The sequence below is a fragment of the Canis aureus genome, chromosome 3, assembly GCF_053574225.1.
Source record: "Canis aureus isolate CA01 chromosome 3, VMU_Caureus_v.1.0, whole genome shotgun sequence".
Taxonomy (NCBI): domain Eukaryota; kingdom Metazoa; phylum Chordata; class Mammalia; order Carnivora; family Canidae; genus Canis; species Canis aureus.
In genome coordinates, this window is record NC_135613.1 from 56,943,584 (window position 1) to 57,011,406 (window position 67,823).

General features: G+C 53.9%; 3 protein-coding genes and 3 long non-coding RNA genes across 14 annotated transcripts in view; 3 read left to right on the top strand and 3 right to left on the bottom strand.

Annotated features, from left to right (window-relative positions):
- The first annotated feature begins 212 nt into the window (after positions 1-212).
- On the top strand, positions 213-22,504 carry DLG4 (discs large MAGUK scaffold protein 4). 8 transcript variants are annotated; one of them, XM_077892916.1, is made up of 21 exons: positions 213-310; positions 512-552; positions 9,180-9,245; positions 12,532-12,585; positions 12,709-12,768; positions 12,954-13,078; positions 13,176-13,345; positions 13,464-13,600; positions 13,748-13,892; positions 16,525-16,820; positions 16,941-17,043; positions 17,184-17,298; positions 18,586-18,762; positions 18,901-18,937; positions 19,025-19,052; positions 19,180-19,227; positions 19,324-19,425; positions 19,643-19,815; positions 20,711-20,820; positions 21,370-21,461; positions 21,559-22,504. In XM_077892916.1, the coding sequence occupies exons 5-21, from the start codon at positions 12,739-12,741 to the stop codon at positions 21,663-21,665; spliced, it is 1,995 nt and encodes a 664-aa protein (XP_077749042.1). In that variant the 5' UTR covers positions 213-310; positions 512-552; positions 9,180-9,245; positions 12,532-12,585; positions 12,709-12,738; the 3' UTR covers positions 21,666-22,504. The 8 variants fall into 8 exon arrangements, 7 of the variants coding, with proteins under 7 accessions (XP_077749042.1, XP_077749043.1, XP_077749045.1 ...); XM_077892917.1 differs by having other exon boundaries at positions 12,718-12,768; XM_077892919.1 differs by lacking the exons at positions 213-310; positions 512-552 and adding an exon at positions 1,258-1,622 and having other exon boundaries at positions 9,180-9,344; positions 12,718-12,768.
- On the bottom strand, positions 7,068-11,919 carry LOC144311047 (uncharacterized). Its single transcript, XR_013376641.1, has 4 exons — positions 11,764-11,919; positions 10,177-10,336; positions 8,568-8,628; positions 7,068-8,190 (listed from the first exon to the last, which is right to left on the bottom strand). It is a non-coding gene; the product is annotated as an uncharacterized LOC144311047 (long non-coding RNA).
- On the bottom strand, positions 22,442-29,168 carry LOC144311046 (uncharacterized). 2 transcript variants are annotated; one of them, XR_013376640.1, is made up of 3 exons: positions 25,860-29,168; positions 24,895-25,044; positions 22,442-24,565 (listed from the first exon to the last, which is right to left on the bottom strand). It is a non-coding gene; the product is annotated as an uncharacterized LOC144311046 (long non-coding RNA). The 2 variants fall into 2 exon arrangements; XR_013376639.1 differs by having other exon boundaries at positions 24,895-29,168.
- On the top strand, positions 27,727-31,358 carry ASGR1 (asialoglycoprotein receptor 1). Its single transcript, XM_077892940.1, has 9 exons — positions 27,727-27,960; positions 28,167-28,256; positions 29,248-29,364; positions 29,469-29,564; positions 29,644-29,715; positions 29,819-29,905; positions 30,008-30,159; positions 30,261-30,367; positions 30,528-31,358. The coding sequence occupies exons 2-9, from the start codon at positions 28,190-28,192 to the stop codon at positions 30,682-30,684; spliced, it is 855 nt and encodes a 284-aa protein (XP_077749066.1). The 5' UTR covers positions 27,727-27,960; positions 28,167-28,189; the 3' UTR covers positions 30,685-31,358.
- A 9,158-nt stretch (positions 31,359-40,516) lies between these two features.
- Positions 40,517-47,080, bottom strand: LOC144305439 (uncharacterized). Its single transcript, XR_013372461.1, has 4 exons — positions 46,715-47,080; positions 44,826-44,899; positions 43,968-44,081; positions 40,517-41,255 (listed from the first exon to the last, which is right to left on the bottom strand). It is a non-coding gene; the product is annotated as an uncharacterized LOC144305439 (long non-coding RNA).
- A 19,741-nt stretch (positions 47,081-66,821) lies between these two features.
- The window catches only part of LOC144311050 (asialoglycoprotein receptor 2-like), a 10,655-nt gene continuing 9,653 nt past the window's right edge, over positions 66,822-67,823 (top strand). The window contains exon 1 of the mRNA XM_077892948.1: positions 66,822-67,031. Coding sequence (XP_077749074.1) covers positions 66,908-67,031 — 124 coding nt within the window. The 5' untranslated portion in view covers positions 66,822-66,907. The remainder of the gene's footprint in view (positions 67,032-67,823) is intronic.

The window sequence follows — 67,823 nt, forward strand, 5'->3', positions numbered from 1 at the left end:
GAGAGACCCAGAGGTGAAACTGGAGAGTCCCGTGGAGGAAAGGCCTGGGGGCGGAGCCGAGTGGGGCTGGGACTTGAGGACCCTCCTGCTGATCCTTCCCCACCCCACTTAAGCCCAGGGAGAGGGGACAGGCTAGGGGAGGTGAGTGAGCCGCGCCTTGGTCCATGGGTCTCTTCCCCATCCCATTCCTCCCTCGCTTGCATTTCACCAGCTCCCCGGTCAGCCCTCTGGCTCCTGGCCCCCCCACTGTTGCGATGGGCGCCCCCTCTCTTGGCTGTCCTGCACAGTGACCTCTTCCAGGCCCTGCTGGGTGAGTAGCCCTGATTCTCTGGGGACGCTGGGGTGCGAAGGGCTGGCCTGGGCCTGCCAGGGCAGTGAACACACTTGGGGGACTGTCCGGTTGGCAGCCAGGAGGCCCTGAGGTGCCAGCAGCAGTCAGGGCAGGGGTGGGGGCAGGGGAGCCCCCCCAGGTGGGGTGGGGGAGGGTAACTCAGCTGTATTCTGGTGACAGACATCCTGGACTATTATGAGGCTTCCATCTCGGAGAGCCAGGTAAGGGGGTGAGGTGGGGCGCCTCCCCAGAGGGGCAGACAGGGCAGGGGCCGAGCTGCCGCCCCACACTTGGGGGCCTTGAAGACAGACTTCTGAGCCCGGGGTGCAGAGAATCCCAGACTCCACGGTCCTGTTGGTCCCTTTCCCCTTCTGCTTCCCCGCCCCCCTCCTCCCTTGGCCCCAATTTTGGGCATAAGGAGTCCAGCACAGAATTACTTCTCATCCTTCCTCCTGTGCAGCCTGAGGGAGAGCTGCCCCCCCACCGGACTCCCCCCTGCCTGCCCCCCCAGACCCCCCCTCCCGCCAGCCAGCACTGCAACTAGCATGGGTGCTGCCAGCCCCACAGCGGGTGCTTCCTCTCCTGAGACCCAGGAGGCCTCCTGATCTCTGGCGCTGGTGCCTGGCCAGGCCTCCATCTTTGCCTTGGGGCCTGTCTGCCTCCGCTCTGCTCTCCTCTCCCATTATCCGGGTTCCTGCCAGCACCGAAGCAGTTAACTCTGCCAAGGCACCCCCCCATCCTCGCTCCTCGCTCCCTCCCTCCCTCCCCCTGCTTCCTCTCTCCTCCTCTCTCCCCTTCCCTCCTCGGCTCCACGGCTCCCTCGGCCGCTGCCGCCTCCAACCCCCCCACCCCACTCCCCCGCCGCGGCCCTAGCCCCTGGCCGGCAGGCAAGACCCCCCCCCCTACCCCGGGGCTCCCTGAAATCCAGTTCCCCTCCCCCACCCAGCTCATGCCCCAGCCCCCGAACTCCGGGGCTGCCAGCCCCCGGTGCCCCCGCCCCTCCTGAGAATCGGGGTGTGCTCCCCAGGCCCCCTCCCCTCCACTGGGGACTCCCTTCTAGGGCCCCCTTCCCCTCCCTCCCACGCACCCCTCCCCTTCCCTTCTCCAACCCCCTCTTTCCCCTCTCACCCCTCCCCCCATCCTGGCCCCCCCTGCAAAAGTGGGGTGCGGAGGGGGGAGGGGTGAGAACCCACAGAGGGGAGGAACGAAACTCCGATGAAGTCAGAGCCCCTTACCCGCCGCCGCGGCCAGCCCCCCCAACATGGACTGTCTCTGTATAGTGACAACCAAGGTAAGCACGATAGGGGGGCTCTCAACTGGGGGGAGGGTATGAGTTTGTGGGGAGGGGTTAGGCAGGCCTGATCTGGGGCTGGGGGCTGGGAGTGTACTGGGGGGTCATGATTTACTTTGGGGGTTCACATTTGAGATCATGCTAGGTTTGGCCACAGGTGCCCCCTGGAGTGATCTCTTTGTACCTGTAGAGAAATGGAAAATTTGGGCTGTTTTGTGGTTTGGGGGGGCTGATGGGTTTTGGGGTTCACCAATGATGTTTGAGGGAGACTTATTTAAGGAGAAGCCTGGCTCACATGGGAGTCCTGCTCTTATGCATTAGAAGGTGGACTGTGTGAGGGGGGGTTCTCTTCCCTCCTGAGGGACAAACTGGCTTCTGGGTGTCTCGTCCAATTTCAGGGGGCTCTTGGCATGGGGGTAGACGGTTATTGGCTGTGAGTGCCTGACTGGTCTGGGGGTGTCAGCTGGCAGAGGAGGGGTGGGCCTTCAACCTATAGAGCAAGCGTCTTGTGGTGGATACATTTGGGGGTACGCTCAATTACGGGGAACTGGGAATTCAGGGTTTGGTCCTATAGAGCGGGATAGTTGGGAGTTGTCAGAGGGCTAGCGCCTGACACAGGATCACCTGAGGGAATGGACCAGGTGAGGTGAGGATTTGGGGTGCTCCCTTGGGAGGGAGAGGCTTGCAGCAGTGGAGGATGCCAGACCCTGAGGAGGAGGAGGAGGAGAGCTTTGGGGAGAGAGGGGATTTGAGGAGGGGACCAGGTGGGTGGTGCAGAATTTGGGGGTGGCCCAGGCAGGTGCTCAATATCCCTGTCTCTTCCCACACTGTATCCACCCCTTGTTGAGAAAGGAGAAGAGCAGATGGAGGGGCATGTTCCCCTTACCCCTGTCACTTGGCATCAAGGTGGGGGAGGACACCTGGATTTCAGGTTCCCAGGGTGCAAAGGAGCTGGAGGAGGAGGGCAGGGTTGGCAGCAGTGAGGACCGGCGGAGGGGGACCCCGTGGTTGGAGCCGGAAAGGGCAGCGCTTGGATGGGGAGCACAGGCCAGCTCCTGGTGGGATGCAGAATACCTAGGTCTTGGCTGTGAGGCTCTGGGACTGGCAAGCTGGATGCCTGGTGTGTGGAGGGAGCTTGGGCGGGTGGCAGGCAGCTGGGGGTTGGGGGGTGGGACAGGAAGTGGGGGCCGGGGAGGCGGGGTCCGGGTGAGTCACAGGCTGGGGAGGGGGTTATATTTAGTGGGAACTGCAGCTTCTCAGGGGAGGGAGCTGAGGACACACATGTTCCCTGCCACAAACTCACACATGTGTGTACACATGCATCGTGCACGTGTGAGCATGGATGGAAGAGACTGGAGGCTGGGGACCTCAGGGTCTGGAGTCCCCACACCCTCTGCAGAGCTATTTGCTTGCCCCCCCCCCCCCCCCCCCCAGTTCTGTGGGCTCCAGGCTTTCTCCTATGCTGCCACTTCCCCCATGCCCTGGAGTTGCAGTGGATTTTTTGCCTCTCGCTTACTCTGGCCTGGTCTCCTCTAATGTCTGTCTGATCCTTTGCTTCTCCTGTCTCCTGCCCTTAGCGTGCCCCTGGCGGCCTCAGCTTTGCTGGCTGTGGTCCCCTGCGTACAGGTGTACCCAGAAAGCCAGTTGGAATGTGGAATGTGTGGGCTCTGCTTCCAACATGGGAACACACATATGCGAGCGAGGGTGAGGGGCTTGCCTGTACTGGCAGCTATTCTGGGAGGGGGAGCTCTTCATCTCCCTTCCAGACTCCTACTTCTTCGACGGAGCCCAGGGTGAGCGTCCCCGAAGGAAGGAGCCTTGCTCAGAGAGGCTCAATCATGCATTTGGGGGCTTTTACAGAGGCGCGGAGGAGACCCAGGCTTGCCACATTCCTTGGCCAGAAAACTTGTCAGTCTCGGGATGACGGAGACTCCAACTCCCATAAGGCCTTGAGGCACCAGAGCCCTCAGTGGTAGAGGGTTGCTGTCCGCGGGGCTGTTGGGAGTTGTGGTTCCTCTCTATCCAGGGCAGCGGAGGGTGGCCCCAGGAGGAGCCGGCAGGGGGCACGAGGCACCGGTCTCCCGCCCCACCCCCCGCCTCTCCCACCAGCGCCCTCCCCCGCCCCCAAGACTCTGGGTGGGGTAGGGGATGCTCAGGCTCTGCGGTCGGTGCGCTTCCCAGCCCCGTTTGGGAGTCGTCCATCTTCCGTTGCCTATATTTAGATTCGTGCCGCAGTAATTTGGGGAACATGTATGGAATGCCTACCATGCGCCAGGCCCTGTGCTTTGTGCTAACTCCTGCCTTCAGAGCGATCCCTGGGTCTTACTCTGCGCCGGGGTCTCTGCCGGCGTCGGTCTCTGAGAATCTCTCCCACTCCGCCCCCGTCCCTCCCCGTGCTCCCCGCGCTGCTGCCGCCGTTGCCATGGCAACCGGCGACGACTGAGGTTGCGTGGCGGACTGGAGGGGCCGGGCGAGGGTGTCGGAGGGCGGAGCGGAACGGGTGGGGGAGGGGGGAGTGGGGAAAGACTAGGCCGGCGGGGGGGTGGCTTTGGCCGGAGCCCCGGAGGCGAAGCGGTTAAACCCTCCGGGTGGTCCTCATTGGGCCCTGCGGAGGTGCCGGGGGCGGGGCGGTGTGGCCAGAGGCCTCATTCATTGGCGGCCAGGGGCGTGGCGGAGGGCCAGTGTAGGCGAGGCCGGGGGAGCGAATGGGCGGGAAGTGGACGGAGGCGTGGCCTCCCGGAGGCAGGTGGGTGGGGTCTGGCTTACTCCGTGGAGGGAGGCGGTGGCACCCCTCGGGAAGGGGCGGGGCCTGAGGCCGGCTACCCCGACCAGGATGAGGGCCGGGCTGACCCCGCAGGGGCGTGGCGTGGTCCCCCGTGGCGAGAGGAGTCGCGGGGTCTGAGGGCCTGCAGTCTAAGGGGCTGCGGGGTGCGGGGGTTTTTGGGAAGGAGAATCCAAGGGCTGGGCGATCTGACGTCTCACTTTTCCTAAGATGGAGGCCTGTTCGGATTTCATCAGAGCACAACCTCCTACCTCAGTTCTCTGTTCCAGAGAGACGGTTGCTAGGCGACGGCAAAGTCCATGATTGCTGCGTTGCCAGGCAACAGGGAAACGGAAAATGGAGGGAAAAAGGAAATGGGGGATGGGAGGGGGGGGTCTTAAGGGGCCACAGCGCCCACTGGTGGAGAACGAGGGAGTGTGCACTTTCTATTCTAGAAGGAATTTCGAGTCCAGCTCCTTGAGCTCGGGCTCCCCCTGAGGAACCGAGCATCCTATACAGATATGAAACTAGGGCATTGGGGGTCATCTTGGGGGCGTATCCCGCAGATTCCGACCAACGGGACGGGAGTGACATAGGCGAGGTTCTAGGGCAGTCCGTCCTCTCTGCCCTGTGTGGGCATTAAAGATAGAGAGGCCCGAGGAGAAGCAGATTTGAGAAGACTGATCACTGGGCTTTAAGAGTTGGGAAGGTGGGCGTTTAATAGAATATTTGGAAGAGTTGCTTTCAGGGTCAGCTGTTTGGGGGGAAGATGGAAACCTGAGAGGCAGTCGTTTTGGGGGTGTTCTGGAGGATTTGTGGGTCACTGCAAATTGCAGGCCAGATCTTACTTTAGATGAATTTTTTTTTGAGGCTTGGATGTGGGGGAGATAGATATTTTTGGGAGCACTCTTCTAACAAAGTTGGAATTCGGAATCATGAAGATGATGTTGAGATGTAGGAAGGGCAGCCAGAAAAAGGAGTAATGTATGAACTTGAGTGAAGAAAGGAGATAGGGAAGTATCTTGCAACTTAAAGGTTTAGGAATAAGTTGAAGACATTGCCATTGAATTTGGAGGGTCAGCTTTAAGACACATTAAGGACTCCCAGAAATCGGGGTCTGGTGATATATATATTTTAAGTTTTTCCTTTTTTTAAAAAAGTTACTTATTTAAGTAATCTCTACGCCCAATGTGGAGCTCAAACTCATGGCTCAGAGATCAAGAGTTGCATGCTCTTCCCACTGAGCCAGCCAGAGACCCCACTGGTGGTCCCTGGACCTGCATCCTGGAAAATCATGAGTGTCTCATTAGATGCAGAGATGTGGCCAGGGGACCCCAAACGGATTTGAAGAATGCTTATTTGGTTGTTTGCACTAGAGCAAGGGTGATATTTGCACTAATTTCAAGGTCTCTGTGAATGGATGAGGGGATATGATTTTGAAAGGGATGACTTAAAGGGTAGTTTACTTTGAAGGGACAGCCAGTACCTGTGGTCCTCAAACTCTTGGAAAGCATCGTGTTCTCTCAGGTGGGGCTGGCTGGACTGCTGGTTAGGATAGTGGCTGTCCTGGCATCCAAAGGGATCCCATCAACCGTCTTTGTGGAGGGGATTGTGGAGGGGGGGCTTGCGGGAGGCATTTTAGATAGTTTGGGGGTCCCTCTGCCGTGAGAGGGAAGTACTTCTTCCTTCTGGCGCCTCGGGCGTCCAGAAGAGAGGAGTGGTCCAGTGAAGTGTGGGAGTAGTTAGGGGTCTGGTGATTTTAGGGGCAGATGATTCGGTGAGAACTGCAGATATAAATTGGTAAATCTCAGGAGTGCCCGTGCAGAGGGGTCGGAATGGGAGTGTCCTGTGCAAGGTGAAGTCCACAGAGAAACCGCTGGAACCCTGGAAGTTGATAGCTAAGAGGGTCTCCCCTCACCCCCTCTCTCCCATCGTGACGCTCTCCCGCACTGCGCAGGCGCCTCCCCCCCCCTCCGGCCGCAGCCTCCAGTCGCCGCGTCCGCCGCAGCCCCCGCCCCTCTGCCCCTCCCCCTCCCCCAACCCTGGGACCCTCGCTCTCTCCCACCCGCCCCCATCCCCTCAGTCCCCCTCCCCTTCTCCATGTCGGCTCGGAACAGATTCGCCTCCATGTGTCTCTGCGTGGTACGTGCCGCGGTACGGGCTCCGACCCCGCTTCCCTCTTCCCGGACCCCCCAAATCTCAGGGTGCAAGCTTCAAGTGCTGTCGCTCTTCCTTCTGCTTGGCGCGGGGTCTCTGGGTTGCAGTGTCTAGCGGACAGGCGCAGTGGGTCGCCCCTCTTATCAACATCTCCACTTCCACTCACACCCCTCTGTTTCGGGGGTGCAAGCCTCGGTTCCAGGTCATTCTGTGCAGCTGCGGCTCCAGTGATGAGAGGGCCAAGGGGGGAAGGAGCAACAGCGATCCCCAGGCCTTTTACCTGCCCTAACGCACTGGGGGTTCAGACTTGGTCCCAACGTGGCATCGGAGCTGTTGCCGCTCCAGCCCAGAGTCCCAGTAGGGTAAAAGAGGGGATGCTCCTTTCCTGCCTGCCCTGCTTTACTTGACCGGTAATCTGGGCCAAAGAGGTGCTGACCCCACCCCCACCTCTCAGTTAGCAGGTATGAGCGGTATCCCCCATCGCTTCAGACGGTTCCCCTCCTCCCCCTTACTACATGTCCAATACTCTGAGAATTTCCCAGGAATGGACATAGGGCCTAACCTCCATCAGCCACATTCTGCGAACTTTGGTACCTTCCCCTTGTGCCCCATTTCCCTCACGCTGGCTTCTAAGGCAGGGTGACAAAAATTTGCCTTCATCCCCTCTCTAGAATAAATGATGAATTTCTGCGATTCCATTTCCTTTATGTGCACCCCGATGTGTCTGCATCACATTCGGGGATCTTTCTTTGTGAGGTGGGCTGAAGTTGGAGGGGTCATGGGCTCCCACCCTCCCCCAGACCGGGAGAGGCTAGAAGCTTCCACCCTGGGGCCTTGCCCCACACCCCGCAGGGTATGGGGACACCCGACACAGCCAGGAGAGCTGCTTCTTCCCTGCCCTCCTGGACCCCCAGTCCAGGCTGCAGACCACCTTTTCAGGATGTGGAGTGAACATCCTCTTTCAGTTCTCGTTATTCTGTTACCAAGATGGCCCAGCCTTGGGTGTATTTAACTTAGCCCCACCCCCCACCTCCAACTTTTCCTTCTTCTCTGCTTGTTGTGCCCATGGGCTTGAAACCCAGAGCTCAGGATTTTCTTTACGAGTCTGTGGCTTAGAAGACGGAGTGTATCTTGATGAACCCCTGTTTTCCTTCCGAGAGGCACTCCTTGCCCCTCATCTCTGTCATGGGTGGGACAGGCTTTGTGTCGGCGGCCCCACGTCCCTCCAGTTCTCTTGCTGCCCACTTAGCTACAGCCAAACGTGGGTCACATACTGGGAACTTACAGAATCCCACTCTAGCATCAAGCGTTGACCTTCGATCTCGCAACTGGTGCCCTCCACATGTTGGGGTACACAGCTTCTCAGATGCTTTTTTGAGAGGAAGTCTGTCTTCTGTGTGTCCGGTGGTGGGTGTGGGTGGGGTGGCTTCTGTCTTCTCCAGTCCCCGAGGGAGCCCTGCCTGTGGTACCCTCCTCCCCCTCCCCTGAGCTTGGAGTTTGGGAGGGTCTGCTTGGGGAGGGAGTAGTGTGAGGGCAGAGGCCGATGTGGGAGGGCCCTGGCAGGGTTGCCACCTTCACTGCGGTCTCCAGCTGCGCTGTTCCTCTCTCTCTGGCCCCCAGTTAATCTCCTTTCCTGGTGTCCTTGTTAAGCTAGCATGGGAGCATGGGAGGTCTGTGAGATGGCTGTGGTTGGTTGGGAAGGGAGTCAGGTGTTGTGTTGGGTCTTGCCCCCTGAAGGCCAGAGGGGGACCAGCAATGGACTCTGAGACTCAGCGCTCTACCCCCTTCGGCATCAGCCAGCCTGGAACTGACACCCATTCCTGCCCGCCCTCCGAGCCCTACTGCCTCACTTCCTCCCCCATCCCCTTCTAGTATATCCGATTAACTGGCTGGGCTGTGGGCATTGGTAGGGATGGGGCCAGGCATCTGGGGGCCCCTTTGCAGACTACTTGGGAACCAGCTGGGCCAGTGGAAGAGGAGCTGGACTAGTTTAGCGTTGTCCTGCCTGGGGGGCTGATGCGAAGTACCTGCCAGTGCTGGAACAGCCAGTCGCTCTTGGGGTAGAGGCTGCAGTGGGAAGACTGAGGCCTGGAGGAGGGTGGGGCAGGAATGAGATGGGATGTGGGGGGTGTGTGTGTGTGTGTGTGTGTGTGAGCGCCCGGGCTGCAAGTAGAGTATGGAGGGGGGAAGCTTACAGACATGGGGGGAGTGGGGTGAAGATGAGGAGAAGGATGGGGGTACAAGTGTCAGAGGGCTGGTGATGGGACAGGATGTGTGACAGGGACCTGATGCCTAAGGCCCAGGCAAGGGGGGTAGAGATGGAGGCTGGAGAAGGGGGTGTGCGGTGTGGAAGGGGGTGGGGAGGGTGGGGGGGCAGCTGGGGGCTGGGACGTGGGGATGGGGGCTGGGATTTCGGCTGGGAGCTGGCGGCCTAGGCGGCACAGGGGCTGGGGGAGGGTGGAGAGTGCAGAACCAATGGCGCTGGAGGGAGGGGGGAGGAACTGGTCTGGCCCCGAGGCCTTCCGCACAGCACTGGAGGGGGGGTAGGGATGGGAGGGGGGAGAGGAGGTGGCCAGGCGGGCAGCCTGGAGCCCGAGGCCCTGGGCCGGCCCCAGTGACGCCTTGGTCCCCATCCCCAGAAATACCGCTACCAAGATGAAGACACGCCCCCTCTGGAGCACAGCCCGGCCCACCTCCCCAACCAGGTAAACGCCCCCGAGCTGGTGCACGTGGCGGAGAGGAACTTGTCCCACCTCGAGGCTGTCCACGGGGTCGTGGGCCACGCCCACCTCTCCCCCCTCAAGGTAGGAGACTCGGGCGACCCCCTCCCCAGTGCGGCCCTTGGAACCTCGGAGCGGCGGCCACCGCCAAGGGCTGGTAGGGCCACAGCCGTAGGTGGGATGGGGCGGCCGCCCGGCCGGGGCTGGGGCTGCTGGGGCCTGGAGGGGGAGCACGGAGTGGGGGGGGGAGCAGAGACACCTGATGCCCCAGAGGAGAAACAGAGGCCCGACGAGTGGGAGGGGGCCAGCCCAAAGCCAGGGTGTATGTGCGTGCTCACAGCCAGCCCGGGGCAGAGATGCGTGCACCTCCAGGATGCTCCCGCCCCAGGTCCTCTCCATTCCTTCACACCCCCCACCTCCGTTTCCGTTCCTTGTGTCCTGAGCTCTGTTCAGAGCGCCTGCTGCCCTCATTTGCTCCAGTCCCTTCTCGGCCTCCTCCCCCCACTTCCGGCCTCTGAGCCTGGCTCTCCGCTGTTCCCGCATCTCCAGCCCTTTCTATCTGTCTGGCCGGAGATTCCCGGCAGCCTCCCGGCAGCCACGGGGCCTTTCTGCCTTGGCCCCCGGCCCCTGGCTGCCCCAACCTCAGGTCCCCTCCTCCCCGCCTTTGCCTCCCGCTGGCTGGCTGGCTGCTGCTTCTGGATGCTGTCTCTCTCTTCCTCCCACGCACTCTCCTGCTGCCTCCCCAAGCCCCAGCTCAGGCCCTCCTCGTGGGGCAGCCAGCTCTCCCTCCCGTGGTTACCCTTCCCTCGTGGTCCCCTTTCCTCTTCCTGCCGCACCTCTCTCTCATCCCACTGGCACCGCCACTGCCCTCACTGCCACCGTGCTTCTTTTCTTCGGGTCCTTCCTGTCCCCTCACCTGTTCCCTGCCCCTTCTCCTCCAACGTGCTCGCACTATGTTTTCCCTTCTCAGGGCCACACCGAGATGGGGGAGACACCAGGCGATCCGGGAGGAGCAGGGGTGGGATTCCAGAATCTTGTGGGATATCCTGGGAAGGGCAAGGCTGCTGACACTGCACCTAGAAGAGGGAGATGAGGAGGAAGGGAGGGGGCGGCAGTAGGTGCAGGCGTGAGGACGAGGAGTCCGCAGGGAAGGGAAGACTATTCTGTGGCCCGCGGTCAAATGGAGAGACCACAGAAGGGTCAGAGGCTCCTGGTGCGAGGATGGGCTGGGCAAGCTTGTGAAGTTAGGGCCCCGGTGAGCTGATGGAGGGGAATGGAAAAAAGGCCCATCTGGAGGTGAGGAAACAGCACGGGGTATCTGTGGGAGACTGGACATGCTCTTTGCGGGATCGGGCCATTAGGTCCCTGCGGGAGGAGATGTGGGAGAGGAAGGTGTGCAAGAGGGTAGTGGGCCGAGGCTAGTGAGCACTGGGATTGGGAGTGGGGGCTCTGGAAGCAAGGGAAGTGGAGAAGAGACTGCTGGAGGCCCTGATCCCGTGAGGCAGCATCTGGGGGACAGGAGAAGCCTCGATTGGTAAAGGAGATGGAGTGGGGTGAGAATGAAGGACTGATTTGGGGACAGAATCCCTAGGGTTTGAAGCTGGGATAAGGGAGACTGGTGGTGATTGATCTCTCTGGGGAATCAGAATGGAGGATGAGGGCCCCACAGAGAGGAGGAGTGGGGCTGGAGGGGCCATAGGGGCCCAAGACAAGGAAGGACACAGGCTGGGTTGGCAGGTGGAAACTGTAGGGTGGGACAGAGATACCGTGGAGGGTGTGGGATGCTGTAGAAAGGGATGGGAAGCAGGTGAAGGTAGTTGAGAAGAAGGCTTTTGGGGAAGGAGGCTCTAGGATAAGGATGGGGTGGGGATGGGGGATGGGCTGTGGGATGGGGAACCGACATGTGGATGAGATTTTAGCACTCGGGGGCCATTGGTTGGATAGCAGCATTTGCTGAGATTTGAAGGGTCAGAGGTTGGTGGTTTTAATAGATTTATGGGTATGAGATGAAATCTATGACAGAGCTGGAGAGGTAACGTGTGGTGTCAAGAAATAGCAGTAGGAGAGAGGAGGGGCCCCTTTGGAGGGGGAGATCGAAGAGTCTGGGGAATCCGGGATGAGTGCCTCGCGCTTGGTAGGCTCCAAATAAATATTTAAGGAGGAGATAAGTTGGGGTCCCCGGAAGGAAGCTCGTGCCCGCCTCTCCCATTGCCATGGCGACGGGCCTTCGGTTGCCCTGGCAATTGGGGAAGCCCCTAGGACTGGCCTGAAGCTGGCCCCGCCCCAGAGTCTAGAGACCCTGCTGCGTCGGGGCGACTGACGTCAGGACCTGGGCACGCCCGGCTTTAACCCTCTCCCGCGTGTCGCGGGGTGGGGGGGAGTAGATGAGGAGATAGGAACCGGATGTCTTTCACCACTCCTTCCTGACGTCCTGTTCACTGCGTAGGGTGAGGGGCGCCGGGCGGGCGCCAGGGGCTCTTGAGGATGTGCTGCGCGCACCAACCTCTTGGGCTTGGACCGCTCTCGCCGGGCTCTCGGGGGGCGGGGCCAGGGCCCAGGAGGCGGGGCTAGTGGATCCCTCTGCCTTCGGGAATCTGGTCGCCCCTAGGCCACGCCCATCTCCCCCCCTCCCGTTGTCCTGGCGACAGGGCCTTCTGGAGATGGGTCTCCCCAGGCCGTGGCTGGGCTTAGATACCGTTGCTAGGCAACAGAGTCGTTAGAGGAAGGGGTGGATTGGGGGGAGGGAGGGGCCTGCAGCTGGGGGAACCCCGGATTCCTGGGACCTACGGGTTAGGGCAAATGTGTGTGATGGTGAGGGGCACATCTGAGGGTGGCTTCTCAAGGTTTCTGGGTGTATATAGGCGGACAGGGGGAGGATGGGGGGGCAGGACCCGGTGGACATAGAAGCCCAGGGGTGTAAGTGTGTAGCACATAAGATAGCAGCACCCTGTGGTGTTACATCCGGTGAGAACTACCCCCTTCGCCTGCCCCCCCCCTTTACCATCTGCTGCTCCCCCATCTGGTTGTCACTCCCTCCATTACTGCTTTCTCAGACACCTCCTTCCACATTCAGGGGGCCTGGGCCGGGCAGAGTTAGGGCCTGGCACATGTGCGTGTGTGTTTGTGATAGGGGTTGAGCTGGTTCCTTGAGTGGTTCACGAGGAGGCTTGGTTAGGAGGCTGAAAGGGTAGCCGGACTGTGGGGACCCCCGATGACAGGCTTCCTTTTGAGCCAAGACTCAGGCAGCCCTGCATCTCCTTTCCCCTCACAGGCCAATTCTCCTCCTGTGATTGTCAACACAGACACTCTAGAAGCCCCAGGCTATGTGAGTTGTTTAGATTTTAGGGCCCTTGCAGGAGGACGGAGGGAGGGGGTGGGGTGGGGGCTGGTCCTTGGTTCTGCGGTAGGGGTGCCCATCTCACTGGTTTTGTGTTTCTGATCCATGTTGGAGTTGCAGGTGAACGGGACGGAGGGGGAAATGGAATACGAAGAGATCACATTGGAAAGGGTGAGCAGGCTCCCCATGCCAAGCCCCCTGCCTCCCTCTGGGGGCTGTTGTCGGGGCCAATCTCTCAGCTTTGTCCCTGCTCATGGCTCCCTGCTCCCCCCTTCCCCCCCAGTCACCTTGCCCGGAGCAGGCAGGCAGCGGGCAGCTGGGGGGAGGCCTGACGCTCCTCCCCTCCTTCTGCCCAGGGCAACTCCGGGCTGGGCTTCAGCATCGCAGGTGGCACCGACAACCCACACATTGGCGACGACCCATCCATCTTCATCACCAAGATCATTCCTGGAGGGGCTGCGGCCCAGGATGGCCGCCTCAGGTGGGGAGAGGGGATGGGGGTCAGAATGCTGGTCCCCTCTGAAGGGAGGGCCCTGGTGGCAGAAGCTCCTGGCTCAGGCCCACCTTGCTGCCCCCAGGGTTAACGATAGCATCTTGTTCGTGAATGAAGTGGACGTGCGGGAGGTGACCCACTCCGCTGCAGTGGAGGCCCTCAAGGAGGCGGGCTCCATTGTCCGCCTCTATGTCATGCGCCGGAAGCCCCCAGCTGAGAAGCTCATGGAAATTAAGCTTATCAAGGGCCCTAAAGGTAGTAATCTGTCACATCTCCCAACTCCCCCAGCCCAACCGGTCCCCTCCCCCCCGCCCCGCCCCGAGGCCTGCTCCCCTGGCACCCGGGCGCCCACCTCTGTCCTGCCTCTGTCCAGGTCTTGGCTTCAGCATCGCGGGGGGTGTAGGGAACCAGCACATCCCTGGAGATAACAGCATCTATGTGACGAAGATCATCGAAGGGGGTGCCGCCCACAAGGACGGGAGGCTGCAGATTGGGGACAAGATCCTAGCGGTGAGGACTTCCATCATTCCCCCAGCTCATGCTTGAGTCTCGCCTCCTGGCCCCCGGCAGGCCCAGCCTTCCTCATCACCGTCCCCACAGCATGTCTGTCATGGGGCTGTTTCCAGCCCCATCTGAGCTCTCCTTCCTTGGCCCTAGGTCAACAGTGTGGGGCTGGAGGACGTCATGCATGAGGATGCCGTGGCAGCCCTGAAAAACACATATGACGTTGTCTACCTAAAGGTGGCCAAGCCCAGCAATGCCTACCTGAGTGACAGCTATGCTCCCCCAGACATCACAACCTGTGAGAGCCCTCCAAACCTCAAAGCTCCCCATCACCCCGTCCCAGTTACTCCTGTGACATCCCAGGGCCCTGTTCCTCTTCGGATACTTCCCACGAAATAGAAACCACTTCTCATGTTCTGTGGTTGGAGACTCGATGGAAAAATCAGTCACCACAGAAAACCCAGAAAAGATTGTCAATAGTCTCTTCCCCAGAAGGCGCAAGGCCCAGATGGTTTTGTGGCTCATTTTTTCAAATCTTTAGGGAAGAGATTATTCTTTTTTAATTTTTTAATTTTTTTTTTGGGGGGGAAGAGATTATTCTTACGCTCCTTCTGAGCAAAAGATTAAAAAAAATTCACGTTTTATTTTATGAGGGCACTTCAAATGGTCGCAAAGCTGATGTAAAAGAAGGAGAGTATAGGCCTCATTTTGCTTCTGAATAGAGACGTGAAAGTTTATAGTGACGTACTGATAAACATAGCAGCGGTTTAAGGGGATAACGTTACAAAATATCATTTGTTTTCAGAAAACTAAAGATGGTTCTGTTTGGGGAAACTTTATTTTTTTTTTAAGATTTTATTTATTCATGAGAGACACACAGAGAGAGGCAGAGATAGAGGCAGAGGGAGAAGCAGGCTCCCTTTGGGGAGCCCGATGTGGGACTTGATCCTGGGACCCTGGGGTCATGACTTGAGTCAAAGGCAGATGCACTGAGCCACCCAGGTGCCCGTGTATTGGGAAACTTTTTAATATGATTTGTTTGAGAGACTAAAATTGTAAGCTCCTTCAACTAGACGTGGGAAGAGACATTGAGAAAATGCAACATCTGTTTTCACGTGAAAACTTAGTAAACGAGGAATGCAGACATTTTCCATACATGAAAAGTAGTTGTCCTACCAAGAGGATCCTTGGCTCCTTGGAGAAGGGGCCAATTCTCAATCTTGGGCCAGAAATGTATGAGATGAGCTTGTAACTTTTTTTTTTATGTCAGAAAGTGATGGAGATACTCAAGATTGCTAGGTTGTGTTAATAACACAGGATGGGCTCCTACTGGCTCTTCCATCAAAACATTCAATATGTGAAAGTCTGTGAGATCATAATGATGTGTAAGAATAATTGGGTGTGCTTGGAGGATGCTAGGAGACCCATTCATTCTGACACCTGGCAAACACAGAGAAAGAGTGAGGTATTTATGTTCCCTTTCCTATACAAATGACACCTCAGAATTACCAAATTATTGATGTAGCGAAGTTTTTTTTTTTTTTTTTTTTTTTTTTAAGATCTTATTTACTTATTCAGGAGAGACACAGAGAGAGGCAGAGACAGGAGAAGCAGGCTCCATGCAAGGAGCCCGATATGGGACTCGATCTTGGGACTCCGGGATCATGCCCTGAGCTGAAGGCAGACGCTTAACCACTGAGCCACCCAGGCATCCTGCAAAGTTCTTTTAAAAAAAAAATTTTTTTTTAAAGAAGATTTTACTTATTTATTCATGAGAGACCCACAGAGAGAGGCAGAGTCACAGGCAGAAGGAGAAGCAGGCTCCTTGAGGGGAACCTGATGTGGGACTCTATCCCAGGACCCTGGGATCATGACCTGAACCGAAGGCAGACGTTCAACCACCGAGCCATCCAGGAGTCCCTAAAAACACTTTTATTTACTTATTTATTTATTTATTTATTTATTTATTTATTTATTTATTTATTTGTAGTAGACTCTACACCCAACATGAGGCTTGTACTCAACCCCTAGATCAAGAGTTGTATGCTCTACCAATTGAGCCAGCCAATTGCCCCAAGGGAAGGTTCTTTTTTTATAGAATAATTCCTACCGATAAGTGCTTCTACCTCCAAAACAAAAGTAGAATACCCTATTTTGCAATCCCCAATGAACTATCTGAACCAGGTAGTGGTCCTCAGTGGCCGCTAAAGCTCTTGGGTGAAAGGCTGGGGTGGGGGGATCGGCTGGCCACCTCTGAACCTGCCAGGTAGTTTCACCTAAGATCACCAGATAGTCTTGTCTCCTGTTGCACAGCTGTCCATTTCTACTGGGTTGTTGATGAAGTATTTGTGCCTCTGAAAAATTGAGCTTGAGTCTGACAAAGTCTCCAGAACGAATTACCAGTTTACTGGAAAAACAGAGCAGAGGCACATGTTAACACCATCGAAGATGCAAGCAGTCATTTCCCCATTAGAATCAGCCTGATAGAAAATGGGAAATTCTGTTAGACAGATGACCTAGTTTTCCCAACCAACGGATGGCCAACAGAAGGAAGAGAGAGAGAGAGACAGACAGAAAGAGGGAGGGAGGAATTTTATAGATTAAGAGATTTGAGAAACAGCACCCAAAAGAAAACTCCCAAAGTCCTGAAGCCTGATATTCATATTCCCCTTGACTTGAGCACCCCAGGCACACCGAGGATATGTGACCTTCAAATCGGTGACCCCCTGGGAGAACCAGCCCCTGATATGGCCTGTGAATCCTGCCCCCCACCATTGCTGGGATGTGATGCCCCCTTCACCCACCCCACTCTCCTGTCTGAGCCCACTCTCCTGATTCCCTCCTGGTTCCCTAGGGAGAAGGTGGGGTGGTGGGTGCTTTCCTTCTCGAAGTTCGATCTTACCCCTTCTCCCACGTCTTCCTCTCTCCAGCTTATTCCCAGCACCTGGACAACGAGATCAGTCACAGCAGTTACCTGGGGACTGACTACCCCACAGCCATGACCCCCACTTCCCCTCGGCGTTACTCCCCGGTGGCCAAGGACCTGCTGGGGGAGGAAGACATTCCCCGGGAACCGAGGCGGATCGTGATCCACCGGGGCTCTACGGGCCTGGGTTTCAACATTGTGGGTGGCGAGGACGGTGAGGGCATCTTCATCTCCTTTATCCTGGCCGGTGGCCCTGCAGACCTCAGCGGGGAGCTGCGGAAGGGCGACCAGATCCTCTCGGTGAGGGAAGGCCTGCCCCTGCCCCCTCACCACTGGGCACCCCCCCCCCCCCGCCCCCTGGGGCAGAGCGCAGAGCTCTGGGGCCCAGCTCTGACAACCCGGCCTCTCCCTTGTCTCTAGGTGAATGGCGTGGACCTCCGCAGTGCCAGCCACGAGCAGGCTGCCATCGCCTTGAAGAACGCGGGTCAGACAGTCACCATCATTGCCCAGTATAAACCAGAAGGTACCAGGCCTGAAGCGCCCCAGCCTGCGGCTAAGCTGGTCTTCGGGGTGCCAGCCCCTTGGCTTGTGGCTTCTGCCAGGCCCAGTAAGGGTGGCAGGAAGGCCAGGGCCGCAGCTCAGGAACCTTCTGGTCCCTTCTAGAGTACAGCCGATTCGAGGCCAAGATCCATGACCTCCGGGAGCAGCTCATGAACAGTAGCCTCGGCTCAGGAACCGCCTCCCTGCGGAGCAATCCCAAAAGGGGTTTCTACATCAGGTTGGGGTGCTTCCGGGCCAGGCTTGACTTTGTTCTCTGCCCCCTGCCGCTGCCCCCCACATCTTCTCCTCACCCCTGCCTACCTCCCACTACCAGCTGGGCCTGATGCTCTGCTGCTGGCCATGGGCTCGGCCGCATAGGTTAGGGACCTTAGATACTCTGTATCAGCCGGAAGGGGGCCTCTGGGCTGAGTTCCCCTGCTGCCATCTGGCCCTTGGTCACCCCTACGTTTCCCCCTGAGACCTCCACAATCTGGTGACATGCAGGTCACTGGCTGGCAGGGCAAGGGCCTCTAGGCTGGGTGGACTGTGGCCTGCGTGGGCACCTCCCTGGGGGTGGCCCAGGGGAGCGGGGTGCCTGGTGTCGTGGGCGCCATGGCTTCTGCCTCCCCAGCCTCCCCTGCCAGGGCTCTGCTGCTGTCCTCAGAACTGTCGCCTCACCTCTTCCCCAAGGCCCAGACCCGCACTGCTGGCCATCTGCTTTCTGGGCACGTTCCCCCGGGATGTCCCACAGGCATCTTAGCTCTATGTGTCCTGAGTGGGGGCTCACTGCTTTCTCCCATGTTCTGGAGCTCTGTCTTGCTGCTCCAGCTTTCTCCCTCACTAACTGGTGCCCTTAACTGGCGCCCATCCGCCCAGACTCCTGCCTCCAGGGGGCCTGGCTTGGCCCTGCCCTGCCTGCTGAGCTCCGGTGCGCCCCCCCACCCCCCCCCCACGCCGCCGCCCTGTCCTCGGTTGGTCTGTTCTGGCTTCCGGGTGTCTCCAGGCCGTCCCAGAGCGCCTCCCCTTTCACCTTGTTGCTGTGCTCCGCGTCTTGGCTGCCTCAGTGGTCCTTCCTTCCCCTGGCCTGACCCCAGGGGTCGTGGTAGGCTGATAGGAATTCGATACTGGTGGGGCTGATCAGGGATAGCACAGTGGTCCTTTTCTTTCTTAGGACCTTGTGCCGATTCCGGGTGACCTCTGGTTGTCCTGTGCATGCGTGCTGCACAATGCTTCCATGGGAGGGTGGTGTTCCAGATTGTTCTCTAGGAATTGCACTGAGTCCGTAGTGGCTCTGGTCCCTGACACAGTGTGGACCGAGTGGCAGATTGTATTGAGTGTGCCTCAATAGTAGAGCTTTCGGTCCTCCCAGGTTTTGAGTTCCTTGGAGTCCACGGCCCCTGTGGGCAGGCTGTCAGCCGCTGTGCTTGGCTGTAGCCCCCTGGTCTGGAACCCCAGGCGGGTCTAGGGGTGCGGGGCGCAGGGGTGGCCTCGACCCACCTCTGATGGATGGCTGCCTGCCCCCCAGGGCCCTGTTTGATTACGACAAGACCAAGGACTGCGGCTTCCTGAGCCAGGCCCTGAGCTTCCGCTTTGGGGACGTGCTGCACGTCATCGATGCCAGCGATGAAGAGTGGTGGCAGGCGCGGCGGGTCCACTCTGACAGTGAGACGGATGACATCGGCTTCATCCCCAGCAAACGGCGGTGAGGCTCCCAGGCCCACAGCCTTCCTGCCACAGGCACTCAAGGCCCAGAGGTCCCCGGGTGGGCAGCCCCAGGACCTCCTGGGAGGGAGGGTGCCCGGCATCTCCCTACCCGCCCATCCCTCCATGTTCCCCACAGGGTTGAACGACGGGAGTGGTCAAGGTTAAAGGCCAAGGTAGGTGCCGGGAGTGAGCTTGGTGGGGAGGGGAGGGGCGGGGCGGGTGGGACTCCACCAACCACGTGGTCTGCTCTTTCTCCGTAGGATTGGGGCTCCAGCTCTGGATCACAGGGTAGGTAGGGTCCACTCGGTACCCCGGGGTGAGGGAGCCCTGAGCCTCTCTTGATAGCGTCAGGAAGGCGGCAGGGGGTCCCGAGTCCCATCTCCGAGCCCCTCGCAGACGCCCTGCCTCCCACTAGGTCGAGAAGACTCCGTTCTGAGCTATGAGACAGTGACTCAGATGGAAGGTGAGTCCTGGCCCCTGCTGCGCCCCGGCCCTGTCCCTGCTGCACCCCTGCCGCACTCTGCCCAGCCGTCCACCTGAGCTGGCTTTCTGTCCCCAGTTCACTATGCTCGCCCCATCATCATCCTTGGGCCCACCAAGGACCGAGCCAACGATGACCTTCTCTCCGAGTTCCCCGACAAGTTCGGATCCTGTGTTCCCCGTGAGTGTGGGTGGGGCCCCTGGGGCGAGGCAGGGAGGTGGCAGTGGGGCCCATGGGGGGGTCTCAGGCAGTGGGCCCGCAGGCGTTGGGGTGTAGGAGGACACAAGGGTCTTCAGAGGAGGGGGGCCCTGACGGGCACCGCCAGCCCTTGCAGTACTGGTCTCCCTAGACGAGGGTTGGTGGTTAGATCTTGGGGGGGTGGGGGACTTCCTGGCAGATACAACTCGACCCAAGCGGGAGTACGAGATAGACGGCCGGGACTACCACTTCGTGTCCTCCCGGGAGAAGATGGAGAAGGACATCCAGGCGCACAAGTTCATCGAGGCGGGCCAGTACAATAGCCACCTGTATGGGACGAGCGTCCAGTCCGTGCGGGAGGTGGCCGAGCAGGTAAGGCCCTGTGGGCAGCTGGCCCCTTCCCCTCCCTCTCCCCACCCCATGGCCTTCCCCAGCTCTCTCTAACTCTCTTTCTCTGTCTCTCTCCCCACTGGGTCTCCACTCCCTCCGCCTTTTCCTCCTCCTCTGGGGCAACTCTGGCTGCCTGCTCCCCCCACCTGCTTCCCTGGCTGCTCCCCGACCTGCTCCCCTGCCTCCCTCTCTCCCTCGCTTGTTTCCTGACCCCAAACTCACGCCACCATCTGTGCCCTCTCCTCCCCTTCCCTGTGCCTTGCCCCACTTCTCATCTCTTCCTGTGGTCTTGCCCGTGGGGCCTTGGCCTCTCCGATGTGGACCCTCCCTCTGCCCTGCTCCCTTGTGGCCCCTGGCCCTTGCCTCTCCCGGGGTCTCTGCCCCCCGTCCTGCTCCTCCTTTCCCCCCGCTGCCCCCAACTCCTGCCTTCTCACCCCCTGTGGCTCCCTTCTCCATCTGCCTCTCCTCCCTCCCACCTGTCTCTCCTTGTTTCTTCCATCTGTCTGTCCTCTGTCTGTCCCCCCATCCTACTTCCTTTCTTCTGCTGCCCTCCACACCCCCACCCTGCATGCTGCCCCACCTTTTGGGTCCCCTTCCTACCTGCCCCTCACCCCTCCTCCTGTGCTGGCTTCTTCCTCTGCTCTGTCCATCCCTTCCTTTATCTCTCTGTCTTTCACTCCCTCTGTCCACAACCCCTCCCACCTTAACTCTCTGCCCCCGTGTCTGTTGACATCCGTGTCACCTCCCTTTTGGCCAACCTCCCATCCTCCACCTTTCCACGTCCCATGTCCCATGTCCCGTGTCCTGCCTGGCACCTCTATCTGTCCTGCCCGCCCCCCCCCTGCCGGTCCCCTCCGCCCACCCCGCCCATCCCCAGGGGAAGCACTGCATCCTCGATGTCTCGGCCAATGCCGTGCGGCGGCTGCAGGCGGCCCACCTGCACCCTATCGCCATCTTCATCCGCCCCCGCTCCCTGGAGAATGTGCTGTGAGTATGGTCCCTGGGGGAGGCCTCCCCTCCGCCCCCACCCCCTGCATCTGTGGCCCCGGGCCTCAGAGGGCCTCTGGTGACTTCTCCCCTGGCCCTGGATGGGGATCTGCACGAGAGCTGGAACCCAGAGGGTGCAAGGCCCGCCAGGCCTTTCCCTTCCTCTTCAGCCTCAGGGAGAGACTGGGCAGGACTGCCTATCCCAGCAGCCCCCAGGGGGTACACCTGCCAGGGCCTACACCTGCCAGGGTGAGCCAGGGCCTTCCAGGCTAGGCTGTCAGGGGTTAGAGTCCCAGTGCCATCACTGGGGCTGAAGGCCAGAAGGATGAGGCTCTGGAGAGGTCCAGAGTGGCCACACCTGGCTGGGGTGGGTCCTGGAGTGGGTGTGTGTGGAGGAGTCAGTGCGGCCCAAGAGGATCCTGGGAATCGTGTATTTTGCTCTGTGCTCCAAACAAGAACCTGCTGGTGGCCACTTGACATCCCTGGATGAAGGAGGTAAAAGGCAGGTGGGACCTGTGCTCAGGGCTGCATCTGTCTCGCTGTCCACAGAGAGATTAACAAGCGGATCACAGAGGAGCAAGCTCGCAAAGCCTTCGACAGAGCCACCAAGCTGGAGCAGGAATTCACAGAGTGCTTCTCAGGTGAGGCCCGTGGGGTGGACAGATTGGAAGGAGGCTTCCCTGGGTGGGTGCCCCACTGTTGGCTGGGGTCTGGCCTCACTCCCTGCTCCACCCCCAGCCATCGTGGAGGGCGACAGCTTTGAGGAGATCTATCACAAGGTGAAGCGTGTCATCGAGGACCTCTCAGGCCCCTACATCTGGGTCCCGGCCCGAGAGAGACTCTGACTCCTGCCCTTGCCGTGGCCTGGACTCGCCCCGCCTCCGTCCCGCGGGCCCCTTGGTCTGGACTGAATTGCCCAAGCCCTCCGCGCCCCCTAGCCTCCCTCCCGTCCCTTCTTATTTATTTCCTTTCTCACTGGATCCAGCCCTGGAGGGGGGACACTCCCCTGCATGTATCCCCGCACCCCAGGAACCTGGGGTCTGGGGGGGAGCCGGGCTCCTGGTCCCAAGCCCGTGCTCCTGAGGACCCTAGCCCTTGCCCGCCCCCAATGCACACATGAGCCCATCGGGGGCCACCTGCCCTCCCCCACCTCCTCCCACACACATTCCAGAAGTCAGGGCCCCCTCAAGGAGCACCCCGCTGCAGGGACGCAGGGCACAGGCCTCCTCTGTCTCCTGAGGCCAGGCCTGGGTCCCCCCTGCCCTTGTCATAACTCCCCAGGTCCCTTGGTTTAGCATTTATTTTTTTCCCATTTTTTTTCTTCTCAAAGGTGGTTTTTTTGGGGGGATAAGTGGGGGACCCCGCTGTGGGCCCCCTGCCTTCCACGTGCCCCCCACCTTTTTTCTTTGCCGGTTTGCATGAATGGAAGGTCTAATTGTGGCTTTTTTTTCCTGGGATTCTTTTCTTTTCTTTTTTCTTTTTTTCCTTTTTTTTTTTTTTTTTTTCTTTTTGGGGAAAGGGGAGGGTTGGGTCTAGGGAGTGGGAGCGTGGGAGGGAGGGTGGGGGGCAGGGGTCGGGGGTTGTGCGTCTGGGAGCCAGGGGAAGACTGGAAATGCTGCCGCCTTCTGCAATTTATTTATTTTTTTCTTTTGAGAGAGTGAAAGGAAGAGACAGATACTTGAAACCTGGTGTGTGGCCTGGTTATTTGGGACCTGGGTATAGAGGGAGACAGGGTGGGAGTGTAGGGATGACTCTTGTAGTCAGATCCTTCTTCACACCAGCCCAGAGAGGGGAGGATGGCTTACAGGGGGTCTTGGAAGGACCCTGAAACCAGGGACTCCAAGTTGGTAGTGAAGTGTGGGCCTGGGATGAGCTGGACACGCCGTCTGTCCAAAGTCACTGACAGACCTGGAAAGAGGCTGGACTGGCATATGTCCCTACAAACTTAGCCCAGCCCTGATCACTCCTCTGGGCCGCCTGGGTCCTGTTGGGCAGCATGACACTCCCTAAGGGAAAATAGAGAGGAAACTCTCGGTTCAGGTTCATAGACTTGCGGACAGAGCTGGGCTCTGGCAGTGATGTTTACAGAGATTTGCTGGTAAGAAATGCTGTCGAAATATTTTTTTGTGGGATTCCTTTATACCCCATCTCTATAGAGAGATTCAAAGCAGCTTTGCCACTAACCAGGGTAGGAAAATGGAACCTCGATATATTAAAAAAAAAAAAAAAGGCAAAAACATCTGCAGTAGCTAGAAGGGGAAATAGGATCTCTGAGCCTCCTGGTAGACAGGGCAAAAAGGGAAGCAGCCCATCATGTAGTTCATTGTTAGAAAGGAGATCAAAAAACTCTGGTTCTTTCAGGGAGTCAGATTTTCCTGACCCCAAGCCTTGCTGATGCTTCTCAGATGCTGTTATGTAGAGTATTGGTTCTTGGCTTTTCTTCTGCCACTGTTCGTGCACTTGACAGGCTCCCTTCTGCCAGAAAGGCCTCAGCTGCAGCAATCAATGAGCCATTGCTGGCACTACCCCATTCTTCCTCTGATTTAGGGGCCCCAAGGTGTGTGTGTGGGGGAGGCTGAGGTGGAGGGTACAGACTTGAGATGGTTAAGCCCCAAACAGTGCAGAAGGGCAGTTTCTGTTGCCCCAGGTTAACAGAGAGTTGAATGCAAAAGATTCCCTCCACTGCCCCCACGGAGCAGCAGTTCTGGGGAGGGTGGGATTGGCCCAACCTAAGCGGGTACAGATCTCTAGCCGCGTGTCACTTAAACCAGCGGTCCTCTTTGGATTGTCCCTACAAACTTCTGTGCAGGCTCTAGACAAAGGAACCCAGCCAACTGAATCCTGGGGGGTCTACATTTCGGGAAACCTCCAAGGTGACTCTGATGTCTTGCTGGGTGCAGAAGCACTGCTTCCAAGGATGGCTTTTTTCCCCCCCCCACATAATCCTTCTTTTAGCTTGGTTCTGCGTAGGAGCAGATGGTTTGAGGCTATGCTGGTGTTTTCTGCCATCGGCCAGAGGGAGGAATCTGTGAGCTGAGGAAGGTGTGTGCAGGTAACGTGCCTGGATCGAAGGGGTTAAGGAGAGTTCACTGAGAAGGGGCAGAGTCACCTCATTCTGCATGCATCACTTTTTAGATTATGAAAGTAATACATGTACCTTATAAAAATTCAAATAAATATAGAAATACATATGGTTTAAAAAAAATTCCCTCCCCATCTCATTCCACACACTCCTCAGAGGGAAGCGCTTTGGCAGTTTGTGGTATGTTCTTCCAAATCTATAAAGAGCTCTTCCCTGGCCGGGTTCGGAGACTGAATGTTTGAGTGGTTAGGCGCACTGGATTCCCAGGCCGACTGGGGTTCAAACCCTGCCTCCTCTTCACTCCCGGCCATTTCTTTCAACAAATACTCATTTGGCTCTTCCTTGGTGCCAAGCAGTGTTTGAAATGCTGGGAGTGCAACATCCCGGCCCCCCAGGGGGCCCTGGGGTCCTTGCAGTGGGGAGTGCAGAGCCCAGGAAGTGAAGGGACGCGGGTCGGGTCAGGGAAAGGATGATGGCAGCGCAGCGCAGGGAAAGGGAAAGCGCCTTCGCTGGGTCAGACGGGTCGCTAGGGAGGCGTCTTCTCGGAGCAGCGCTGGGCTTGAGGCCTGCAGGGCGCCAAAGCCTGGGGCGTCCGGCGTGCCGGATGGACAGAGGAAGGGCAGATGGACAGAGGAAGGGCAACGTGGGAAGAAGCCGGTGATGCTGGAGGACAGAAGGGAAGGAGGTCACTGGGGTGGAGCGGGCGGCGGAGACGGAGACGGGAGAGGGTCAGAGAAGCGAGAGACTTGTGGGTTTGAGGGAGAGCGCCCGACACAGCTGGCAGGTGGGCGCCGCAGGTGGGCGCCGCGGGGCTGCCCTGCGCAGGGGGCGGAGGCGCGGCAGGGGGCGCTCGAGAGCCAGGCGGACGGCGCAGGGAGGTGAGGCCGGGCGGGGAGGAGAGGGAAGGGGTGGCCGGGCGCTGGGCTGGGGCTCAGAGCGCAAATTGGGCCAACCGCATCTCTAGGTCGGGGCTGCGAACAGTAACTGCTCACCTCGCTGGTCGTGGCGCACGCAAGGCCGCTGCGCACAGCCCTGCGCCCGCCAGCAGGTGGTCACCACCAGTGCCATTGCCGCCCGGTCTGTTCTTTAGTTAAATAAAACCTGGAAACGTGGCGTTTGAATTTTTTTTTCTAAACGTACACCTGTAAATAAAAGTGGGAAAGAGGAGTGGGCTGGGTCCTGGGTCCCAGAATCCTGGCTGTGCCAGCAGCGAGGAGCCAGGACGAGGAAGTTCTTGCCGAGCAGCCTCGGGTCTGGACACCCTTGAGTGGGCTCTGTGGGTTCTTGCTGGAAACCTCCTCCTTGCCGCCCCTGGAGACCCTCTTCCTTTGCAGGGGGCTCCCAGCACTGAGCCTCCAGCCCGTGCACCCCTCCCTTAACCCCTCCTGCTTCATCTCCACCCAGGCCCTGCTCAGCCTCTCCTGGATTTGAGGAGCTGTAGGTCACCCTGTCTGGAAAGTCAGCACTGAGCCTTCTGTTCCCCCCTCTGCCTGTTGTCCCGTCATTTCTTGGAGAGTCTTCTTGGGTGTCTGACTTTGCAGCCTGAGGGTGCAATGGGCTGTCTGGACCCTGGGGTGGTGGCAAGGGCGCAAGCCAGGCAGGCCCGTCCCAAGCTCAAGCTTGAAAGCCCTCTGAGAGGGGGTGGGCGAACCCGAGGGGGCTCAGCACCCAGGTCTTCTGCATGGGAAGGGAGGGGCTGTCTTAGCCAACACACCAGGTCCCCAGTTCTGCCCCAGGGGAGTTCCTAACCCCCCTCTGGGAGATGGGGAGACAGGTGCTCTGCTGTCCTGACCCCAGCCTTCCCCCTTCCCCACATTCGCAGGCTCCAGGGTGGGGAGGCTTACTGCACTCTCAGCTGTGCTGCTGGTGATGAGAACAGTACCCGAAGAGCCAGCAGGTGTTGAGAACCTAGTGTGTCCCAGGCCCAGCGCTAAGCGCTTTTCCCTCACTCTCTCACCTGACCTTGGCGGTGACTCTGGGCTGGCATGCAGTGCCCCCTCTGACGAAGGGCCAGGCGAGGTCAATCCCAAGCTTGAGTTTGAAAGCCCTCTGAGAGGGAGTGGGCGAACCCAAGGGAGCTCAGCACCCAGCTCAGCACCTATATGAAAGTAGGCTCCATGCCCAACAGGGGCTTGAACCCACGATGCTGAGATCAAGTCTTACACTCTACCGGCCAGGCGCCCTAAGATACATATTATCAAAGGAATAAGTGTAAGAGGTGGGTGAGTTCTCAGCATAAACACACCATCATTGGGGCATAGTTTCCTTTTTGGCTACTTTTTCATTTCTTAGGACTGTCTTTGGTATTTTGCAAGAGGCTTGCTTATAAGTTAGTGCCCCGATTGGTCAGTGTATCATGTGGTTCGTCTGGCTTTCTTCACATTGTTTTATCACTGAGGGCTCTCACTCTAAAGCTACTGGCTTTGGAGAGCATTTTTCAGCACAGCTCCACTTCCTGTTCCCTAATCAGTGGGTTTGGGGAACGCAGTTATGGATAAGAAAACAGATTTCAGAAACATCATATTTCAGTATATAACATGCAAACGGAGGAATGCAGAAATCCTGAGCGTGTGGTTTTCTGCAGTTTGGAGCATGTCCATGCAACTGGCATCCGGATCAAGATGTGCACATTTCTGTTCCCCAGAAGCCTTCTTGTGCTGCCTCCCAAGTCACTGTGTCTGCAAGAGTAAACCACTATTGGGCCCAAAGCAGCACAGGTTTATTTGCCCGAATAAACCAGATTGTGAGTGATGATATAAGGGAATGCTAAACCAACAGTCCAAAAGTCCCCAAAAGGACTGGCCACAGTCCCAGTGCGTACACAAAACAGGGGGCTTTTCAGGACACAGACGATGGGGGTGCGCCCGGGCCTTTCACGTGTCGTGCAAGGATTGTGTTCCAGAAGGTCTCATGACATATAGAACTCTCATGATAAAGTCTAGTTCTGTCATTGAGATAAATTACTGTAACGTAGGGTTTGCATGACTTGGCATTTGGGACGAGTGAACATCTTTAGGATTGCCCGATTTCTAACTTGGCAGGATTTGAATGCATACACTCCTGCCAGAATCCCCCGTGGGACTGTGAGGGTCTGTGCGTCAGCATCTTGGGGACCCCAGGGCCCCGCCATGGTGGTGGTATGGGATCCCTGGTTCTGGGTGTGGTTCTTCGTTCTGGTCCTGGGGCCAGGAGGATTACAGTCCAGTCCTCTCTCTGCTGCTTCCTTGCCTGTTATAACCCTGGGGAACGACTTGCCTGGGGGGCCGGTTTCCTCATCGGCCTCTGGAGTTCATGGATGACAAGTCCAGACACACAGCGGGAGCCGATGGGAGCCTGCTGGCACCAGTCCCGGCTTGGGTGGGAAATACTTGCTTTCCTGTCTCTCCCCCCACCACCCCAGGCTGCTTGGAGGACTTTGCCCCCTGGGGGAGTGAAGCCAGCGAGCCCCAAGCTGGAGAGCCTGGCTGCAGAGCCTCCGCAGGAAGGGGCCCAGGCTCAGATGCCAGGGTCAGAGCCGGGGTTGGGCAAGAGCAGAGCACAGGGCCCCCTGATCCTGGGCAGGGATATTTGGAAACACCAACAATTCTGGGAAATTTGATGGCAGGAAGTGAAAGGAGGGAGGGGCAGGAGGAAACAGCAGGGTGCACCCCAGGCCCGTCCTGGCCTGGCTCCCCATACCAGTGATGAGTGAGGTGACCAGCAGGGGGGCGAGGGGGAGGGGCCAAACCTGGAGAGTCCCCCTGGTGGGGGGGAAGCAGTGGCGACCCATCCCCCACTCCCACCCCACACACATCCCCTGAGTCCCAAATCCCTTTTCACCTCTATTTACTGTCCAAAGTCCCAGGCCCTGGGGATGCCAGGTTCTGAGTGTTGAGACACACGGACACACAGACACGCAGCTGCGCAGCGCTCAGGGCCCTCATATGGGCCCTGCACCCTCCCCTCCCATCCTCCAGGGCTATCGGAGCACCCCAAGTCTCCAGGCTTCAGCCTCCTTTTTAGGCTACGATCTGCACAGCACTGAGGCATCCAGGAACTGACCTCAAGACCATCAGCAAGTAAAAGGGGAAGCAGAGGCAGGGGATGGGGTGGGCTGGGGGCCAGGCAGGAGTACTTCAGAGGACAAAGTTTGGATGTCAAGCCTGGGAGCGAACAGGGAACAGGAGAAAGGAAGTCTTCCTGTAGCCAGTGGTCACTTAGAGACCGACTGGACCTCCCACCCTGGCTCTGTTCAGCCCCAGCCCTAACCCCAACCTTGACCTAGGCCCGGGTCCAGCCAGCCCTACCATGACAAATGACTATCAGGATCTTCAGCATCTGGACAATGAGGACAATGACCATCACCTCAGACAAGGTAAGGGTTCCTTCCATTTCTGAAAGGTGAGCGTGATGGGACTGCCCCCTTGCCTCAGCCCCTGCTTCCTTCTGTGACCACCAGGTCCCTGGGTCTGCCCTGCGCACAAGAGGATGGTCTGAGCCGCCCCTCTTGGGGGAGGTGCCCTACGTGGGTTGTGGGCCTGAGTCCCTTTCTCTGGGGCAGGCGTCCTGGGACACTACGTGCCTCCTGACCCTGCCGTGTCACCCACTGCTCAGAGCTTGGGGAGGGTGAGGGTCCAGGGGCCCAGGAGTGACTCAGAGAGGTGAGGTCCCCCTCCTTTCCTCTAACACCTGATGTGAGTGTGTGTGAGCGTTAGTGCAGGGAGTCAAGGAGTCAGACTTCCGTGAGGAGGCCGAGGCACCAAGTATCCAAGAAGGAGGAGGCCTTCATCCAACAGAAACAAGCCCCCCTTCTCTCTCCCACCTGCGGGGGTGCTGTTGGGGCTGAGCAGGAGGGTCCTGAGGGATGGGCTGGTGGGGGGGGGGGAAGGGCTGCAGGGGAGGCCTCCCCAGGTGGGAGCACCTTGACGGTCTCCAGCTACTCCGTCTTCTCTCCCAGCACCCAGCCAGAGGAGGGGAATTCGTGGGGCGGGGGAGAAAGGAACCTCTTCCTCTTTCCCGCCTTTTGGTGGGGGGAGTGACCCCAGCCACCCCGACTCCCGCCCAGGCTCGGCCCTCAGCTCCGGGGAGGTCCAGCAGCTCCGGTGAACAGCGTGGCCGCTAGGTGTCAGCAACGGCCCAGGGCCTGGGTGGGCCGGGGCGGGTCCCGCTGGGCGCCCACCGCCAGCTGCCCTGCCCCTCAGGGTCTCCCACCCCAACCTTCCTCATCCCTGTGGTTCCTCCTGGGCCAGGAGGGGGAGCCTTAGTCCGCTCCCCCCCCCCACCCTCGCCACTCTCCCCCCCTCCCGCCCCGGGGCCCCAGAGCCGCCCGTGTGTCCCAGGGATCCTCACACCCGGGCTTCTTGCAGTGCCACCCGCCCCCCAGCCACTCCTGCGGAGGCTCTGCTCGGGACCCTGCCTCCTCCTGCTGTCCCTGGGCCTCAGTGTCCTGCTGCTGGTGGTCGTCTGCGTCATCGGATCCCAGAGTGAGTGCCCTGGGGGGGCCTGGGGTGGCAAGGTGGGAGGGCTGGCTGCTGCGATGGCGCCTGCAGCCCCCTCGTTTTGCTCTCTGCAACTCTTTCCCGTCCAGACTCCAAACTGCGGGGGGAGCTGCAGGCTCTGAGGGAGACTTTCAGCAACTTCACGGCAAGCACCGAGGTCGAAGTCAAGGCTCTGAGTAGCCAGGGTGAGGGGGGCTTGGGGCTGGGGCTGAGGGGTGCGTGGGGCGCTAGGGATGTGGGGGCACTGAGCAAGTGTCTCCCCAGGAGGAAATGTGGGCAGAAAGATGAAATCCCTGGAGTCTCAGCTGGAGAAGCAGCAGAAGGATCTGAGTGAAGGTCAGTGGGCGTGTGTGCAGGGGCGGTGGGGTCCCTCAGGCCAAAGCGAGGGCCTGGCTGTGCCTGTGGCTGGTCCCCTATCCCCTGCCTTGGGTGCCCCCAGATCACTCGGACCTGCTGCTGCACGTGAAGCAGTTCGTGTCGGACCTGCGAAGCCTGAGCTGTCAGATCGCGGCGCTCCATGGCAATGGTGAGGAGGCGAGGCCCCGGGCGCCCACCCTGGCGCCCACCCTGGCTCCCACCTGCCCACGGGTGGCGCCTCAGCCTCCCCGCTCCCCCCCCCACCCCCCAGGCTCCACACTGACCTGCTGCCCCGTCAACTGGCTGGAGTACGAGGGCAGCTGCTACTGGTTCTCCCGCTCCGGGAAGTCCTGGCCCGAGGCGGACAAGTACTGCCAGCTGGAGAGCGCGCACCTGGTGGTCGTCAACTCCAGGGAGGAGCAGGTGAGCGCCCCAGGGCTCGTGGGGGCAGGTAAGAGGGGCCTGGCGGTGCTGGGGTGCTGGCTGCTCCGGGGGGTGCCCACCACCCCATCCCCTCTCCCCAGAAGTTCATCCAGCACCACATGGGGCCTGTGAACACCTGGATGGGCCTCACGGACCAGAGTGGGCCCTGGAAGTGGGTGGACGGGACGGACTACGAGACCGGCTTCAAGTGAGTGTGCGCCCCCCCCCCCCCCCGCGGTGCACGTCCCAGCCCCGCGGGTCCCCACTCCCACCCCACCCCATCCCCACCCGGGGCGCCAGGGGGCGGGGGGGGGGGGGGCGGGAGAGGCTTGGCCGGGGTGGAGGCGCACATCCACTGGTATCCGCAGGAACTGGAGGCCGGAGCAGCCAGACGACTGGTACGGGCACGGGCTCGGGGGCGGCGAGGACTGCGCGCACTTCACGGACGACGGCCGCTGGAACGACGACGTGTGCCAGAGGCCCTACCGCTGGGTGTGCGAGGCGGCGCGCGATCCCGCCACCTAGGGGCCTCCTCTCCCCTAATTTATTTCCACAGTGCCTCCCCCTGCCCCGTGATCCCCCCGCCCCTGTCCCGGGGAGGGGGGCCTCCTCCACCTCCTCTGGGATGGCTGATCCAGGATTTTAAGGGAAGGGGACAGGACGACGTCTGTGATTCGCAGACTCACGTTTGGAAGGGTGGGGAGATGGAATCCAATATCACCTGCCGCGGTTTGCAGGTGATGGTCCACGTTTTTTTAGAGTAAAAAACCCAGAAATATTCGAACGTGCCACTGTTGTCTGGTTATTGGGCGTTAGGAATCGGGAGTGGGCGGGTGGGAAGGAAGCCTGGGGCAGGCAGTGTGGCCTGGAGAGGAATGAGGGGGCTTTGGTACTTACAGGTGTGGGAGTTAGGGCTTCTGTTCTGGGTCTCCCCTGTAAAGGTGTCCTGGGACTGAGGACCAGTGCACCTGTGCAATTCCCCTAGGACCAGAATCACCCCAGGTGTCCAGGACTTCTAAAGCTTAGCATGGGGGCACCTGGGGGGCTCAGCAGTTGAGCATCTGCCTTCTGCTCAGGGCGTGACCCTGGGGTCCTGGGATCAAGTCCTGCATGGGGCTCCCTGCAAGGAGCCTGCTTGTCCCTCTGCCTGTGTCTCTGTCTCTCTCTGTGTTTCTCGTGAATAAAAAGATAAAATCTTTTTTTTTTTTAAAGATAAAATCTTTAAAAAAGAAAACTTTGCATGAAACTCATTGATGCCTGTCACATGCATTACAGTGGACAGAGGCAGTGTTCACAGGCAGGCAACAAATACAATGAATGTGAGGATGAGCCCATCACCAAGAACCACCAAACCTGAGAAGAAAGCCAGAAAACCAGAAGGTGGAAAAGAAGTCCCCAAATGAATAGAATCCACAACCCAGGAGGAACACAGGAACAAACAGATTAAGACTTTGCAGGCAGTTATGGGAGCATCAACAAATACTGAATGAACACAAAAGTAGAGACAAAAAGATCCATCAGCATATAAACATCTCACCATATTTCTGGATTACTTTGGGTACAACAGAAAATAAAAATGAGACAGGTAATTCAGAAATGAGCTAGGAGAGCACTCCATACTGAGGTTGTGGGACTGTCTAAAGCAGTTCTCAGGAGGAAAAGTACATGGACTTAATCCCGTTTGCTAAAAAAACACGGCTAAATTGAAATGAGCTAAGTTTTGGCTCAAAGAACTGGAAAAATAATAAAATCCTTCAGAAGAGAAGGCAGGGGTTTATTAAAATAATCATCAACCACAGGGTATGTATTTTATTTGAGTACAATGGGACATTTTAATTTTAATTTTTAGAAATTTTATTTGTTCCTGAGAGGCACAGAGAGAGGCAGAGACACAGGCAGAGGGAGAAGCAGGCTCCCTGTGGGGAGCCCGATGTGGGACTTGATCCTGGGACCCTGGGATCATGCCCTGAGCCAAAGGCAGATGGTCAACCACTGAGCCACCCAGGTGCCTCCAAAAAGATGGTTTGATGAAAGACTGGGGACAGGACCCGTGGGCAGGAAGGGCTGCACAAGGTCACAAAGAGGGCCCGTTATAGACTTTCAAGTCGGGAGGGGGTCAGGGAGAGCCCGAGTCTCTGAGGAATTTGGAAGCAAGCTTCCCGGGACCCTGAGGGGACCAGCTATTGTCCGGAAAGGTCATTTATTACCGTCTAATAAAACCTGAGGCATGAGACCCTTCAGATGTACATCCGTGGGTCAGATGCCTGGGGCATGATCTTGGGGGTTTGAGAGGAAAGAAGGTTCTAAAGGAATTGTTCTGTGTTAAAGCAGACTCACAAAAAATAAAAATAAAAAAATAAAACAGACTCACAGGGTCCTGGGGGTGGGGGTAAGGTTGCCTTTTGCCCTGAGTGACGGGTGAGCATGGAGGCCGCTGAGTCCCTGGAGGAAGGCCCCCTGCCTGATTCAAGGACTGGTCAGTGGGCTGTAGGGAGCATGGAAATTTAATCACTTCTCTTCTACCTTTGTTTCCTGCATCATACCTAACATCACATACAAAATTGGACACTGGATAGATTCAAGACCTAAATAGAAAATGTAAAAGTACAGTACAGAAGTAATAGGAAAAAAAAAAAAAGAAGGAAGGATAATCTCGTTATAGAGGGGTACAGAAGGACTTCATCCATAAGACCTCTAAAGCAAATACCAAAAAGCCAAAACAATTTTGGTGAAATTGATTGCATGAAAATGAAACATTTCAGCTCAGTGACAATGTATCAGGTACCCAGCAAGAAACAGACGGCATATGTGAAATGGGTAATTGGAGGATTTTTTTGTAAAATATTTTATTTTTATTATTAAAATATTTTATTTATTTATTCCTGAGAGACAGAGAGAGGCAGAGACACAGGCAGAGGGAGAAGCAGGCTCCCTGCGCAGAGCCGGATGTGGGACTTGATCCCAGGACCCGGGGGAGCGGGGGGAGGGGGGGGTCACACCCTGAGCTGAAAGCAGTCGCTCAGCCACTAAGCCACCCAGGTGCCCCAAAAGATTTTATTTTTAAGTGATCGCTAATCTCTACACCCAATGTGGGGTTTGAACCCAGAACTCTAAGATCAATAGTTGCACGCTCCACCACTGGGCCAGCCAGGGGCCCCCAGAGGATATTTTAATACAGGAATGATTTTAGGAAGGGATGAGCAGCGTTAGGGAAGCCACAAGAAAGAGGGCAGGGCCCCAGGGATCCCAGAAGTGAGGAGTTGTTGGCACCTCCAGGAACCTGAGAAGAGAGAAGAGCCCCCCTCCCCAACAGGACCTGTGTCTGTCCATCTGTTATAACTCCGGGTGGCTGGAGGCAGCTAGCTCACTGCTGGTTGGTGGGGGAGAAGCTGGAGGAGCTAACATCCTCACTTCCCTCCTCTTCCTTCCTCTGATCATCTGCTGCCATTGGAATGGAAAGGGATGATGCAGCCATACAGCTCGGTGAGGGAGGCCAAAGAACAACGACGAGGAACAGGGCATATGGTATAGGTGGAGGGACAAACAGAAGACACAGGAGTCTGAGGCTGGAGTGGGGGCGGGGGGAGGAAACCTACATTAGCAGTAGCAAAGGGTAGAGAGAGGTAGTCTGCAGAGTCTGATGTAATGTGACGAAAACCGTCAAGCAGCCATCTGGTTGACAAGAATCAGAGATGAAGTCAAGGGCTGGCAAGGTGTGGGTGTGGGGAGAGGAGGTCACACACTCCTCCCTCCTCCCGGGAGCACCCATCGCCAGAGCCCTTCTCCAAGGTATTTAGTGGAATTAGGAATGCGTATCTGGCCCAATCCCTGCAAGTCTGCTTCTGGGTAAACATCCCAAAGGTCCTCTTGCTGGTCGGCTGGTCCGCTGGACCCGGTGAAGACGTGCACGGCGGGGCCAATGGGTAACAGAAGCTGGAAACGACCTCGGTGCTCGCCCAAAGCGCGATGTGGGATGTGCCCCTGCGGCGATATTGCCCCCACCCCACCCCGGACTTGGAAACAGTGACTGCGGGGCAGCCAGTGGGCACACAGCGCGGAGGTGTGGGGGTCCTCAACACGCACCCCAGACCTACCAATCCGCTTCTAGGTATGTATCTGAAGGAAGTAATCACCCCCCACGTTCACCGCAACAGCGTTCTCAGCAAACAACGGAAGGGTCTGTAGGCCAAGGAGCCGGGAAAGAGAATGCGGAGGACACAATCCCGCGGAATAGGATTGAGCCGCAAAAAAGAAGGCGCTCCTGCCATTTGCGAGAGCGTGATGCGCCGGGAGGGCATTATGTTCCGTGGAATCAGCCAGACAGAAGGACAAATACTGTTGTGTGTGTTTAAAGATTTTGTTTATTTATTCATGAGAGACACACAGAGAGAGGCAGAGACACAGGCAGAGGGAAAGCAGGCTCCCCGCGGGGAGCCCAATGGGGGACTTGATCCCAGGACCTGGGGGTCACACCCTGAGCCAAAGGCAGCCACTCAACCCCTGAGCCTCCCAGCATCCCAATACTGTTGTGTTTTGAAAAAAAAAGTCAAACTAAGAGAACCAGAGAGTGGAAGGGTGGTTACCAGGGGCTGGGGGTGGGGTGGGGAATGGGGAGATGCCAGGCAAAGGGCACAAAGGTTTATTTATTTATTTTTAAAGATTGTAATTATTTGAGCGAGAGAGAGAGAGAGAGAGAGAGAGAGAGAGAGAGTGCAACCAGGAGGAAGGGCAGAGGGAGAGGGAGAAGCAGCCTCCCTGTGGTGCAGGGAATGGATCCCTAGACCCTGTGATCAGGGCGTGAGCAGATGCTTAACCCGCTGAGCCGCCCAGGCTCACCCAAAGGATACAAAGTTTTACTATAAGATGGGGTCTGAGTCTCTACTGTACAGCATGGTGATTGTACTTAATAATGCTGTGCTGCAGTGCTCGAAATTTGCTAAGACAGTAGAGATCTCAAGTGTTCTTACCACACAAATGGTAACTATGTGAGGTGATGAATATGTTACTTAGCTCGCTGGTGGGAATCATTTCCCGATGCATATGTGATAAAATCATCACACCGCACACCAAAAACACACTGTACCCCTGAAATATAGATAATTTTTATCTGTTGATCATACCTCAATAAAGCTGGAAAAACATAACGGAAGCATATTTCACGGAAAAAGCAAACCAACAGCAACTACGTGTACACACAGCAATGCGGGGAGCCCTGAAATAGTCCCTGAAGGAGAAAAAGCAAAAAGGATATATTCTAGAACACAATCACATAGATCAAAAGCAACAGCCTACACCTGCCACAGTACTAGATGATTTTCAAGGATCTGTGCATTTTCCAGCGCAGGTCAAAACCCATTCCAGTGTTCGCTGGTTGGAGAAGAGCAGGTGCCACCAGGGTGAAGGGAAACATCTACACGAGGCGGCAAGAGCTGAGAGCCTGGCTCAGCAGAGGATGGGACACTCCAGCCTCACATCTGGTCCAGAAGGAGAAGTGTACAGGTGCCCCACAGGCTCCGTGTGGCTAGGATCCTTCATGGGGAGAGATGAGATGCAGCCCACGAGGGCCAGGACCCTGACCTTCTGGGCTACGTCTGGTGGTGGATCCAGAGTGAGTAATGAGAATAAAAAATATTGGAAAAATTTCCAATATTGGAAAATGTGGAACATACATATATTTGATTTGCAGACATTAGGCATCTCCCATTGTGATGCAGTGGGGGCCACGCAGAGTCACCTGTGAAGTGTTCTTCTCAGAAGACCTTGAACCCAATCTGACTGAGAGAGGTTCGTGGGTGTTCATCATATGAGTCTCTCAACTTTTGGACATACTTTGTTCACTAGAGCGGAATCAAAAACAGCAGGGCCTAAAGATAGGGCTCAACTGAAAAATAGGACATAATAGATTTGTTACAAGTGCAGTCTGGGGAAATCAGATTTTGCTTCTACATAGGAGAGGGACCAATTTGGGGGTGCCTGGCTGGCTCAGTGGGTGGAACATGGGACTCTTGATCTCGGGGTTGGGAGTTCGAGCCTCACATTGGATGTAGAGATATCTTAAAAATAAATAAAATCTAAAAAAAAAAAAAAAAGAGGGACGGGGTGCTTGAGTGGCTCAGTCAGTTGAGCCACGAACTCTTGGTTTCCGCTCAGGTCATGATCTCAAGGTGGTGAGATCCAGCCCCCTTTGGCTGCTGAGCTCAGCGAGGAGTCTCCTTAAGATTCTCTCCCTCTGCCCTTGCCCTCCACTCCTGCTCTCTCTCTGTCTCTCTAATAAGTAAATAAATCTTTTTTTAAAGAGAGGTGCAAAAATGTTTATTTTTTATTTTTTAAAAGATTTTATCTATTTATTCATGAGAGACACACACACACACAGTGGCAGAGACACAGGCAGAGGGAGAAGCAGGCTCTCTGCGGGGAGCCCGATGTGGAACTTGATTCCAGGACCTTGGGATCACGCCCTGAGCACAGGGCAGACGCTCAGCTACTAATAAGCAAATAAATCTTAAAAAAAAGAAAAAGAAAAAAGAGGCTGACCTCACTAAAGTTAGAAACAAGCAGAGGACTGAGATGCACTATTTGCAACATTTATAACAAGTGATTAATGTCCAGAATATAAAGAACTCCCACAAAATAACAACAACAAAAAAACCCCCAATCCAACAGAGAAATGATATTGTAGTAAATATTTGTCATCTGTGTTTTAGGGAATCCTTCATTATGTGCAAACTTGGGGCACAAGTAGCCAAAGGGGTCACACCCTCCCTGCCCGCCCTGCTCTGTGTAGCTGGGGGGTGGGCATGACGTCAGCCCTACCCAGGCCCACAGGTTTCACTCTCCTAGCGTGTGGGGTCTTGAGTGGATGGTGCGAATGGGTAATAATAGTTGGAGTGGAGAGGAGAGGATCATGCTTTTAAGGTCTTAAAGGAAATAAGCTGGACCTGGGACTGAGTCCGCATCGGGCTCCCAGCATGGAGCCTGCTTCTCCCTCTGCCTGTGTCTCTGCCTCTCTCCCTGTGTCTCTCATGAATAAATAAATAAAATCTTTTTAAAATTTCAGTCTGCAACACAGACACAATATATACGATATAATCCCATCTATGTAGCTCCCCCCCTCAAAAAAAACCCCAACCCCCCAAACCCCCCAAAAACAACAACAACAAAAAAGCCCACGTGTGTTGCAAATAGTGCATCCCAGTCCTCTGCCAGCACAATCACAACAACACAGCAGTGATTGTTGCTTTTCTCTGGTGTGTTCAACCTCTCCTCTCCCCCTTCATGGATCTTTTCCATGTTCAAAGACTTTCCCGTCAAAAAAAAAAATCCCCGCTGGATCCCCTGGCCCCTCTCCAGCACTGTTTCTTGCTTCTCCACTGCCTCAAGCTAACTGTGTTAGGAGCTGGGGTTGGATCCCGCCCGGAAGCAGGCGGGGGGGTGGGGGGGTGGGGGGGAGGAATGCGGTTTTGTGTGTGTGGGGGTTACATGCTTGTTAGAGCATCTCGGGGAGGGGCAAGGCGCCAGAGGCTGGAGAACTCGGGAGCCCGGCACAGGCGCGTGCACACCGCACGCACCTGCTCCCGCACAGGCACACACGCGTGCTCCGCTGTCACCTGGAGTTCTAGCTCCCCCAGCGAGGCTCTCAACTGGGTTAGCCATCCTTGCCCCTGCCCCCTGCGGCCAAGAGGGCTCTCCCAGGGTGCTCACTCCCACCCCCTGCAGGGACAACGTGGGGGACCCCCATGGGCTGTGGACTACACACGCTGCGGGGTCCCAGCTGTGTGGAAGTGGAGGTGGGAGGTGGGAGGAGGGTGGTGGGAGGTGGGAGGAGGGAGGTAGGAGGTGGGAGAGGGTGGTGGGAAGTGGAGGTGGGGGGAGAGTAGTGGGAGGAGGAAGGTGGACTTGTGGACATGGGACGTGGAGGTGGGAGGTGGGGGTGGGAGGTGGATCTAGCCGGGGCTCCTGGCAGCCGCAAACCAACCTACTGACTCCAGCGATTCTCCCCTAAAGTCAACTGTGTCACGATGAGTCAGGACCCCATGGGGGCCTATCTTGGCTTGCAGGTCCCCAAAGCAGATTGTGGGAGACAGGCTCGAGGGCCAGGCCGGGGTTTTCCTGGCGGAGGGTGCCAGAAAGCAGTGGGGGAGCAGGGGAAGTGAGGCAGGGGTGGGGGGGAGGAGAGGGCTCCCTGGCCTCTGCACTGGCACAGAGCAGTGGATGCAAAAGCAGGGGAGCAGTTCTCCCCCAGCCCCTTCCCCCTGGGTGGGGACTCTGCAGCTGCCCTGGGCCAGCTCTGTCCCGGCCCCTAGGTGGGGATGGGGTGCGGTGGGGTGAGGGGGGGTTGGGGGGGCGCGGCTGGAGGAGACCTGGGAAGAGAAGGCGCTGAGGGCATGGTGGTGGCCGCTGGCTGCCCACAGGAGGAGGTGGCCCACCCGTGGTGGCCCAAAGGGGATGGGATGTGGGGCACCAGGGACGTCTACCAGGAGACCTGGTGCCCAAACTCCAGAAAGCAGGTCGAGGACACGCAGAAGCAGCTGATACACAAAACGCCTAGAAATGAACTTAGGAGAGGTGCAAGGTGTGAGTGAAAACAGCTGTGAAACTCATAAAGGCCATGAAGAGCCTGGAATGTAGCCAACTTATTCCTGGTGACCGAGTCCCAGTGTTCCAGGGATGTCCATTTTCTCTAGATGAATCTAAGAGATTCAAGGTTATATGAATCCAAATTCTTATGCAATTTTTTTTTTTTTGCAATTGGACACCAAGATTCTAAATTTATCAGGAAGCATAAAATATGTGAGAATAGCCAGCAGAAAACTGTAAGAACAATAATCACGGGGCTTGTCCTGCCATATATTAAATTGTAAAGTAAGTGGTGAAAGCATACCTGGCCCTGGCCCAGGAACGAGGAGATGGATCAGTGACGAGGAACAGATCCCAGACCTGGATCCAGAGAATTAACTGGGGCTGTTTTGTCTGTGGCAGGAACCCAGAGGGCACAAGCTCAGGCACAGCGAGGAGGGTCTCGGTGGGTGGAGTAGCAGCTCATGGGGCCTCTGGCAGTCCAGTCGGGGGCCGGCACCCTGCTCCTTCCAGAACTCCAGCCTCGTTGTTTCTCCTACCACAGACCTGCTTCTCTGTGTTTCAGTCCACATCCTTATAGCACCCTCTTTCCCTCTCTGTCTCCCTCTCTCCCCTTGTCCAAACTCCCATGGATGGAAGACATGGACTGGCTCTCGCTGGGTCCGCTAACACCGTGCTAATAAACTGGAGCCAGGGCAAGGGCATGTCATGACCTGGCTGCTTCGATGACCCCCCATGGGAAGGAGGGGAGAGATCACAGGAATACGGTGACTGGGGCACGGGGTTGGAGGGGGGTGGACCAACCAAACGTCAGATGTCCATTGCATCAAAATATATACATAAGAATTTAGTAGCTAGTTGGGACACAATCAGAAATATGTATTTGGTCTCTGTCCCCAGTTCTTGACACCCTGAATCCTTTGGCACCTCTTGGGCAATAGGAGCATCTTTCGTTCTAATGAGGTGACCCTGGTGGTTTCCTGCAGAGCTTCAGGTTGGGAGCTGGTCACCCCAAAGATCAAGCCATGATTAGAAACTTGGGATTGTCAGCCCCCCTCGTCCTCCATGGAGATTGAGTTAAAAATTGGTCATGCCTATGTCATGAAGCTTCCGTAAAAGTCTCTACAAGGATGCCTAGGGGGCTCAGTTGGTGAAGTGTCTGCCTTCGGCTTAGGTCATGATCTCAGTGTCCTGGGATCGAGTCCCGCATTGGGCTCCCTGCTCTGCAGGGATCTGCTACTCCCTCTCCCTCTGCCCTTCTCCCCTGCTCTCTCTCTCTCTCTCTTTCAAATAAATAAAGAAATAAAATATAAAAAAAATCTCTCCATTAGGGGGTTCAGAGAGCTTTTGGGTCAGAGAACACCTTCATGTGCAAGGAGAGTGGTAGCACTCCAAACCCCTGCGCTTGCGACCTCTCTGGACGCCTCCTTAGATTCCTCTTCATTTGGCTGTTCATCTGTGTCCTTAATCATATCCTTTATAACAAACCGGTAACACATGAGTGTTTTCTTTGTGAGCCCTTAGAGCAAATGATCACAAGTCTGAGGAGGGGGCTCATGGGCACACCTGACTTAGAGCTGGTTGGTCAGACATGCAGGTGACCATCTGGGGGTGCAGATGGCATCTGAACTGGAGGGAAGGCAGTCCTGTGGGACCGAGCACTTACCTGTGGGGTCTGAGCTAACTCTGGGTAGTTGGGGTCATAACCAAACTGCCGGATACTCAGTTGGTGTCTGTAAAGTTGGAAAATTGGTTTCCTTTAATCATGAAGGGGGAGTTTCAAATTGGAGAAGAAAAGATGTGGTGAATGGCTGGGGGGGACGGTGTCTCTCCCATTCACGGACCTTGTCAGATTTATTTATTTATTTTTAAATTTTTACTTATTTATGATAGTCACAGAGAGAGAAAGAGAGAGAGGCAGAGACATAGGCAGAGGGAGAAGCAGGCTCCATGCACCGGAAGCCCGATGTGGGATTCGATCCCAGGTCTCCAGGATCGCGCCCTGGGCCAAAGGCAGGCGCTAAACCGCTGCGCCACCCAGGGATCCCGACCTTGTCAGATTTAAAAAGAAATTTGATGATGGAAATCATTTATTTCTTATGTGGTATCTTTCTTGATTCTGCGTGGCTGGAACAATAGTTCTCAAAAAATCTGGTTGAATGAGGCATTTCGTATCAACGGGATAAGCTGTGGTAGCGTCGGTACAGAGGCGCCCTGCTACCCCTGATGTTTTAACAGGAGGTGAAGAACACTTCAAATTTCAAAGCTGAAAACCTTTTCTATGAAATAAGAACCAGAGAGCTTCAGCCCCTCCCCCCAAAGTCACATGTTTTACCATAAATAAACTCTTTTGAAATAGCATGGAATGCGCTCCACCTGTATGACGGAAAATAGCCCGCGGATTATATCTCGATGCCTCTGCAGGATTCGGGAAGTCTGACTGCTCCATAAAGTATTCCTGCCGGTTGGTTTTCCCTCATGACCTTCCACGAAACCAGTGACTTCAGCACAGCGCATCCCTGTAGCATAAATTTATTCTATGTTCAGATTTTTTTAAAAATTTATTTATGATAGTCACAGAGAGAGAGGCAGAGACACAGGCAGAGGGAGAAGCAGGCTCCATGCACCAGAAGCCCGATGTGGGATTCGATCCCTGGTCTCCAGGATCGCGCCCTGGGCCAAAGGCAGGCGCTAAACTGCTGCGCCACCCAGGGATCCCTATGTTCAGATTTTTCAATTCTGGTGCTTATGTTGCCATTTTCAGAAGGATGATAATAATTAACAGGTAAACATGAACCCCTCCCACAATCTCAAACCAGTGGAGAAGGAAAGTAGACACCAAGACACTGGAATATGTCATTGTCATCCATTTTATTTTATTATTTATTTTATTTTATTTTATTTTATTTTATTTTATTTTATTTTATTTTATTTTATTTTATTTTATTTATTTTATTTTATTTTAATGAGAGACACAGAGAGAGAGGCGGAGACACAGGCAGAGGGAGAAGCAGGCTACCTGCAGGGAGCCGGATGCGGGGACCTTGGGATCACGACCTGAGCTGATGGTAGACGCTCAACCACTGAGCCACCCAGGCACCCCTGTTTTCCTGTTTTCATTAAGTAGCCGGTTGCTTTGGGGGATTTTCAGCGCGTCCTTCTCTCCTCACTGACAGTGGACATGGACGTTTCCAGTATGAATTGCAAACTGAAGGGGAAAAATATCTGCCTCCCATGGCTCTCGTGGCCAACTGTCTACCCCCCTGGGGAATGAAACCTGTGTACCATCCAGGGATGTGCCTAAGGCAGAGTGGGGTGGTCATACTTCTGCAGAGGGCCTGGATTCCTGCCTGGGCACCGCTGCTTCTTAGCAAATCTGCAAGGCCCAGCGGTTCCAGATTCCCCCCAGAGTCTCCCTGACTGGTCATGGCCACGGGGTGGGGGACCTGGGGGGAGCTTGTCCCTCGAGGACATCGTAGGGGCTCATCTCACATGGCTTGGTTGCACTTTCATTCCCTTGTCACCCATCTGCCTGCTCCAGGGGCCAGGCTCTCTGCACCCACGCACGTCCTCTCCGTCCCGAGTCACACCCACATTCCCATATTAGACACCCGCTCTGCTGACCACATGCCACTTGCAATTATTGATGGGTGCCCTTTTCAAACCAATGTTATGACTGGCCTGGCCCTCGTGGTATGATTACAAGACACCCTTTGGGAATGACCATTGGGAATCTTTGAAAAAAAAAAAAAAAAAAAGATTTATCGCTTACCAAAGACCTGGGAACGGGGCACCTGGGTGACTCAGTTGGTGGGCCTCTGCCTGCAGCTCGGGTTGTGATCCTGGGATCCTGGGATCGAGCCCCGCGGAGGGCTCCCTGCTCTATGGGGAGCCTGCTTATCTCTCTGCCTGTGGCTCCCACTGCTTGTGCATGCTCTGTCTGTACCTCTCTGTCAAAAAAAAAAAAAAAATCTTAAAAAAAAAAAAAGACCTGGAAACTGTACAGGGCACTTGGAGCCCCACAGTGAGGTGGCAGGTGCAGTGAGAGCATGTGCAGCCAGTGGCTTTTATTGGGGTCGAGGGTGGAGGCCTGGGGCTTTGCAGGCTCATTCTGTTGGTGAATTTAAAACAAAGAGAATTTAGAGCCCAGGCAAGACAAAAGGCAAAGTGGCCCAAATGGTCAGTTATGGAAATCAACCAAGATCTATAAAATAAGAGCCTCAGGGCGGGGAGGTGGCCTGGCTCTTTATGCCTATTTTGTGCTCCTGTTGTGGGACAAGGTGCCAGGCTGGGGCAGCGGGACCTGGAGAAACCAGGTGCAAGAGGACAGGGTTAGCAGAGAGTGCAGCGACTTCCCACATGTGTCAGAACTCCACGTGTGACAGTGACGGGAGCAACAAGAATTTACAGACTTGGTAAGACCCAAGCCTGGCAGGGCAGGGATGGAGCTGGGAAAAGTATATAAAAGGAGTGAAGAGAATGGAAATTAAAAGAAGAAGAAGAAGAAGAAGGAGAAGGAGAAGAGGAAGAAGGAGAAGGAGAAGAAGAAGAAGAAGAAGAAGGAGGAGGAGGAGGAGAAGAAATTCCATTTTCAGAGATATGTATAAACTCCACAATTGGACAAGGTGGAACCTGGGATTAGGAGAAAGGGAAATGGGGACATGGCAAGTGGGGGTAGGGGCTGCAGCTTTCAGGGTGCCTGAAACCCTGAAATGACCCAGGGTCATTCTGTGTTTCCCTGGGGTAAACCATGAGCAAGGCCTGCAGGGAGCAAGGCTGGCGGCATCACTCTGCTCATTGCCTGTGCAGCGAAGCGGTGGGCTTAGGATCCCACAAGAAACCCTACACTTGAGGGGTGACTGGGTGGCCCAGTGGGTTAAGCGTCCAGGTCTTGATTTAGGCTCAGGTCGTGATCTCAGGGTCGTGAGATCGAGCTCCGCGTGGGGCTCTGTGCTCAGCAATGAGTCTGTTTCTCTTCTTTTCTCTCTGCCTGATGCCCCCACCCCCCTTCCACCACAAGCACACACACACTGTCTCTTTAAATATAAATAAATAAAATGTTAAAAAAAATAATCCCATGGAGAGTCTGGGCTGAGATACTGGGGAGGCTGCTGTGCCATTAGTTGGCTCAGGACAATCCAACCCATTCCGTGATAGTCTAAGGGTCAATGGCGCAGCCTTGCTGAGAGATGCCCAGAGAGACGGGTGTGGAGAATAGCCATTAAACTCACAGTTAGATGAAAAACAGCCACCAGAAAAAATGTTGCCATGGAGCAGGTGAAGACGGTGACCAGACACTAGGCACATTAGTTAAGCGAGCAGCCTGATGAGAGGAGGTCATAAGGCTGAAATGCAAGACAAGAGATTATGGGACTACAGGAGACATGACATGAGAACTGGTTGAATTGCACAAAGAAATGAGGGGTGAGGAGCACCTGGGGGGCTCCGTCAATTGAGTGTCTGCCTTGGGTTCAGGTCGTGACCTCAGGGTCCTGGGATCCAGTCCCACGTAGGGCTCTTGGCTCAGCAGGGAGGCTGCTTCTCCTTCTGCCTCCCCCCCCCCCCCGGCTCCCCCTGCTTTTGCTCTCCCTCTCTCTCAAATAAATAAATAAAATCTTAAAAAAAATAGAAATGAGAGATGAACATCACAGAGAAATAAAAATGCAGTGAAAGGAATATGAAGGGGACAGACATTGTGGAATACACTATACAGGACATGACAAATAGAGGGGATGAAAGTGAGCAAATGAACTGGGAATAAATGTAGAACTAAAAAGAATGAGGAAAGTTTTATATATATAAAATATGTAATGCATCTCTATACTATACACAGACATGTCATATATTTTATGTATGACATGCAAAGAAGTCTAATACACACATAGTTGGAATCTCTGAAGAAGAAATCCCAAAGAATTGATAGAACATACATAAATTTCAATAAATAATTCAAGAAATTTTCCTTAGATGAATCCATATATTGAAAGAGAAAACTCTATGCCAAGGAAAATGGATCAAGCATATTGAATTTTAAAAATAAAGAATTTTTTGAGCAGCCAGGAAAAAAAATAAAGGGTCAAGCCACTTACAAGGGGATAAAGATCGGGCCAGCCTTGCATGTCCACAGATCCACAGCAAACTCCAGGAGAGGTGGCCCACGATTCTCAAGGAAAGAAGGTGAAGTCAGGATTTTATGAGAAGGCCAGTTTTCCATCCTCCTTCCCCCTCCTCCTCCTGGCAACCACCGATCTTTTTGCCGCCTCAAAATAGTTTTGCTTTTTTTTTTTTTTTTCCAAAATATCATATAGTTGGAACCCTATGGTGTGTAGCTTTTCCAGTGTGGCTTCTTTCACTTAGCAATATGCATTTAAATTTCTTCCATGTTCTTAGGTAGCTTAATAGCTCATTAAAAAAAAATTCCATTGTGTGGAAGCACCTCAGTTTGCTTATCCTTTCACCTCTTAAGGGACATCTTGGTTGCTTCCAATTTGGGGAAATTATGAGTAAAGCTGCTACAGATATTCATGTACAGGTTGTTGTGTGGACATACATTTTCAACTCATTTGGACAAATACCTAGGAGTGTGATTGCTGGATTGTATGGTAAGTCTACGTTTAGCTTTGTAAGAAATGGCCAAATTGTCTTCCATAATGGTGGGACACTTCATTCCCAGTGGCGGTGAACCAGAGCTTCTATTACTTCCCACCCTTGCCAGCCTCTGTTGTTGGTTGTGGATTTTAGCCATTCTGATAGGCGTGCGGTAGTGTCCCACTGGTGTTTTAAGTGCCCTTCTGATATAGGATGTTGAGCATCTTTTCATATGCTTGCCTGCTGTCCACATGTCTTTGGTGAGGTGACTGTTCAGATGTTTTGCCCATTTTCCAATTGGGTTGTTTATTTTCTTATTGTTGAATTTTAGGAGCTCTTTGTAAATTTTTTTTAAAGATTTTATTTTTAAGTAATCTCTACACCCAATGTGGGGCTCGAACTTACAACCCCTGAGATCAAGAGTCGTATGCTCCACTGACTGAGCCAGCCAGGCGCCCTAAGGCTCTGTAAATTTTGAATAGAAGTCATTTATCATATATATGTTTTGCAAATTCCCCACCCCCAATCTGTGGCTTATCTTCTAATTCTCAAAACCTTAGGCAATTTTGGACATGCATGATTTGAGAATGGTTTCATGAGCTCTTTTTAAAAAGATTTTATTTATTTATTTATGAGAGACACACAGAGAGAGGCAGAGACACCGATGAGCCACCCAGGCGTCCCTCATGAGCAATTCTTGAAGAGATTACTAGAGGATGAATTTGGATCAACTAAGGAATAACTGGATACATTTTGGTAAAAGGAGGGTGGTACATATAGACTATATTTATCACAGAACTAACACAAAAGTTTGGTGGTAGGATTGGGAGATGGAAGGAATAAAGTTGAGGATATAAGCTAATTCATTCATCATTCATTAAAAAAATAAAACACTGAATTTGAAAAGCTGGATCATTTTCTAAGAGGATATTATTTATCAGAAAGATCCCAGAAGAGGGGTACCTTGGTGGCTCAGTGGTTGAGCGTCTGCCTTTGGCTCAGGTTGTGTTCTTGGGGTCCTGGGATCGAGTTCCTCCTCAGGCTCCCCGCAGGGAGCCTGCTTCTCCCTCTGCCTGTGTCTCTGCCTCTCTCTCTGTGTGTGTCTCATGAATAAATAAATAAAATCTTTTAAAAAAGAAAGATCCCAGAAGAGAGAAGATATAAGTAGAGGTTTTTAGAAAAGAAATACAAAAAAGTTTTCAAAGAGTCGCTAGCTTCCCCCAAAGGTTCAGACTTTGTCGATGTCACAAAAAATTCTAACAGACGAGATTTTTGGATACTGTTTGGGGCATGGAAAAAGAGGAAAAATCTCCACATTATTTTAATTAAGGCAGTACAATTGCAAAGGTTGATAAAAAAATTATATAAATAGTCCATGCCAGTCACCCACCTGGCTAAACTGTGGTAGAAATCTGGATGTAGATACACAAGAGTGAAGATGATGTGGAGGCACGGGGAGAGACCACTGCCCTGGAGCTGGGGAGAGAGGTCTGGAAGCCAGCCTTCCTCACAGCTCTCAGAGGGAGCCAGCCCTGCCGAGGACACCGTGATCCTGGACTTCCAGCCTCCAGGACCAGGAGGAGTTACATCTCTGCTTGTCTGGCCCTCTGTGGTGGTACGTGCTTACGGCAGCCCTTGAAATGAGGATTGCTTCTCCTCGGTGTGGATGCCCATAAAATACACGGTCGCCTGGGAAGATCTGCCACGCCACAAGAATATCCAAATCTGCCAATAAAATTCCTGGGCGTACGAATTAGGATGAAGTCATCAAACCCCATAAGCGAGGATCACATCCAGCAAGAGTGGAACTAAGGAATTCTGGTTTTGGAATCTCAATTGATTAAATTTCTTGTGGGTCAGCTTTGGCAGAGAAGGGTGGCAAGCGATGGTATCTGTGCTTTGAACAGTGACACCCATTCAGAGTGTTGCCCATGAAGCTTGTCCCTGCCCTCTTAGGACCCCTCGGGGCCACCCCTGGTGATTCCTTCCTCTGGTGGAAAACCACGCTGCCTCAACCAGAAGGTGGAGGACAGTCCTCACCATCAAACGAGCTTTTGTTGTATTTTTAGTGGTTTGTTTTTCTGTACCGACATGCCTGGGTGAAAGGAGCAAAAGTTCACTGGGCAGCTTTTAACTTTGGTTCGGATTGTGTCACGCTCTTTCTTCTTTTCCAGGCTTTTTTGTCCCCGCTGGGGCCAAAGGCTCCCCTGGCAGCCGTGACCACCAGGTGCTCCCACCAGCTGCCACAGCAGGGCCGCGATTTCGGCTTTTGTGCAGAAAAAGAGAATCATTCACAAACAGAACACACTAAATTAGTTCTTTAAAATTCAATCCAGTTGGACAGTAACATTTTCTTTTTTTAGTTTTACAACTGGTGTTCTTTGTCTTGGATACTGTTCAGGAATGAAATCAAGATATTTTAATGTCCTTTATCAAGAGGACGGTTCTCAATTAAACAATAAGGTTTGTTGTTCAAGGGAGGTGCTAAATCCTTAAACAAACAGGCCATTTTGGAGCACTGATTAATTGTATTTTTACTGCAAACATTGAAGGACCTCAAAAAAACCCAAAGGGTCATGTTCCCACTGGTACAATACAAACTTAGGTTTGTTTTAAGAACAAATGAACTCTTCCTTTATCAGCACTTTCTGGGTTTGGGGACTGCGGGGAACACATTTAACACCAAATTAACCTGTTATAACCTGTTATGAATACTTAGAACAGAAATTCCACATCAAAAGTACAACCGCACAGACATTAAAAACCAGCCCATCACCATTTTCACTGTGCAAGTTTGTATTTTTCGTAAATCATTCAGCTCTGTGTTTAAGAAACAAAAGTTATGTCCTCAAATCAATGAAGACTTTTGATCTTGTCATTTGTGAAAACATGGCTGGAACTTGAAGGCATTACGCCAAGGGGAGAAAGTCAGACAGGGAAAAGACAAATACAAAAAAAAAAAAAAAAAGGAAAAAGAAAAAAAGACACAGTATAACGTCCCTTATTTGTAAGATCTAAAAAACAAACAAAAAGGAGCTCATGAGCTCGTGGATATGGAGGACAGATGGGTGGTCGCCAGAGGTGGGGCAGGTAATTGGTGAAATGTGTAAAAGGGGTCAAAAGATACAGACTTCCAGTTACAAAATAAGTAAGTCGAGGAGATGAGATGCACAGCATGATGACGGTAGTTAATAATTCTGTGTGGAGTATTTGAAAATGGTGAATGGATCAGATCTTATAAGGTCTCATCGCAAGAAAGACATTTTTGGTGCTATGGATGGTGACAGATGTTAGCTAGATTTATTGTAGTGATCACTTTGCAAGGCCTACAAATATTGATCCCTGACATTGCACACCTGACTAATATGTCATAAGTCAATTACACCTGGACAGAAATACACGTTAATGGGAGGAGAGTGGGGGGACGGGTCATTCCAGTTGGGTCAAAAATGACTCTCTGAACTTGAAATGTGATCTTCACATTTGTATAAAACAAAGGATTAAAGGAGTTTAAAGATAATGAAAACCTTTAAGTCATAGAAATTGAAGTAGGAAGCAACATTTTTATCAGAATTTAAGCTATAACAAAGTATACAACACAGTGTAGGATGTAGCATTTAAGAATCTTTGGTAAATAATGCGTTCATATGCAGACTGTTCAGTATCTTGATGTGAGTGGTAATTTTAAAAAATAGTTCATTTTAGGTATTTAAGATGGGCATTAAGGAGGGCATGTGATGAGATGAGCACTGGGTGTTATACTGTATGCTGGCAAATTGAATTTAAATTAAAGGAAGGAAAGAAAGGAAAGAAAGGAAAAAGAAAGAAAGAAAGAAAGAAAGAAAGAAAGAAAAAAAGAAAGAAAAAGAAAGAAAGAAAGAAGGAAAGAAAGAAAGAGAGAGAAAGAATTTGGAAACCAAATTGGAAGACAAATACACAAAAAAGCTAATCCAAGGCAGAATGTGACAGACTTTAAAGAGTAGGTACAAAATATGATGGGGGTTTGTAGAAGAAATTCAAATGCAGTCTATACAACTTATTTTGAAGCTTTAAAGAAAACATTTTTGAAAGACTCTGGACACATCAACCAGTGGTGAAGGGGACAGGGCCAAAGTGGTGAGTTTTGGCAAGCCGACTGGGGGGTCCCCAGGGAGGACCCAAGGAAGCTGCAGGACGCCATAGGGGCATGGATTCCCCTCATGGCCTTAGTGTGAATGAGAAAGAGCAAGGATGGAGCACCACACAGCCACAACTGGGCAGGAGGTGTGAGAAGATGTGTCATCTGGGATAGTGAGTATGCAGATGTGGCCTCTAGGCCAAGATGAGGGCAAGGGCAAGGCCGAGAGAATACGCCTCTCATTCTGTCAGTGCTCAACAACCTGTAGGCCCCAAGTCTGTGGGATGTGTGCTTCCATTCTGAGGGTGTGTTACTATGGGGGAATCTAAGTATCAAACCAATGAGCCTTTGCTGGGGCCTTACTGTCTGTTGAATTATATGTGGTCCCATTGAGATTCTACAACACAATATGGTGCCTGTCTTTTTTTTTTTAATTTTATTCATCTACTTGAAAGAGAAAGAGAGAGCAGGAGAGGGACAAGCAGACTCCGTGCTGATCATGGAGCCTGATATGGGGCTCACTTCCGGGACCCTGAGATGACCTGAGCCAAAATCAAGAGTCGGACGCATAACCAACTGAGCCATCCGGGCGCCTCAGTGCCTGTCTTGATGGAAGGGTCTATTAGGTGCTTGGTATTTTATATACACACTCTCACAATCCTCACAGTGGCCCTACAGGGTAGGTGAGATGATTGTGATTTTACAGACATAGACACTGAGTCTCAGAGGTTAAATGACTTGACCAAGACGATTCGGCTCTAGCCTGTTGGAAACCAAATTGGAAGCCTGGCTCTTCTCTCCCTCTCGATACTTTTAGTGCTTTTCTGCATCATGCTATTGAGGAGGGGAGACAAAGCACCTGTACTGCTGTCCACATGACTGGCTTCACCAGCTTGGAGGACAACTAAGGTGACCTGTCTTTTTCTTTTTTAAAATATTTTATTTATTTATTCATGAGACACACACACACACACACACACACACACACACAGACAGACAGACAGAGGGAGAAGCAGGCTCCCTGTGGGGAGCCTGAGGTGGAACTTGATCCCAGGACCCCAAGAACACAACCTGAGCCAAAGGCAGACGCTCAACCACTGAGCCACCTGGGCTGCCCTGTCTTTTTCATATTCAAAGTTATTGCTCAAGACCAAGTCCACTGGCCAAGGAGATTTATGCAGCTTAAAAGGGCCAGACCCGGCTGGCTCCATGGGTGGAGGGCCACAAGATAGGGGTGCCTGAGTGGCTCAGCGGTTGAGCATCTGCCTTTGGATCAGGGCATGATCCTGGGGTCCTGGGATCAAGTCCTGCATCAGGCTCCCTGTGGGGAGCCTGCGTCTCCCTCTGTCTGTGTCTCTGCCTCTCTCTCTGTGTCTCTCTTGAATAAATAAAATCTTAAAAAACCTTGTTTGCTGAAAGAATAAAAATAATGATTGTAACTAAAAAAATTATTAAAAGTATAAATCTCATGTTACGTATTCTTACCACAATAAAATATAATTTTAAAGAAAAAAAAACCTTAAAAAAAAAGCCACCAGATGCCTGGGTAGTGGGAATGTCAGCTTCTCAACTGTCAATGCATGGCTCACTTCTGGCTCCATGGGGGTGGCCCCACTCCCTCAGGAGTGGGATTGACCAAGAGCGCCATGGCCTCGGGCCCGAAGGCACCACACTTAAGTGCCTATTTCTTCGTCTGCTGTGTTTCCCAAATCACCTTCAAACTCTGCCACACCCAGCCTCCCCCACGAACCATTCCAGGTCTTTGCATGGATATGGGGCACCGTGGACTGAATCTTCCTGCCCCGAGTCCGGGCACTAAGACTCTAACCCCCAGTGGAATGGTGTTTGGAGGCAGGGCCTTTGGGGGGTGATTTGGTCACGCAGGTAGAGACCTTTTTAAGAAGAGGAAGAGACTAGTGCCTGCCCAACCTCTGCCATGTGAGGATGTGGCAAGAAGGTGGGTGTCTGCAAACCAGTTCGTGGGCCCTCACCAGACCCTGAACCTGTGGACACCTGGCCCCAGAACTGGGGGGACAAATGCCGCCCACTCTGTGGGATTTTGCTATAGCAGACCCAGCTGACCGAGACCCAGGGTCACTAGGGGTGAGTCTTTCTTTGCTTGTAGTGGGGTCCCCATGGGCCCCATGGCACCTGCCCTGAGAGCAGACCTTCTCTGCGCTACCTCTGTCGGTTAAGGAGGTTCTTCTGAAGATGTTAAACCTCTAAAGGAAAGTGACTGGGGTCTCTCTTGTTCATTTAAGCCAATTTTAGCTTTAATGTCTTCGGCTTCATTGAGGGATGGTCGACAAATCATCTCTTTAGTCGACAAAAAGTGCGGTGGCCCCTGTGGAAAGTGCCCATGGTCCCCAGTCCCCGGCTCTGTGGGAGGGAGGCCCCGGGAGGGGACTGTGTTGGTGGAGGGGCACCGCTGGGCCCATCCTGCCCCGCCCGGCAGGCGGCTGCTGGCTCCTGACGTTGCAGCTGAGGGCAGGAAGGCAGGGCTTCTGGCAGAGCCAGAGGTTTTCTGCGAGCTCACCTGTACAAGGAATTTATGAGCCATGTCAGCTTGGGTAAACAACGAAAGTTCATGTTCCTTAATCAGGTGCCATGTTTCATTATTAAAAGTTAATTAGAAGCTGGGGCGCCTGGGGGGCTCCGCCTATGAAGCGTCTGCCTTCGGCTCTCGTCGTGATCCCAGAGTCTCTGGATCGAACTCTGCATTGGGCTTGTGCACTTGCTCTCTCTCTCTCTCTCAAATAAATAAAGATAATCTTAAAAAAAGAAAAAGGTTTATTAGGTGCAAAGCTATTGGCCCCTGCCCAGGGCCGAGATGGGGTTCACAGGTCACAGGGCTGAGCCCCAGGTGGGAGAGGGCAGGGCTTGCGCAGGGTCAGAAGCTCCCAAGGCTGGGCTAGGGCTGTGGGCCAGGGACGGGGCAGCAGGCTCTGCAGCCAGGTCCTTCAGCTCAGCTTCTGGGCAGGGGTTGGGGGTGGGGGCGACAGGGGTACCCCTCTCCTCAGCCTGCCTGCGAGCACCAGCCCCATGAAGGTCCTCACTTCCCTTCCAGATCAGGGTCTTCTGGGCTTCTTGCTCAGGCCAGTCTGCAAACCAAGAAACCAGTTTGAGCTTGTCTCAAAAACCTGCCGAGTGAGTGAGGCTCTAAAACCCTGATGGGTGAAGATCGGTTTGCACTTGCATCTGATCTTCAAGCAAACCATTCCTGAGGTTTTCTTGAGGCAGTTTGTCAAGAAGGCAGCTGCCAAGACACCCCAGGGAGGTGCTGGGGGGAGTGACTCTACGGCAGCAGGTGGGACAGGTGGGCTTTCCTGGTGAGAGGGGCTGTCTTCCCAGACTGGGGGCCGGGGGGACTGTCCTGTGCTGGGAGGGCCCCGTGGGGTGGCAGCTGGGATGCTTGGTCTGTGGGCCCCCCTCTCTCCCCCCATTCCTAATTTTACTAAAACAGAGAAGGGAAGCAAAGGTCTGCTAGAAGCTGGAGAGAGTGCGAAGTCCTTTCTCACGGGGCCTCCTTCTATCAAGGTTTTATAAACTCCGAACTGGTTTCTGGCCTTGAGTTCCCCAGAGATCTGGGGATTGAAGCGGAGAGAAACTTCTGCCCTCTGCTGCCCTGCTGGTCCGACACCTCCAGGGTCTTCGCAGGCTTTTCCGGTGGATGAGCCACCTGTGTCGGAGTTCTGAAGGTGTCTGGGATTCCAGCTAGAGTCAGGACATCCAAGTTAGGAAACAAACGAACAAAAAACGGTCAGAGGAAAAAGTTTCTAAAGTTCGAAAACTTTTACCACTAAGAATGACCTCCTGACTGTTTAAAGTTTTGCCTCTGGACGTTTGGAGTGAGGCGTGGTATTAAAGAAAGCACCCATTCCTGATCAAAACTCTTCAGAGTGTAGGGATAGAGGGAACATTCCTCGACATCTTAAAAGCCATCTATGAAAAGCCCACAGCAAATATCATTCTCAATGGGGAAGCACTAGGAGCCTTTCCCCTAAGATCAGGAACAAGACAGGGATGTCCACTCTCACCACTGCTGTTCAACATAGTACTGGAAGTCCTAGCCTCAGCAATCAGACAACAAAAAGACATTAAAGGCATTCAAATTGGCAAAGAAGAAGTCAAACTCTCCCTCTTCGCCGATGACATGATACTCTACATAGAAAACCCAAAAGTCTCCACCCCAAGATTGCTAGAACTCATACAGCAATTCGGTAGCGTGGCAGGATACAAAATCAATGCCCAGAAGTCAGTGGCATTTCTATACACTAACAATGAGACTGAAGAAAGAGAAATTAAGGAGTCAATCCCATTTACAATTGCACCCAAAAGCATAAGATACCTAGGAATAAACCTAACCAAAGATGTAAAGGATCTATACCCTCAAAACTATAGAACACTTCTGAAAGAAATTGAGGAAGATACAAAGAGATGGAAAAATATTCCATGCTCATGGATTGGCAGAATTAATATTGTGAAAATGTCAATGTTACCCAGGGCAATATACACGTTTAATGCAATCCCTATCAAAATACCATGGACTTTCTTCAGAGAGTTAGAACAAATTATTTTAAGATTTGTGTGGAATCAGAAAAGACCCCGAATAGCCAGGGGAATTTTAAAAAAGAAAACCATATCTGGGGGCATCACAATGCCAGATTTCAGGTTGTACTACAAAGCTGTGGTCATCAAGACAGTGTGGTACTGGCACAAAAACAGACACATAGATCAGTGGAACAGAATAGAGAATCCAGAAGCGGACCCTGAACTTTATGGGCAACTAATATTCGATAAAGGAGGAAAGACTATCCATTGGAAGAAAGACAGTCTCTTCAATAAATGGTGCTGGGAAAATTGGACATCCACATGCAGAAGAATGAAACTAGACCACTCTCTTGCACCATACACAAAGATAAACTCAAAATGGATGAAAGATCTAAATGTGAGACAAGATTCCATCAAAATCCTAGAGAAGAACACAGGCAACACCCTTTTTGAACTCGGCCATAGTAACTTCTTGCAAGATACATCCACGAAGGCAAAAGAAACAAAAGCAAAAATGAACTATTGGGACTTCATCAAGATAAGAAGCTTTTGCACAGCAAAGGATACAGTCAACAAAACTCAAAGACAACCTACAGAATGGGAGAAGATATTTGCAAAGGACACATCAGATAAAGGGCTAGTTTCCAAGATCTATAAAGAACTTATTAAACTCAACACCAAAGAAACAAACAATCCAATCATGAAATGGGCAAAAGACATGAACAGAAATCTCACAGAGGAAGACATAGGCATGGCCAACATGCACATGAGAAAATGCTCTGCATCACTTGCCATCAGGGAAATACAAATCAAAACTACAATGAGATACCACCTCACACCAGTGAGAATGGGGAAAATTAACAAGGCAGGAAACAACAAATGTTGGAGAGGATGCGGAGAAAAGGGAACCCTCTTACACTGTTGGTGGGAATATGAACTGGTGCAGCCACTCTGGAAAACTGTGTGGAGGTTCCTCAAACAGTTAAAAATAGACCTGCCCTACGACCCAGCAATTGCACTGTTGGGGATTTACCCCAAAGATACAAATGCAGTGAAACGCCGGGACACCTGCACCCCGATGTTTATAGCAGCAATGGCCACGATAGCCAAACTGTGGAAGGAGCCTCGGTGTCCAACGAAAGATGAATGGATAAAGAAGATGTGGTTTATGTATACAATGGAATATTACTCAGCTATTAGAAATGACAAATACCCACCATTTGCTTCAACGTGGATGGAACTGGAGGGTATTATGCTGAGTGAAGTAAGTCAGTCGGAGAAGGACAAACATTATATGTTCTCATTCATTTGGGGAATATAAATAACAGTGAAAGGGAATATAAGGGAAGGGAGAAGAAATGTGTGGGAAATATCAGAAAGGGAGACAGAACGTAAAGACTGCTAACTCTGGGAAACGAACTGGGGGTGGTGGAAGGGGAGGAGGGCGGGGGGTGGGAGTGAATGGGTGACGGGCACTGGGTGTTATTCTGTATGTTAGTAAATTGAACACCAATAAAAAATAAATTAAAAAAAAAAAAAAAAGAAAGCAGGTGGGAAGCGTGGGAGTCTGGGTCCCCGGAGACTGGAGCATCCCGCAGCTGTGGCCACATGGTGGCACTGGCGTCCGAGTCTTCAGAGCTGAGAGACCCAGGAAAGACAAACCCAGCTTCTCCAAGACTTGGCAGGTGAGAGTCACGCCCCCAAACACGAAGTGACCTGTAACGCCTATCAGTGATTGAAAGACGTTTTACAGAAATGCACTAAAATGGAAAAACTCAGTTTTTTTCCCCTTTCTGTGTAGGGAACACCCCAGTTTTCCTGACACTTCTGGTCACCAAATGTGTGGAGGGTTTTCCCCACAGCAAGCAATTCCCCCCCATCAGCTGGGGGTCTGCCTGGAGGTGGTGTCAGACCCCACAGGTTAGGGGCTCAGACCCACAAGACCACCCCTTCCTTCTTCCAGATGCCAGTCCCAAGCCCAGTAGCACCTGTGCCCCTGACTCCCGGGGGCTGGAGATTGGTGGTGCCCACCACCCCCTGTGTGGGTTTGACTGGTTTGTGACAGCAGCTCACAGAATCCTGACTATTGTAGTTTCATGGAGGCGATCCCACATGGAAATGATGGTTTATTAACTGTCCCCAGCCCCCTCCCCTTTCTTGGGGACGGGTGTTCAGGGCTGGAAACTCTAAGCCTCCAGTCCTGGCTCTGTCTTTCTGCTGCTCGGACCCCAGCCAGGAGCCAGGCCAGGAGCCCACCCGGAGTCACCCCCCAGAGTCACTTTGAGGGGATGGAGGAGGCTCCCAGGAGTTTACAAGGGTTTCAGGAGCTCTGTGTCAGGAGCTGGGGGCAGAGGAAAGAAAAAATCTTTTTTCTATGATTGCACACGTGCTTAGGTCTGATTGTACAAATTGAACACGTATGCGACCAGAAGCCCGATCTGGAAAGGTCACTACCAGCCCCCCAGTGCCCCGCAGTGTCCCCTTTTCAATCAACTAGCCCCTAGCAGAATAGGAGAGTGCTCCCCGGTTTTGTCCTCAAGGAAATGGACCCCCCTGTATGTGCTCGTTGGAGGCTGGCTTCTCGTCCTTGCCCAGGGTGGGGGTCCCCCCGCCTCGATTTGCTGCACACAGTGTCCCGCTGCGGGAACATACTCTGGCTGCGCTGCCCAAGGGCATTTGTCAGAGGGGGGTGTCTCTTGCCTTTGCCTGTTAGGAAGAGCGCTGCTGTGATGTTGTACGTGCATTTTGGTGATAATGGGGGACCCCTTTCTATCGGGCTTACCCCTTGCGCTGGAATTCCTGACTCATGTGTCCAGACTGAGTAGACATCGCCAAAAAAGATTGCCAAAGTGGTTGTTTCATGGCCCAGCACCTTCCCTTGTCCCACCAGGGACTCCATGTCCCCACCAGTGTTCTTCCTACCACAGTATTTTATTTTATTTTTAAAAAATATTTGGGATCCCTGGGTGGCTCGGTGGTTTGGCGCCTGCCTTTGGCCCAGGGCGTGATCCTGGAGTCCCGGGATGGAGTCCCGCGTCGGGCTCCAGGCGTGGAGCCTGCTTCTCCCTCCTCCTGTGTCTCTGCCTCTCTCTCTCTCTCTCTATCATAAATAAATAAATAAATCTTAAAAAAAAGATTTAAAAAATATTTTATCTATTTGACAGAGAGAGTGTGCATGCAAGAGCACAAGCAGGCGGAGCAGGGGAAGGGAGAAGCAGGCTCCCCATGGGGAGCCCAATGTGGGACTCGACCCCAGGACCCCTGGATCACGCCCTGAGCTGAAGGCAGACACTCAACCCTGGAGCCCCCCAAGTGCCCGACATTTGACATCTTGAGTACCCTAAGCAGGTGAGCACTTCCAACCATTCTAGCTCCTGGTGTCCCTGTGAGCATCTGAGAGCATCTGTGTCCTCTTAGCATCGCTTGTCCTCACCCTGCAGAGTTCTGGGTGTGTTTGGTGAGCCAGGTGGGGAGAAGGAGCCTCCGTGGGCAGGCCACAGAAGCAGAGCTGCAGAGCAGCGGAGGGGGATGGATCGAGGGTTTAAGAACCTGCCAGCCTCCCTTCTGCCCCCCATCTCCATCCCCCACATCCCAGGTCCTCAGGCGGAGGTGGTGAGTCTGCAGAACAGACTGCACTTCTGGGGGCTTTCTGCCATGGGAGGGGCTGTTTTGGAGGTTGAGGAGGGGATTACTGCCCCCCTTCTCCAATGCCCCCACCCGCAGAAACGCAGGGGCCCAGCTTCCTGCACAGCCACCCACCCCAGGTCAGGGCCTGGGAAGGAGACACAGCCTTGGGCAGCAGAGCCCGTGGCCTGGGAGGGGCTGGCCCGCAGGAGCAGAGGCTGGGCTCCGGGGTCACGAGGCTCCCCGGGACCCGGATGAGCATGAGTGAACCTGCCTGACATCTACACCTCAGGGTCCAATGGGCACCTCGCTCTGTGTCCCATGAGCGGGCTTTCTCCTCTTCCTGTTTCCACTCTGCTTAGGAATCCACACCCCCTCTGTCTTCCTGACTCACTCAATCTACCCACTTTTTGGGCTACACTCGAAGCCTCACCGTCCCTGCCCGTGGTCATGGTCTTCCTTCCTCTGATTCCTCCCCATGGTCACTGCTACCTCCTGGCCTTACCCCATCACATCTGTCCCAGGATGTGTGCACCTGCCATCTGCCACCCACCCCATAGCCTGCATGCTTGCCCCTAAAAGCTCCATCCTCAGGGTGCTCCTCAAATTGAAAAGCAGACCACGTCCTTTCCTTGCTGAACCTCATCCCGTTTCACAGAGGAGCAGCAGTCGGAAACCCCTACCATGGCCCTGCAGCCCCACAGGATCTAGCCCCTTCCTTGCTCTCTAACCTCCTTGTGGATACACCAGCTTGCTAGATTTGAGCTACTGAGCCGCCCAGCTGCATGGGGACTGGGTCTGTAAAGAGGTAATTAAGATGAAATTGATGTGGGAAGGGGCAGCCCGGGTGGCTCAGCGGTTTAGCGCCGCCTTCAGCCCAGGGCCTGATCCGGGAGACCCAGGATCGAGTCCCACATCGGGCTCCCTGTGTGGAGCCTGCTTCTCCCTCTGCCTGTGTCTCTGCCTCTTTCTCTCTCTGTATCTCTCATGAATAAATAAATAAAATCTTTAAAAAAAAAAAAAGAAATTGATGTGGGAAACAAAGGCAGAAGAGAAGTGATTAAATTTCCATGCTCCCTACAGCCCACTGACCAGTCCTTGAATCAGGCAGGGGGCCTTCCTCCAGGGACTCAGCGGCCTCCATGCTCACCCGTCACTCAGGGCAAAAGGCAACCTTACCCCCACCCCCAGGACCCTGTGAGTCTGCTTTATTTTTTTATTTTTATTTTTTGTGAGTCTGCTTTAACACAGAACAATTCCTTTAGAACCTTCTTTCCTCTCAAACCCCCAAGATCATGCCCCAGGCATCTGACCCACGGATGTACATCTGAAGGGTCTCATGCCTCAGGTTTTATTAGACGGTAATAAATGACCTTTCCCGACAATAGCTGGTCCCCTCAGGGTCCCAGGAAGCTTGCTTCCAAATTCCTCAGAGACTCGGGCTCTCCCTGACCCCCTCCCGACTTGAAAGTCTATAACGGGCCCTCTTTGTGACCCCGTGCAGCCCTTCCTGCCCACGGGCCCTGTCCCCAGGTTTTCATAAAACCACCTTTTTGCACCAAAGATGTCTCAAGAAATCTTTCTTGGCCGCTGGCTTCGAACACTGCCGTCTTTCCTACATCAAAATGAGGTCCCTGATTCAGCATGACTGGTGTCCTTATAAGAGGAGGGATTCAGACTTGAAGGCACAGTGAGAAGGCAGCTGCTGCAAGCCACAGAGAGAGGCCTGGGAGAGGGATCCAGCCCTGCCCGCACCCTGATCTTGGACTCCTGGCCCCTAGACCATGGGAAAACAAAACTGTGTGGTGTGTGCTATTGTTACAGTGAGCTAGGGAGCTGGTGCACATGCTCCTCCTCTGTGTCTGGTCCAGATCCAGAATCCAGGGTGGGCTGAGGGACCCTCCCCTCTCCTCCTTGGACTTCAGTTTGCTTGCTGTGGATGGAGATGGGCAGCCTGGGGTCCCTGCTGGATGCTGGGATGCTGGACGGTCCTATGCTGCCCCCACAGAGGACTCTACCAGGAGGCTCAGGACCTCCCTCCAAATCGACCTTCACAAGGGTCTGCTGTGAGATGCATGAGCAGATAAGAAGAGAGGCAGAAAGGGAGCTCAAGAGGCTGGAGGGGGGCAAGGAAGGGGAAGAGACAAAGGCACAGAGTGAAGCGGACGCAGAGGATGACGGAGACCCAGCAGGCACGGGGGCCAGGGAAGCTCTAGCATGTGGCTTCTGGTTCCTCCATGTCCCACAGCATTTCATGTTGTTGGAACTGGGGCTGGGACGATGTTTCCAGTGGGGCTGGGGCGGGTGGGGCAGAGACCTCGGGCTTGGAGCTGGTCTTGGGATCAGATTAGACTGAGGTTTGGGTAAGGCCAGAGGTGGGGCCTGGGCTGGGGGTGGGCATGGGGGGCCATCTGGACTTCCACCACCACTACCCCTGCAGGCTCCGCTGGATTCCTCAAAAAGTGACTTAAAAGTGTGTGTGTGTGGGGCTGTCCAGAAGGGGCACGCCTCCTTCCACTTCCCACCCTTGAGTTCTCCAAATTATTGATGTCTCCAGATGGTCACTGAAGGCCCTCATTCCTCTGCTCCCAGCCTCCCTCCTGAGCAGCAGGAAGCTGGGCCCCCAGGGAGTCAATGAAAGTGAAAGTTGAGCACCTATATGGGGGGGGGAGGGCAGGGGAGAGGGGTCTCCGCAGCAATAGGAGGAGGTGAAAGGAGAACAAGCACGGGGTAGATCCCTGGGAAGCCCTTGCGAGGAGCTGGGCATGTAAAGGCTCAGGGTCAGACAGTTTCCCTCCCCCTAACCCTGCTCATTTCCATGCGCACATCACCGAGGCAGGTAGTAGGATGGTATCCATTTCAGGCCAAAGAAAACGAGGCGTAGAGATCTTGGGTGGCTTGGCCAGTGCGCTCGGGGCTGGTAAGCGGCAGAACCATAGTTCTGACTTGTGTGTGGTTGACCTCCGGGTCTTCCCAGTGCTGCCTTGGGGCAGGGACTCGCTGCGAGGTCAGCCAGCCAGGAGGTTACGTGGTGTGTAGGGAAGGAGGTCCCTGAGACCAAAAAGCTGGAGTCCAGGCAGGGAGAGAGAATGTGGGACACCGCGGGAAACCAAGACCCTTAGCGCACTCCTGTGGCACGGGCTCACTGGGGGCCGACCACATGCAGGGGCCGCTCCAGGCCAGGGGACTAGGGTGCCTGCCTCTGGGATGTACAGAAAGTAGTAAGCTAAGTACCCCCAAATGCATGATATATTACAGGGAGACCAGTGCTATGGAAGACAGAGAGCAGGGGAGAGGGGAGGAGGGAGGAGGGCTGGTGGTAGTGGTGACAGACCCTCCTGATGTGGGAATAGGGCAGCCAGGGTGCGGGGTATCCCCTTCATGGCCTCTGAGCCTGGTGCTTGTGTCTGGTCTCTGTGCTCAGCGAGACTGGAGTCAGGGTGGGGTCTACTGTGGGTGCCGTTGGCATGACTGGTGCATTCTGCTGACGGCTTGCCCTGACCCCGGTCCCTTAGCATGTGCACCCAAATGTCAAGGTCTATTTTTCTTTTACAGATTTTATTTACTATTTATTTATTTATGAGAGAAAGAGAGAGAGAGAGAGAGAGAGTAAGGGTAGGGAGAGACTCTCAAGGAGACTCTGCACTCAGCATGGAGTCCAACATAGGGCTCAATCCCACAACCTGAGATCATGACCTGAGCTGAAGTCAAGAGTTGGATGCTTAACCAACTGAGCCACACAGGTACACCTCAAGGTGAATTTTTGATATTTGCTGCATATTTGTAGAAAAGACAATTTACTGTTACCTGGCTTAAAAAAAAAATCAGTAGTCTCTTTGTAAAATATAGTAAAATATAGTTTAAAATTCATTTTTGAACTCCTTATATGTTTGGTTTATAAGTGTGGTTATTGTTCTCATAAGCTGAGCAAAGTGAGAACCACCGATTGCACTTAAAAAAAAAGATTTTATTGATTTATTCATGAGAGACACACAGAGAGAGGCAGAGACACAGGCAGAAGGAGAAGCAGGCTCCCTGCGGGGAGCCCCATGTAGGACTTGATCCCAGGACCCTGGGATCACGCCCTGAGCCAAAGGCAGACACTCAACCACTGAGCCCCCCATCACCTAGCCCCCCCCCCCCATCATTTGGCTTTACCATATTTGGATGAAGGAAATTTCCCCTGGAAGCTGGAGCTTGTGCATCTCCCTGGCATTTCCCAGTGTTGGATGTAACAGCTGATGAGTGGGATCCATTCTCCTGTTTCTTTGTAGCTGATTTCTCTCCCTCTCCAGTAGCTTCCAGAACCTTCTCTTCCTCCGTGGTATTCTGAAATTTCACCACGGTGCATTCTGGGTCATTCTTCAGTGAAAAGTTGAGCAATTAATTTGTAGGGTATCTGAATTTGGAGCCTCAACGTTTTCATTCCAATGGACTTTCTTGCATTATTTCTTTGATGACTTTCTCCCTTTGACTTTCTGCTTTTCCTTCCAGAACTCCTACGAGGAGGATGTTGGTTCTCCACGTTGATCTTTTACGTTACCTGTGGAGGTTCTACAGGGCGAATAGAAGAGACTGTTCTCCTCTGACGTTTGAAACCACTTGAGAACTAGGACACAGTAGACAGTTATGTGGATATTGAGATGTTGGCAGTATTGCTGATAAGCAGGGAAAGGTGGATTTGGCTTAAAATCTTAAATCAAAACTGACAAAATAGGGACACTTGAGCGGCTCAGTGGCTGAGTGTCTGCCTTCAGCTCAGTGCATGATCCCTAGGTCCTGGGATCAAGTCCCGCATCGGGCTCCCCACAGGTAGCCTGCTTCTCCCTCTGCCTGTGTCTCTGCCTCTCTCTCTCTCTCTGTGTCTCTCATGAATAAATAAACAAATCTTTAAAAAACCCCGACAAACAATGAAACAAAACAAAGCAATTCTTAAATCAAAAGAACTTGTTAAGATTTCATCCAAGAATTAGGCAGACCTATCTGCCCTGTGGCAGAGCAGATTACAAGCTGGGTGGGAGGCAGCTCCACAAGGCATGCTTCCCTCCCTAGGTGGGAGTGCAGGGCTAGGGGGCTGAGAGGAGGCCCAGAGAATTTCCCTGATGAAAAATATACATAGAAATATGAGGCCAGGGAAAAAAGTCCTCTAACTCAGCTGTTTTCTCATTAACAAAACTTTTCTTTTTGTTTCTGTCCTTCTGATCACTCTCTCTTCCTCTCTCTTTCTTTGCACCGCCCCTAATCCCTTCTCTCTTTTTCCTGGAAGCTTTCCTAAAATTTATTTTCCAAAGCTCCTGCTGATTTTTTGACTTCAGCAATATTATTATCATTTTTAAAAAATTTTCAAAAGCTCTTTCTTGTTTTCTGAACAAGTAACTAGAACAGAAATACACTGGGAATTCTGATTGATTCACAATGTGAATTCAGGAAACCCAATAGGAAAATAGATGAAGGATATGAGAAAGCAGCTCACACAAGGGGAAACCCAGATGACTAGTACCTAGTTGGAGAAGTGTCCAAGCCCACTCTTAACTAGAAATGTGGAATTTGGGAGTTGGAAGAGGGAAGTAGATTGGTAGCAATTGGGAAGTTGAATAATATCAAGAGTTGGGAAGGATGGAGCAGAAGGTGGGGGCCCTAACTGGGCTGGTGGTGGGGATATCACCCAGCACAGCCATTCCGGAAAATTGCGCCCTGGTGGGTCTCAGTGAAATAGAGCTTGAGAATGCTTTGCAATCTTGCAATTTGACCCCAGGTGTACTTCACAAGGGAGGTCTCCTCTTGATCCCCACCTCTAGATCTCTGCCTTTAATAGCAGAGATAAGACAGAAAGGTAATTTCTGGGTTATTAATACTCTCCTAGAAGGAGCAGGGACGGAAGATGCCGTGAGGGAGTGTGTAGGGGAGGCGGAAGACCTGGCAAGCAAAGAAAGAAAAGGAAAGAAGGTGACTAAAAAAATATTGTGGATATGATCTCATCTGTGCAAAAATGTCCATGTGCTTGGAATTAAGTGCGAAAGTTTTGTTTTTTTTTTTAGTTTTTATTTATTTATGATAGTCACACAGAGAGAGAGAGAGAGGCAGAGACATAGGCAGAGGGAGAAGCAGGCTCCATGCACCGGGAGCCCGACATGGGATTTGATCCCGGGTCTCCAGGATCACGCCCTGGGCCAAAGGCAGGCTCTAAACCGCTGTGCCACCCAGGGATCCCAAGTGTGAGAGTTTTCTGTGATGACCCAGTGCTTTCATTGTTGGGTAGGGCTCCAAGAGAACTTCTTATGTGGGTCTTCATGGGATCATGATGGGAACCATGAGTGTGGTGTTAATTTTGGTTATTGGCAGTTGGCAACCTCTTAGGGTTCATTACTAGGGAACTGGGTAAATAAAGCATAATCAACTCCAATCCATGCCACCCTGGGGTTCATAGCAACAAGCCAGATTGTACAAATAGCAACACCGACAGATCTTAAACACGTATTGTTGGATGAAGAAGGTCAGGAACAAAAAGATTCATAAAAGTTCCATTTATGTATATAGCAGAGAGACACATAGACTCCAGCACGTATTTTACAAAGGTTCCCATTGAGGCATACTCTTTGGGTCACCTATGGATGCAAAACACACCAACCTCAACTTCTGTGGCTTGAAACAAAGGACTACTTGTTATGTCTTAAGGTTCAATGGGGCTGGAAATTTGGGTAGGGTGAGGCCAGGTGGTCCACGTCGTATTGGCCAGGGTTACACACGTGGGGGCATTCAGCTGTTGGCTGTGCTGGGCTGGAAGCTCCTGGAAGGCTTTGTTGACACGTCCTCGGGCCTCCGTGCTCCTCTGTGTGCTCATTCTCTCTCTGTCTCTCTATCTCTCTGTCTCAATATCCAAATCATGTCTTACTTCCCCACCTCCAGCCCAGGCCTCTCTCTCTAGCAGGAGAGCTGGACTTCCCTAAAGCATGGAGGCTGGCGTCCAAGGCTGAAAACTGAACCTTCCAGGTCTCTGAAGGCTGAGCCCAAAACTGGGCTCACTTCTAGCACTTTCTACTGGCCACAGCAAGCAATGCAGGTAGCTCAGATTCAAGGGGAAGGGAAACAGACTCTGGCTCTTCAGGTGGTGGCCGGTGTGACTTGCATGCATGGCAAGGGAAGAAGCTGACTGCCACCGTCTTTGGAGACTGTTTGCACGTGGAGAGTAGAATTGGTTTGGGGGAACAGGATAGAGGAGGGAAAGTAGGAGGGGAGATTGGAGGAAGGTGGGGCGTCCATGAACTCAGAAATACGACTAACCTGACTTTCTGTGCCTGAGGTCCCCCACCACCTAAAAAAAAAAAAAAGAAAGAAAGAAAGAAAGAAAGAAAGAAAGAAAGAAAGAAAGAAAGAAAGAAAACCCCACCTAAACCAGTATCAACCAAATAAAACAGGATTCCATAACCCAAATCAGAAAAACCCAATAGAAAAGTGACAAAACCATATGACACTTTCAGAAATAGTCCAAGGACATGTCAACTTTTGGTAAAAATTAAGATACTGAGTTTCAAACAGGGAGAAAAGAGGCAAGGGATGTCTCTCGTGTTTCCTGTTCTTTCTCACCAGGTTGGGGGTGGGCAGTGATGGTTGAACCCAGAAACTTGGAGTCAATCCAGTTGAGGTGTGTGGCCAATGAGAAAACCCCTCTCCTGTCCTGATTCCCGGATGTCAGTTGGTCAACTTTGGCATGGAGTAGATAATGCACTTGGTCAGCTCTTTTTTTTTTTTTTTTTAGATTTTATTTATTTATTCATGAGAGACACAAAGATAGGGCCAGAGACACAGGCAGAGGGAGAAGCAGGCTCCCTGTGGGGAGCTCGATGCGGGACTTGGTTCCAGGACCCCAGGATCATGCCCTCAGCCGAAGGCAGGTACTCAGCTGCTGTGCCACCCCGGTGCCCCCATCATCCAGGTGCCCCATCACCCGGGTGCCTCATCACCTTGGTGCCCCCATCACCTGGGTGCCCCATTACCCGGGTGCCCCCATCACCCGGGCACCCCATTACCCGGGTGCCCCCATCAACCGGGCACCCCATCACCTAGGTGCCCCATCACTCGGGTGCCCCATTACTCAACCTTTTCCACAGGACTGTGAAGACCTCTGTCTTATGGCCTGACTTTCCCCTGATTTGCTTCTCTCTGCCCAGGGAAGGTCACTTACTCTTCCTGAGGGCCCATTCCCTCCCCTGGGCAGTGGGGGCCACAGAGGTGCCCACCACTGGGGGGGCCGTGTTGGGACAGTCACATGTAGTTGACTTAGCACAGGTGAGGACGGGGCTTGGTGAGGTTCCATCCCTCTGCCCAGGGAGGGCCGCTTGCTGCCACCTGGTGTCCCTGCCCTTATGCCCTGGTCCTTGAGGGGCTTTATTCCCAGAAGAGGGAGGTGAACCAGCTCAGAGCTGGGGAGCCCGGATGCTGAGCCTGCACATTGGGCAAGACCAGAGAACCGGCCCCTGTGATCCTGGCCAGGATATTTGGAGACACCAACAGTTCTGGGAACTCCTGGGACAGGAAGCGAAGGGGGGAGGGGCAGAGGGGAGCCCGGTGAACTGCACCCCAGCGCCCCGGGACCAGACCCCTCCCAAACTTGCAGTGAAGAGCGAGGTAGCTGGCTGGGTTATGGGGAATAGGCCAGGAGACCCCTTTCTCTGGGAGGAACAGACACAGTCATGTCCTCCACCCCCGCCACCCTTTGCCTGAGTTCCAACCCCATTTCCCCTTCTATTTACTGTCCAAAGTCCCAGGGGCAGCTGATACCAGGTGAGAAGCACTCGGACACTCGGACACACGGGCTCGGGGTTCTCGCCCAGACCAGCCACTCCGGGTACCCCTGCCCCACTTCTCCTGGCTCTGGTGCCTCCTTGTCCTGGGGCCTGGGCTGCGTGAGGGACCTGGGAGTCCGGCCACCCTACTTTAACAGGTAACTAAGGTTGGGGAGGCAGGTGGCACTGGGGATATTTGGTGTGGAGGAGACCCTAGTTCAGGGGCAGCGGGGGCCGGAGGGAGGAGTGGGAGGTGGCTGAGTCCACAGGAGTGCGGGAGGTGGGCTCCTGGCCATGGCACTGCCAGCCAAGCAGTCTCCCAGAAGGGACAGGACCCAGCCGTGTTTCAGCCCCACGTTCACCTCCAAGCTGAAACCCGACCCCAGGGGTAGCCTGGACCTGCTCCCACCCTCCATCCAACCCCATCGTGGGCCTCTGCGGGCATTAGCCTCCAGCATTAGCCGCGAGCCCAGCCTCAGCCCGACCCAGCTCCTGCCCCGGACCCAGCATGGCCAAGGACTGTCAAGACATCCAGCAGCTAGACTCTGAGGACAGCGACCAGCAGCTGGGCAGAGGTGAGGGGCCGGGTCCTCGCGGGCATGGCCCCAGAAGAGAAGACCGGTTCTGCAGAAGTGAGTGTCTAGTTTCTGGGGTTTCATACCTCCTCCGAGTAGCTGCCGGTTGCTCTCTTGCTCTGGGGTCTCTGTCACCTTCGCCCGTGACCAGGGACCAGGCTTCTCTGGGTGTAGGGTGCCTGTCTCCACTGCTTGCCCGCTGACCTCACCTTCCTCTCTACCCCCGGGACCCCAAGGAAAGGGTGTCTGCCCTGAGGCGAGGGACTAACTGGAATGCTGGAGACGGCTTCCTCCTCCTCCTCTCAACCTGAGTAGCATGCAAGCACATGTGTGCATGTGTGTGCATGTGTACATGTGTGCATGTGTGTGTGCGCATGCACATTTCCTCCTAACCTGAGCAGTGTGTGTACGTGTGTGTGCCGTGTGCATGCGTGCCTGTGTGTGCCAGGAAAGCATGTGCAGCCAGGAGAGTGTGTATGTGGGGGGGAGCTGGTGGCTGGGCACAGCACGATCTGGGCCCCCCACTCCGTTCCCCTAAGCTCCCAGCCTAGATCCTCCTCTAGTGGCTGCAAGGAGTGTGGTGATGGTGTGAGGCTCGCGGAGACAGGAGGCTCAGGGAGGGACCCTCATTCCCAGGGCTGGTGGACAGCAGGGGACCTGGTGCCCTTGCAGGATGGGGGGGGGGCGGGTAGATGGGAGCTGATTAGGGCAAGGGCAGCAGGAGGGGTAGGTGTTCCCACCACGGCTCCTCCTTTCCTGGTAGTGAGCTGGGCGTGAGATCCACTCCCCATGAGATTTCCTGAGGGGGCACCGATTCCCAGTTCAAGCAGGAGGCTGGGGCAGAGCCTG

Coding starts and splice junctions, on each gene's coding strand:
- DLG4 (XM_077892918.1), top strand. CDS start 1,593: ATGGACTGTCTCTGTATAGTGACAACCAAG. Junction 13,601..13,747: donor TTGGGGACAAGATCCTAGCG/GTGAGGACTTCC, acceptor CCTTGGCCCTAG/GTCAACAGTGTGGGGCTGGA. Junction 18,938..19,024: donor GGTCAAGGTTAAAGGCCAAG/GTAGGTGCCGGG, acceptor CTTTCTCCGTAG/GATTGGGGCTCCAGCTCTGG.
- ASGR1 (XM_077892940.1), top strand. CDS start 28,190: ATGACAAATGACTATCAGGATCTTCAGCATCTGGACAATGAGGACAAT. Junction 29,365..29,468: donor CTGCGTCATCGGATCCCAGA/GTGAGTGCCCTG, acceptor TTTCCCGTCCAG/ACTCCAAACTGCGGGGGGAG. Junction 29,565..29,643: donor CAAGGCTCTGAGTAGCCAGG/GTGAGGGGGGCT, acceptor GTGTCTCCCCAG/GAGGAAATGTGGGCAGAAAG.